This window comes from Pomacea canaliculata, linkage group LG8 (assembly GCF_003073045.1).
Source record: "Pomacea canaliculata isolate SZHN2017 linkage group LG8, ASM307304v1, whole genome shotgun sequence".
Taxonomy (NCBI): Eukaryota; Metazoa; Mollusca; class Gastropoda; order Architaenioglossa; family Ampullariidae; genus Pomacea; species Pomacea canaliculata.
The window spans coordinates 18,290,509-18,352,730 of NC_037597.1; the positions used below are offsets into that span (position 1 = coordinate 18,290,509).

Below are 62,222 nucleotides of genomic sequence, written 5' to 3' on the forward strand. Positions count from 1 at the left end.
AGCTTTCATCCATTTGGGGGATGTCTGAGAACCGAATTACAGCCATTGGAAAACTGTGATTTTCATTCTTTGGACGAGTTCACACGACTTCACTTTGGTGAAAGTCAGCTGGTCGTGGACACTCAAGCTTGGCGCTGTGACAGTTGTAACATCTTCCAACTGTTGGTTGGAAAAGAAGAAGGTAAGACTGTCTTTCTAATGGGAAGAGAAGTGTGTGGGGTCATGACTGAGGTCGCCCCATGATCACCACTCGGAGGTGAGGCGCGTGACACACTCGATGTCGTATCCCACGTGACAAGCAAGAGGACCTCGGGTTAGTCTCGTGACATTTCAGCCTTAGAACCAAGAATCGTATAAAGATTTGAATTGACTGCTTGACTGCAGGTGCCAACAGGTGTAGAGTTCTGTCACAGACCCTGTTCCCGCTGAAGACTTCGGGTGGTTGTCTTCAAGTTTCTCTATATTAAACTTCGTTCTCAGCCGTTTGTCTGCCGTTTGATGTCGACTTTGACTTCAGTTTACCAGTTCTATATTTTGTCCCAGGCTTGTTGTGGAGGGTTGGGGAGTGGGAGAGGGAAGAAGAGGAGGATGTAGTGGCAGCAAGGAAGGTGGTTGTCGGTGGCTTTACCCCCGCGAGTTCTTAGTGTCAAGACTGGTGTTGTCTAACTGTCTGCTGCTGCCAGCTGGAGGTGCACTCATTACCGCTGACAGCACTCACACCAAATCCTCCCGACCTCAGGCTTGCTGCTACCTCCGCCTCCTGCGACCAGCTGGGCCGAGATTCTAAGCTGAAGCTTGGGTGAGACATCCACACCTCGGGTCTGGGAGGGCTCGCATGAAGGTGTCGTAGGGTGCACGACTTATTTTTGACACCAGGTCATCCCAGTCGTCAGGGTCTGGTGGGAATGACAGTCAGTCAATCAACCCGTGTGATTAGCAACTTAATATGTAACTTTGCATGTGTGTGTGTGCCAAGGAACCTTTTTCACCAGTCAAGCGGCATAAGCTGGTCTTTGGTCACGTGACCCGGCGCCCCACCCTGTCATAGACTGTCCTTCGAGGTACTTTGAAAGGTAGAGGACCCCACAAAATGTCTCAGTATGTCGTCAGGGCATGTGTTCAATACATGTCTCCTGTGAGGTCAGTGTGTTGTCATGGCACGCGGTCACCGCACGCCTTGCGCGCCCCCTGGCGGCAGTCGTTAATGTAGGATGCAGCCAGAGCCCGCAGGGTGTTTGTCAACAAGATTAATATGACAGACTCACAGTAACAACATGTCAACGAGCCGCCTGACTACCCATCGGTCATACTCTGCGTGCACTGCCACCCAGCGACTCCTCCGCTTGTCTGCTCCTGAGCCTGCAGCCCTCGGCATGGCCGCCATCATTTCCTCCGTGTTGATATATTTTCATGGATGTGTGTAGGTGGACTGCTGTCTGTCTGCCGAGGTCTCGGTCAGTCTAAAGAATGTGACTAAACCGGAAGCTTTGTATACACCAGCCTCGTTTTAGTAGTTGACTGGAGAAAATCGTCTACATGCAATCCAGTTCGTTATATTTTATTATAGGGGAGTTCTTTGAAATGAACTGTCGGCTTCATTGATGTCAAATAATACTCTTCCCTAATGAGCTCGACTAACAAGAATCTCTGAAAAATATATTGTCCCCTCACCTGTCATTTCAACGTCAAGTCTCACGTGACAAGACGTGTTTGGCCACCTTCACACATACTTTTATTTGTACATAGCTGAATGTTGAGAATATAAAACTAACATACTGTGCGAGTATATCAGATCCCCCCCCCCAAAAAAAAAAATTAAAAGTGAATCATTTTGAACGGTAATAAAAATGATTAAGAGCAGACACAAAGAAGGAACAGACGTAGCACGTGGTCTGTATAAAAGTAAAACTTGTTTCAATGTTTCTGCTACACAGACCCCTCGTCCTCGTTAAAAGTCAGGGCATCACCGATGAAAGCTTTGAGGGACTGAGTTCTGATGATGTAGACAACCAGGCGCCGCCAGTCTTGGCACAGTCTCCTTTATTTTAAAGTGGTCAGACCCGCTCTGTTGTCTCGCGCCTCTTGACAACCATTCACATCACCTTTGACACTCGAGATGGTCATTTCCACCTGCCCACTGGACACGCCCATTGCCCCAACTGCCATCCCTGTCCCAATGATGTCTGTCAGAAGGATGTTTGCCATTTGTGGACTGCTAACACTTGACTCGCGTCCCATTGTCGCTTGCCTCCTGACCTGACCTCCCTGCAGGTCTAACTATAGGGCGGGGCGACATGTCTATCGGCGCATCATCACTGGTTGAATAGACTCGAGACCTCCGCAAGCCTCAGTCTATTGTTGGCGAGATGGTCATTGACTTCTGTTAATTACTTGGTCAATGGAGAGACAGACAGGCGAGCGGCTGATGGCGCTGGACACCGTCAAGACCATTGACAAGAAAACTGATGGACAAACCCTGGCAGCCTCCTTCTGACGCCCACTAACGACATTCTAACAATAAATTTAGTATAAAAAAAAATCGGTCCTGTAACTACACTACATTGACTTCAGAACATAAAAGCAATAGCTAACAGTACGATTATGTATGGTGAGAGGCAAGTGGCACAACCCTACGACGAAAAAGTTCGAGAGTAAATATAAATATAAATAAAGTGTTTGCCTTCATTTGGCTCCACCTCCTCTTCCTCAAACATTTCACCTTTGGGTCTACTGAGTTCCTCCTGGGGATAAAATTTCCAATGGCATCTTATGATGTGATAGATATATTTTTTAATTTGTTTTTCTGTCTGGCAAGCAGAAATTAATCACATATGGGTTGTTAGACACACAACTGATATGTTAGTCGAGTGTCGAGGAATGCAAAGCTGACTTCTGGCAGTCGGCGTAAAAACTAGTCTCGCACTCGCTGCTCGTCTACTCACCAGGCCACTTGTCCTCCTACACACCTCCCCAAGCTTTCAAGAACATTAATTTGCACAATTAAAACATCCAGTGAGCTTTGTTAACCAGCACACGTGACAGAATGTGATGAAAGTGTTATGTTGTGTATTTGGATAATTTCTTTTCACAACCCTCGTGATTCCACGTGGAACTGATAGGTGCAGGCCACCTGCCATCGGGAATTTTGTCTCTGTAATGTCCGCATGCAAAGTGATTTAATTAAATTAGCAATTTTTAACGAAACAGCTGTTGCTTGTGCTGGTTCAGCTGGATGAGGTCTAACAGTTCCCGGCATGCCACGGCATGAAGACGAAAAAATGTTTTCCAGAAAGTTCCACGTGCTTCTCACTTCAGGTCGCCGAGGAACACATGGCGGGTGCAAGCATCCATAACAATGTGTTTTTCTAGCCCCGGTCATTAGTCCGACCCGAGGCAGTTGGATTCTTCAGGCAGATGACGAGCCCCTGAGTAGCTGACGTCATTTCCGGCTTGCTGTTGACAGAGAAAACGACTTCCAGTGCGCAGGCAAATATGATTAGTCATATTTCTTCTCGGTTTTGGCGGAGTGGCTGGCCTGCTCTCAACAACCAACTGGGGGAGTCGTTTCTCACTTCGGTGGGTGTCCGCCAGGGCTGTGTGTTCCCTGTGCTGTTCAACAGCTTTCTCGAGAAGATCGTGCGCAACACGTTAGCCGACCACCAAACCTCCGTCTGGATCGGAGGGAGACCGATAAGCAACCTCCGCTTTGCTGACGACATAGCTGTCATGGCCGGCAGCAACAGCGAGTTACAGTCGCTAACGAACAAGCTCCACGCATGCTGGAAGGCGTCTGGGATGGAGAAGATCAAGATCATGGTGAACACCATTGTCCCGGAATAGGCCGACGTCCGGTTGAGCGGAGAGAAACTGGAAGAGGTTCAGTCTATCACATACCCCGGGTAGATCCTATCCAGCAATGGGCGTAGCACCACAGACGTTCGTTGACAAAAGATGACTTGGGTGAATAATGCACAAGGTGGACAGGCCGTTCACCGGGTGAGTTGTGTCCGATGGCGGGCGATGGAGTCACATGGAGGCAGTTTCGTTGACAGAAGGGTTTGTCGGGGTTTCGCATCCTCCCCCCGGAGAAAGGACCGCAGCAGCTGTACAAAACTCTGACAACATGTCGCGGTCCATCGGGTCATTTTCGAGAGGAAATCCAGGCAGGTGGGGCCGAGGTGGACATCAATAGCAGCAATCGGACAGTGCGAGAGATAAGAATGCTAATAACAGTGCAATTGCAGAATGAACTCTCTCTCTCTCTCTGTCTATCTGTCTCTCACTCTTTCTCCGGAGAGAGGAGTTGTAATTTACTGTTACCCCCTAACCCAACTAAAATCTCAGCTAAGATGTTTAGAACACTGGCTTGAATTGTATTCCATGTAATGTCTCACCTCCAAAACCCAATGTTTATCGATGTGCGAACAATCAACTGGCAAACTGCCCTTGGTTTCTGTGCCACACATTTCAGAGGAAAACATTCATGAATGCTACCAGCAAACAATAATTAGGTTTTCTAATCTCTGCATCAAATGAGTTATGAGTCAGCTTTGGCAGTCTCGCTCAACTCAGACGAGCGAACACACTCGTTGGACCATCCAATCCACGTCTGCTTTGGTGAAGGTGGAGACACGTTTGGTTCAGTTAACCAGTGTGTATGTGACATTGCAGTGATTGCATTTTCCATGGAACAGCTCTGTGTACAAATATTTCTTCTGACTGAAGACAGCGAGATTTGTTCAGTTTCATGAAGCTTTGTGTCTGATAATTAATGATATGAAGTACAGGATAGCTCTTATCTTGAAGGTTCGTGGGGAGCTGAGGGAGGATGGTGAGGAGGCCAAGGATTGCTACTACTGTCAGTTACTTCATTTCCTTAGGAATAAACCACAGAACATTTTGTTTTTTTTTTTTTGTTGTTGTTGTTTTGTTTTTTTTTTTGTCAGCATGCACACTTTGTGTATCGGATTTTAGTGATGTCAGATGTTCTATGCATGGTGGGATGTGTTTCCCGAAAAAATCTCCTGATGTTTATTCTTTTGCTTTATCGCCCTCCCTCTCACACCATGAACTTGTGTTACTGGACTGCTGGTAGACCATTTTTTCCAGTTAACTACTGAAACGAGGCATGCTACTACAAAGCTTCCGGTTTAGTCGCAGTCTTTATTTAAGATCGCCGAGACTAACAAGAGACTAAGCGTTGGTCTCGGCAGACAGACAGAAGTCCACCTATACACACACATCCATGCTCACACGCACTCACACTCCGTCAATCACACGCTCACTCACCCGATTCCCTTCAGATGAAGATGGATATTTTGTACCTTAGAGATCCACATCGTACAGCATCCGGACAAAGTGAAGAAGAGAAAGAAAGAATGAAGACGAGGATGGCGGTAAATCTGTTTCTTGACAGACTCGCCGGCGGCGGCAGCTATGCGACCTCCACAACAGACGGGAGGAGCCGCGGGATGATGGGCGCTGGGATGTGTTCAGTCCATCTCTCTATCTCTACCCCAACCCCCTACCCTTGAAACCTGTGAGAAGAATATAGAGAATGTAGAATATAGAATATGTTTCTATAGAGATGAGGTGATATCAATCAAAGAGAAAGGCAATATTCGACTAGAGAAGGGAGGTGGGTCTGTACTTTAACCTCCTTCCCTGGTGTACCTGTCAAAGTTTTTTCAAGAAATGCTGAAAAATTGTGAGCATCAGATTGGATAGCGATGTCCAAGACGATCCTAGTCTCCGATGTTGGCTTCTTGTACTTCCTTGCAGCCAGATGTCCATGTGCCAGCAGGGGCCCAGCCCCGCATCGTTTGGAAGCAGACCCGAGGGTTTGTCACGTGTACAAGACTGTGGAAGTGGAAGTGGCGAGCCAGCTCCGGATTCCTCACCTGAGACAAAGAAGTGTGATGTCAAGTGCATCAGATAAGACAGTTGACGACTGTAGCATTCCATGCAGCGGCAGATAAGGCGGCGGCGACGAGAGGCAGTACGTCAGGCGCGCGCTTGATGTCTGGGCGGCCGTCTGGCTGGCAACACGACAAAGACGCCGCCCGCCCCCGCCGCCCGCCAGGCGCTGCACGCCCTCCACGTGCACCACGTGCTTCTCCAACATCGGGTGACAGCACCTCGCTCTCCTCGTCTACAGGCCAGCAGCGGCGATGACGATGATCGGATCGCGACAGGTGCTACGAATGCCTTCTCGCGAAGGTTGTCCAACGCTGGGAAGGAAATCTTCTGTTTCAGAATATAAACGTTTCGTCGTCGTCGTCGTCGTCGTCGTCGTCGTCGTCGTCGATCGTTGAAGACTCTCCCTTAATAAGAACTCAAGTAACCAGCAAAAACAAAAAAATTAAGCTTCGAATGTCACTCACCAAAAAAAACACACACAGAGACTTGATGACTCGTACTTGCTTTATACACGAAGACCGTTGTATTTTTTAAATAATAATTTGACGGTTGCGTGTCGTCACATTTGTACCTACTTCTTGATGACGTCAGCTACCTGCAGAGTTGTCATTTCCTGAACCGCATGCCATCTTTGATTGGTTCTGCGACCCGCAACAGCGCCATCTTGCTGCTGAGAGGGGCTTGAGCTGATTTCTTTTGTCAGCAGAGAGCTGGAGGAGGGGTGGGTCAGAAAGGAAGTCATTAAAGCACCCTAACCCTCCATGATCGGGTCGCTGGTCTCAGTCGGGTATATTGGTGAGAAATGATCGGCAAGAGATCCTGCTAGGGCAGGAGTGGGGAACCTTTAATGTCAAGGACCGTTTGGATATTTATAACATCATTTGCGGGACATCATCTGATTGAAATTCAGCTGCTGTGTGTGGTCAACCGTAGTGTCTCCACAGTGTCTTGACAGGTGTGCAGCATGTACACTCCTCAGCCTGCCTGTCGCAATACAGGCGACGAGAGACATGATGTCTGTCCTGTCCTGTGCTATGTCCTGTCATGTGCGATGTCCTGTCTATCCCGTGATGGACTTTCTTTGCTTGTCCCTCAAAATTTGCTTCATTTTTTTTTAACGATTCACTTCATTTAAATTAATGTTGCTATGATTCTCCCAGACTAATCGAACATCGTGTTCCACCTGTGGATTGCCTTGGCCGGGCCCAGACCAAATGATTTCCGACCGTTCCCCACCCCTGTGCTAGAACAATCGAGACTATCAGCTCGCCCGTCATCAAGAAAAATGAGAAATGGCTGCTTGGTGACAAAATGGCTGTCTGGTGACAAGATGGCTGTCTATGTTCAGCAGGAAATGAAGTTCCCGTGATGTTCCCACTCCCTGCTGTGGTCGGCACCAGGCGCAAGAAAGGCAGGGTCCATCTGAACTCATTAGTGTCCGCAGGGGGGCAGGCCATTACCCTGGGGGTCTCCCACCGTGCACAGGCGGAGGGAGCATCTTCAGTGCTGTTAACCCATTGTACACCCGGCGTTTGATGTGTCAGACTTGTAAACGGGATTGACTGTCAATGCACCCATTCACGGGTGTCTATTCAAATGTTCACGCGTCCGTGTAATGGAGCAAATCTCGGCGACCGTTAGCAGCCAGGAGCGGGTGGAGGCTGTCTGCAAACCTCACACAGCACTCCCCATCCTCCCCACATCCCACACCCGCCACTTCTGAGGCTAAAATATTTCACATCCTACACTGAAGCATCAAACGTATCCCATCAGACCACAGCCTCATTGAGTGCCTGACGGGAATCTCATAATTCCGTAATTTCGTAAGTTTCTTGCAGATGGCAGTTGAACGTAAGAAATGACATTAATTGCAGCGAAGACGATTCTAAATTGTAAATAAAACTGTGCGACATCTTTACTTTTAAAATAAACTCTTTCGTCAAAAAGAATAAAAAAAGGTTTGTCACATCCGGTTTTCTTGTAGTTCTTCTGCGAGCGATGTTGCTGCCCGTGGATGTGTTTGCCATCAGCTACAGGTCGCCAGGTAACCAGTCAGCAGCCAGGTGGGCGCAGGTAGAGTAGAGAGCAGGTGCGAGCGCCAGGTTTCCATCTCTCCAAACGTGCTTCTGGGTTTTGCATGTCTCCCACCCGTCCACCACCCTCATCATCTCCAAAAGATTTAATTTTTGCTGTTAACCTCTTTCTGGCATATCCCATCATTCCTCTCTCACAGTAGGCCGATGGTTGAAACTGGGGGAAGATCTCTGTAAACGTTTTATCTCGAGTCCATCTGATCATCTACTAGGGGGAGGGCGCCATCCGGAGGCAACGGTGGGACTGGTTGCCCGCCAGCTTTTTAATTGGTGGGTTTATGGTTACCAGAGTGATTCGACAAGCCGGAGATAAAACTAGAACAAGCCTCAGTTACAGTTAGACTGTCGGACGAGTGTGTTATGTGCAGCGATGCTCAGCCAAGCGAGACAAGAAAATGGTAATGAGGAAGGATGCGATCCGTGACAGGAGTTTGGCCCAGGATTACATTCCTGATGACTTGTAGTGGGAGGGGAGGCTAATGGCTGCCGTGACGGGGGGTAGGGATCGAACTGCTGTCAACTGAACTAGTGTGTTCCTGGGGTGGCGTGTCGATATCAGGGTGGGTGGAGGACAGGACCCTGACAATGTCTTTCTCAGGGTGCGTGCAAACCTGACTCTGTGCGGGTGACTGACCAGGCGGGAAAACGCTTCATTCGGCGATTTACAAAAGGGGTGGAATGATGAAACCCCAGACATTTGCTTTGTTCTCGCTTGATGTTGGTAATACTCATTAAGGACACCCGTACCCACACAGTGCAGCTGACCTTTCAGGGAAGGGAGGACGTGCGATGCACACGTTGCAGTCAGACGCTTACAAGCCACACTTCCCTTTGTGACATTTCCCCTTCTCCCTCATGTTTTCTGAACCCCCCCCTCCCCCCAAAAAAAGAGAAACAAAGTCAACCCGTGAAGATGGCTTTTGAGGAAAACGAACCTCATCTGTCGGCGAACCTCCCACATCGACTGGCCAGTCGCGGCGCACCCGTGGGGCTGGTGTTTGGAAGGAAATTAGTTGGCTAACCACCCGATCCTTCACCGTACCTCAAGTCAAACGCTTGTTTATCTTTTTTCCGCCACCCGTAATCTATTGATCGGGTGCTGGTGACGTCATTGCGCTGATCCGCAAGCACACAAGGACTTCCGCCCGCAGGCAACGGCCGACGAGCAGACCGCGGGTGAGTTGATGTGAAGTTGATGGCAGGTAGAGCAGCTCCAGGCTGATTGCTTTGCAGGCAATATAAACCCTGAGTGTGGGCTGAGGGCGATCGGCCCACCTGCTTCCACTCTTGTTCCCGCCATTTGCACCGCACGATGCGCGCAACTTTGATCCTGGACCGAAGACTGCGCATGACGCAACTGCGCTTCCGGTTTGCGGGAAGACGTGGGCACGGGTCGACAAAACTGTTGCAATTTATTCTTGCTTGTGGTGTAAATGGGTTTCGGTTTTGCATCGTGATTACAGAGACCATGGAGTTGGCTGTTGTCCACCAGACGCCATCTTGAGAAGGAGGACGACGAGCATCTAACCGTTTAATGATAAAATCACCTCACATACTAAATCCTTTTCTTCGTTATCTGCAGGGCTTGCGTGTACTTAAGAGACCAAGCATAGACAAACTCCATCGGGCATACTAACCTCATCGAGATGCCTGTTCTCTCACGAGAAAAGTATAAATCGTTCATCGTCGTCATCATCACATTTAGTGGCCCTCCTGGCTATAGGTGCCCCTGACTATCACCTACTTTACATCACGGACTGTCCACCACAATGACAGGTCTCCTTGCAGGGAGAATCGGGTGCCTGAATTTGACAAATTAAATAAATATTTTAGCAACCCAATAAACAGTAATTGTCTGCCAGAGACTGTCAAAGACCAACTGCCTGTGTCACGTGCTGAGTCATCTGTTTGTTTCAGAGAAAACTGGACAAACAGGTTTGTCTAAATAAGTTTGGTATGATGCAAGATACCAAAGTATTCTTTTTTTCTTTGTTTTGCGATCCAAGGCATCATTCCTGTCAGACTTCAAGTTTTTCTTTATTTATGAAACGAAAGCATTCAGTGCTGATGTCGGCCGCTAATTTTATTTTCATGTTTTATTTTATTTCTTTTTAAAAATCTTTTTATGTTTGTTATTACAGAGATCTTCGGTTCGGGACTGTGGTTTTTGTCAAACATTTAAATTTTAAAAGCGCCATGAAAATATTCATTTTTTGCGGAGTGATCCTCCTCAGTCATGTAGAACGACAGGGGGCGCTGCTGTGCCAGTGGTAATAAAACTCACAGCTAGCTACAGGCAACACATTAACTGCACCGCCAACTACAGCGGTCTGTCTTTAATCTGCTTAAAAGCCGAAATGTGTGCTTTTTAAATTTTAATTCGCTTTCGAGTGTTTTTATTTTTAAGTGAACACTTTTGTAAAAGTCTTGTGGACACGAGACACTCCACCACCGCCAGCAACTCTGCTTTTTCCTGTTCGTTCATTTGATTGTTTATTGACAAAAAATTTTTAATCCTTTTATTCGAACATCAAAGTGAAATGTTAGGATTAATGAAAAACAGTTTGATTTTTTTTTATCGAGGGAGAGAGAGCTTTCATCGTAGCCAACATTTTTAGTTGATGATGATTGTTTTCATCGCCGCCCTTACTTCCCGTTAACTGGTAGACAACGCAATTTCTTTATTAACTGACTTTTAAAAAAATAAACAAACACGTGACACGTCCTGCACGTGATCTGTCACTGCCAGCCTCACCTTAAAATAACAGAAGTACTTCTACCTTCGTTTTCTCTCAAACATGAAATTTGCGAAACCTAACAAAGGAGGAAACTGTTTAATTTCTGTCTCCTTGTGTGTAATAAAACGATAAATGAGGAAACGAAGGATTGTTGGAGTCGTGAGAAGGAAAAAAAAATAAAAAAAAATCGTGATCTTTGACTCCCGATGGTGAACTGCGCAGTAGCCCCTGCTCCGAGCCCCTATCACCCAAACATCGACGCCGAGCCCCTGTCACTGCGCCATCTTCCTCGCCATCCTTTCCTCCGCCTCCCCTCCCTTCCCTTCCACCAGTCCTACCTGCTTTCCCATTGGCTGGCTGCCAGTCTCGTCACAGCGCTAGGGATGGTGGGATAGCTGGGTGGAGGGGGAAAGGGGAGAGAAATAGGCTTGCGGTGACGTCACTGGCGGCTGTTCGCTCCTAACGGGACGCCCTCCCGCACGCGCGATGCGAGATGTTCCTGATTTATGGACCCATCCTGGACCGCGTCGGGCCAACTGTTTCCCACTTCCTGTTTCCTGCAGACTCGAGGAGTGCATTATAAAAAAAAAAAAGTCCCTCCGTGCACTGCGTGATGTGCAGATCGTGCACCCAGCCTCGGTGTGTTTTTAATGGCGTGTGATTTGATGGGTTGGAGAAACACGTCACAGCTGGAGGTGGAGTGCTTTCACACGCGCGTGCTGCCCTCGTTCAACCGGAGGTTGAGTTTTATTTTTGGTTCCACGAACGTGCGTTACAGCTTTTATTGCTGCTGGAGGTGTTGAGATCGAACTACACAAATCTTTGTCCGAGCACTGAAGAAAGGAGGATTGTGTCGGGAGGAGGTGACTAAGGTCTGCAGTGTCACAGAAAGTCGAAAATAGTGGTACTGAGTTCAAATCCTTGTCCCACTGTCCCACAAACCCTTGTTGCCTGACAACAATAAAATGTATATCGACGATGTGTCGTTTATAATAAATCTGTTATTTGTATCACACTTATGAAGGTTCAAAGGTTAGGGTGAGCAGTCCAAACAATCTTAATACTTGCAGAAAAGTCGAAAATTTTAAATTATTTTTCACATTGAAAAACTTTGTTCTCCACTGGCTAAGACACTGGCAGGGTCAGTAAAATTCTGGGTGACACTGAGGTGTGGTACAGTATCTAACAATTTGTGAGACAATGAAAATTAGAACTTCTTTAGTTTTCAGTTTTGCTCGGGAAACCTGTTGCGTGTGTGCTCACAGTCTTCACTATATAGAAAATATCGCTAAGCCTCAGCATATCATTATTTCAATATTTGTAGATATACGGGTAGCAGATATACATATGACTGATCACAATGTTTTCCCAAACATCATTCGTCGCTTTAAAAACAAACGGAGACTATATGTGCTTTTTTCACACTACACTTACAGTCATAGAAGGGAACTAATAGTTGTAAACCATTTTTCTTTCTTTTTTTACTTTTTTTAATTTTTTTATATTTTTTCATATATTTTTTTTTATTTTATTTATTTATTTTTTGCTGTGGCTGCCTGTAGAATACCTTTTTTGAAAAACCATAATGAGTTCACAAGCTGTCGGAGGGGAAGCAGTGCAAATAGTTTCAAGACGTTCAGCTGTAGTCAGACCCCTAGTGAGTAGCGAATCCCAATGTTTTCATAAATATTTCTAGTCTTGTGCTCTCTGAAACACCGAGACACACGATAATCTTCTGCAGACAATAATATAAATTAAGGAAAATTATGCGAGAGTACCAAATGAATTCAACAGTAGCCAAGAATGTCGACTGCAGGAGTGGAGCATCTAGTGACAGGTTCAGATGTTTAGGAGTTACAGTTCTACAGTTAGTGGTTCGGTTCTCAGTCGTCATTCATCTGTGATAAAAGGAGAGAATGTTATACATGTTATATCATGTTATACTCGGAAATAGTTTTTGTCCAAAAATCAAATCATCGTCAATGGCTCGGCTCAGACCAAGGGTAGGCAAAGTACGGCCCGCGGGTATCTTCAGACCCACCCGTCTGTAAATGTGAAGTGAATTTTTTTGTTAAATTCAGCTTAGGTTAATTTGATTTAAATTTAATTTATCATCGTTAGAAATCGGCAGTCCATAACATTCTAACACAGAGTACAAAAATAACAAATAACACGGCTGACATGTCTGATGGAGTCGTTGAGATCATCGGGGTGGCTGACTTTATTAAAGGAGAGGCTGGGCGATTACAAACAGTTTCAGTTTACAGAACAATTCCGGTAAGTGGATGCCATCGTGTACTCCATTCCGTTATCATTAGGTGTGTTAACCTGACCTGGGTTTTTGGGTATTTTCACGGGCCCGCCGCACACCTTAGAATTTTGAGACCTGCCCGCAAAAAGAAAACTTTGCCCACCCCGCTCTACATGATGACGAGGCCACTACAGCAACTGTGTGACATCACCACCCAACCGCTCGAACAAACCATCATGGCGAGATAAAAATGACAGGCAGTCGGTGATGGTAAGTGGTGTGTATTTGAAGACAAAGAAACAACAATCCAGATGAATGCTAACTGCTAAACACAAAAAAGCACAGATGGAGGGAGAAACTGATTTAAAGATAAGTAAATAGAGTTGTCATAATTATTTATGTAATTTATAAAAGCAGTTCTACCTGAAACTATATTCTATATCTTTTGTCTACTTTGAAAATAAAGTCTTAGATGCACAGTAAGTATTATTATCATTGTTTTGACTGTTGAGTATGTATTGGAGTCATGGAATGGTGTAGTCTTCTGTTCCACTTCTTCCTTCACCTTCGTTGTCTTCAACTCGTTTTTTCTCGGAGCTAACTGCTGCAGTGTTCATCAGAACAAATCACAATTTTCTGATTTAATTTTATCATCAGTCTTAAAGCATTTCTTACTTGTATACCTATTGTTTCGAGTTCGCGCATGCGTACAACAAGTCTGTGCAAAAAAATGCGAAAAATCTAGTCGCCACCCGTACCCTGTACCCGTTTACCCCTTTATAGGTTGGTTGCTAGGTTGTGGTTTATTTTTAATTGGTTTGTTTAGCTGGTATCGTCATCATTCACCATGATGCAACCCCGCTTGTTAGCAAGTCGTTAATAACCGACAACGAGCTCTTTGCTCATTTATCTCATTTTTTTCTAGAGGGTAGGGTCTCCTTCACTTCTCTTATTTTCTACCTTCCCTCGCCATCTCTTCACACTCTCACGCCTGCACGTGCAGACTAGATAAGCAGAGCGAGGAAATGTGAAAGTCTATCGTTGTACCAGTCTGATTCTCGTGATTTGTTGCAGTTGATGGCAGTTAGAATGTCGAGCCATAGCCTCAAGTACTCCTGGCAATGGATGAAACTGTAATACAGACAATCGCTCTGATGCCAGAAGAAAAAATACTTTATTGGTAATTTGGGATTGTAGAAAGCGTCCTCAGTTACTGACAGCACTGTTGTTTGTCACCGAAGGAAAGACGGTGAAAGCAGCGGAAGAACAAGTGCTTACAACACAGAATATGATGGACTAGTCACAATGCACAATACACAGCAACAACGGACAACTGTGATGAGCTACTCACCAGATTCGCCAGAATATGTTTATCTTCACATATCTGGACTGCATTGCACGATTACAAGATATCCATTTTCAGATTATGTAAAAAAAATTTTTTTTAAAGTTTTATTCGTAGAATGGAAATCTTCAAACGGCCCGAATCAAAAGAGGTGGAAATTGTGACGTCATAATGGTGCATGTAGCGTCCGGCGGTTGACTTCTAATGCTGTCCGTTGTTTGTGATGTCACGACCTGCGCCACTTGTTTCCTTTTGGGATCTCAGGTGTGGTTAGCAGTGCAAAGCTCTGAACCTACAGGCGACAACAGGTTTTTTATGAAGCAGTCCATGTTGTTTTCTTTTGCTTGGTGTGGTACAAGTGGCGGCCACTGAGGTGTTGTGCAGTCTGGGTGGTAGTCATACAGGTGTAACGGTTTTTAATGGTGGAACTCATACAGGTGTAACGATTTTTAATGGTGGTACTCATACAGGTGTAACGATTTTTAAAAGCGATTTACTCCATGGACTGTTTGTTCGCCTTTACTTCCATTTCTGTGATTTGTGAGTCGCTCATCTCCAATTCAAATAAGCGGCTCTGTCTCTGCTAGTCTCTCACCTCCACAGCTTCCAGTTGTTTCTTTTTTGTCTCGTGCACCTGTGTGATGGAAACGGTAGCTTCACCTGCCTTTCAATCGTTGTGTAGCCTGCAGCTGCCTCTCCGTATTGTTATGTAATTATTGTTAATTGTACTCATTATCTGGAATCTATGTTTAGAAGCTGCATTTTACGAGGACTGGAGGATGTGATGTTGTTGGAAGGTGTGCCAGGTGTGATGTCTAGGCATGCGCAGTTCTCGATAGGATACACTGTTAACATACAAATTTATTCCGTTTTACCTTATCCGCCATTACGATCACAAACTGTCTGGTGATGGCGAGTATCTGGCCTGTAGGGTGACTACACGTGTCGAGGTGGCAGCGGGTTGTGGCGGGTGTGGGTGGCGGTGGCGTATCTCGTGGCACCACGTGCTCTCGGCACCAGACCGAGGTGTAGCGAGAGGACGGCGGGGACCCTGAGAAGAGGCCGTGACCGGATGCCCCGCCGTCGGAGGTGAAAGTGAAGGAGGGACATCAATTTTCGCCGATCCGTCAAGGTCAGACGTGCCTAATTAAAACAGGGATAAGACGACTCAACCCCCTAGACATGATTTGCTCCCTCTTTGTCTCGGCTCAGCCTATAAATGTCGCCAGGTGGCGCTGGGGAAGGAAACAAAGATCGAGAACTTTCATCGATCCGTATAGCCTGGCTATAGGGCCCTTGTGTGCGCTCGGCGCACGTGACTCTCTCCTCCACCACCCTCCCTCTCTCGTTTTCTTCAACACCCCCACCCCACTAACTCCTTCCATTTTCTGTACACGCACTCTCACCCCACCCTGCTCTCCTGCATGACCTTTGACATTATGACGTCAGCACTATCAGGTTCAACTGTAGGATGTGATGATCATACACACCTTCGGTCTTACCTGTTGTTCCCTTTCTGCAAGTTCCTTTACCTTGTTCCTTCTCATCGTCTCTTTCCAACCTATTCCCCACCCTCGTCCCCGCCGCTCCTTTCTTGTCTCTCGCCCTTTTCTTTCCTTGCTTTCCTCTTCCTCCTTATTTCCTCCTTCTGATTACATCGCTTGTTAGCATTTCCTGAGAACTTCCTTGATGACATTTGTGTCCCTGAACTCATTATTCCATGATTACTAAATTAATTCTTTTTTTTATTATTATTATTCCACCATCGCTATATGAACTCCTCGCTCTCTCCTTCACATTTCAACTTTTATCATTTCTGTTCATCGCCGTTCTCCTTCTTCATAATCTTCCACTCTCCCCACCCACTCATCCTCCGCTTTCCTCCTGCTGCCCTCCCCCCATCTGATGGCCGGAGTGGAGTCGAGCAGTTCACGCGCACTTGTCCCGGCCTGCCAGCGATCCTGCCAGCGGTCCTGAGGATGCTGGCACTATCTCGCCCCCATGTCTTCACAAGAGTCGTGCCTCATGCCGAAACAAATCCATTACCGGTCATGGCGGCTGCAACGAATGGCGATGTGTCCCCCGAACCCAATTAGTCGAGACCATTGCTCCGGCGAGCCCCAGGCTGGGAGTTCCCGGATGGAAAAGGCAAACCTAATTTAAATGGGGGGACCGTTGGACTGTCTGCAGGCGGTGGGTTCCGCTGTTGAGAATGGCGGCTTGTCAAACAATAACCAGAGAAGACAAAGACAGGGAGTTGAGGCCGTGCATGTCAAAGGTCAAGTCGAACAAATCCCTTGTTTCTGGCGCCTGTGTCCCCCTCTACCTCCCCCACCTCTCCCTCGCTGATAACTTTTGGTCTCTTGGTCTCCTGGGGACGACAGCTGCGGTTGTGGTGACGGCGCTGATGATGTTTGCAATAGTCGGATCCTGACTGCTTCTCAACCCGCACCAGCAGCAGGCTCAGAAAAAAAAGGAAGGAATGTAAAATACAATTTTTCCATCAAGCTTTCACGAAGTCATTTCGGGCAGGCTCTCTGTCCAACAATGGCCTCTACTCGGGTATTTGTCTGGAGGTAGGTGTGTGTAGGAGGAGAAGCCCCGCGGAATGAGCGGACTTCCAAGCCTGCGGCGACGATGTGTACCTCACTGATGATGAGAAATACCCTGGGTGGAAAGGGGTATGCGGCACAGTGCTTTGAGGCTCTTTTTGCCGGGTGAGACCACCATCAGGCACCCTGAACGCGGTATGATCGTAGCCTGGGAGGACTACTATCGAGTGTAAGTTGTGTGTGTGGAAGTCTGAGAGGTTTGCAGTCTTGTTGTGGGGGAAGCTGACTCCCGAGAGACTTGTTTGAAGGACCGATACTTTTAAAAGTCTTGATGTCGGTCGTGGTGGGGATTACAAATAATTCTGTGAACTTATAATCGTCCTATCCTGGTCCTATGGGCAGGCTCATGGCTGTTTGTCATCTTTCATTGGTGGCAAAACCAAACGCTTTGGCTGTTGTGGATTGAGTTGTCCGCTGCTGCCACCCGTGGGTGAGTAGACCTCACATCCCACGGTGTTCAAAACACTCCCCGCCATCGCACTCCTGCCATGGTTCAAAATAAACAAAAAAAATCTTCTTTTCTGAAAACTTCTTTCTCTGTCGGACAGGCGTGCGGGACGTGACGTCACGAGAAATAAACTGACGCCCGTCCTTCATTCCCAGTCCTAACGGCCTGCTTTGTTCGTTGTTTCCGTCCGCTCCTCAAGTGCTTCTTCCTGCATCCGTAAGCACCGAGGGCCGGTCGGTCCATCTGACAACATCACTCACGAGACCACAAGCTCACCCAGCTGTGACTGAGTCTCCTTCATCGGCGTTGGTGGACCTCTCAGTCTCTGGTGTGTGCGTGCGTGCGTTTGTTTGTTTGTTTGTTTGTTTGTTTGTTTGTTTGTTTGTTTGTTTGTTTGTTTCCAGTCAATAAACTGTTGGTTAGGTGGGTGGTGGTGGTGGTTGTTGTTTAATAGGGAAGACAACGGTGTTGGGTTTTGGTTTTTTTTTTTTCGCCCTGCCGTCGTCTGCCTGCTCAGAAAGCTGACGAAGCTGCAGATGGTCGCCGCTGATGGAGGTGCTGTGTGTTGTGGGCGTCGCTCGCCGCGCTCCAGCAACGCTGCCATGACACCGGTATGCGCGTGAAGACACGTGGCTTAGCGGGTACGGGTGAAGTTTTTTCTACCCATCGCCAGCGCTGGCTACGCTTGAGTTGTTGCGTCAGTCACGCTCTGTATGGAAATTTCAGGCTCCAGCAGTTCCGTAAATTTCTTCTAAGAAATAAAACTTTACAAAGAGAGCGAGAGACCAGAGAAGCTGCTTTCCCCAAGACTGATACTGTACAAACATAACACAGGATACCCCGGGTATGGTGGTAAAAGGCTGGGGGATGGGGGTGTGAGATTGGGAGGGTATGCACTTTTGGGGGAGGGGAGGTGGAGGCGCTGGTGATTGCCGTGGCGAGGGGTCTCCTCCCAACCCCTCCCCAAGTAGCGACAAGTGTCAGGGCACTGCGACCCTCCGACACCCTTGCCTTGACCCTTCTGATGGATCACCTGCAGTCCATCTGCAGGTGACAAGTCCTCATTCATAAACATCTACAGCCAACACCTGTACCTGTCTCTCCGCCTCCACGTCACCACCGCTTTCATCTTTGCCGGAATTGTCAGTGTGTGCATGTATGTGTGTGTGTGCGCGCGCTTGTGTGTGCGTGTCGTCTTTATATCTACATATCGAATGTTCGTTACCAATTCTTGGAAAACGGGAGTCGAATTTCTTTGACCACACGTATTTTCTTTGCGGGGATTGGCTTTTTGCGGTAGAGTGAACAGTTTGCCCAACGTTAGTCTCGCCCGGTGAGTGGTGACGTCACTTCCGGAGTGCCGTCGTTTCCCGGGATGCATCGTTTACAAACAGGTTTATTATTTCAACAAGCGAGTTGTGTTTCTCCGTGTCGACTGACAGCAGGAAACACACTGGAATTTTCGCTGGACCCGATGACTTCTCATCGCCGTGCTGTCGAGCACCGAGGGTTTCGGCGGCGAGTTCAATCAACATGCGTCACGGAGGAAGAAAAAACATTGAACGAAGGAAGGAAAGGCTAGGGGGAGGGAGGGAAGAGGAGTCGGTTATCGTGAAGTTTGGCAGGAAAGGAAACGGTTTCCTGATTCCTCGCATTAAAAAAATATTGCATTTGTTTTTCTTTTCTGCGGCTGCAGGGTTGCGACTAGTACGAAGCCATTCATTCTGGACTCAATGGTCGTCGTGTGGTGTCGATACTGAGACAAACTTACTGAACCCACTCAAGCATGACGAAGCCTCGTGTTAGCTCCAAGTTAGGTCTGCCAGGCCTTAAATAAAATGGTCAGTGTGTCTGCGTGTCTGCTAAGCCTATTCAAAGTACTCAGCCCTCTGTATAAAGTCTCTAGAGCATGTTGGGAGATTCCAGACAACTCACGGCTCAGTCAACGATGAACTCGCAGACACAAGTGTCTATCAAGTGCTGCTACAAACAAGTACATCAATAAACAATGAGGTGCCAGGGTAGCTGTCGTAGCAGTCAGGCACAGAGCATCTGTTGCGTGGGTTGACTCGTTAATGTGAGGTTTGGTGAGGGTGGAACTGCTCTGCACACGGCCCCAGACTACCCCGCCTGCGCACGAAGGTTAGCATTGATCAGCACCCACCGTCTGGGTGCACGGGTATCGGGATTTCTCACACTGGCAAGCTTAAAATGCACGTGTCTTGTTCCCTCCTACACACAGACACATAAAGTAGTCCCAGCTCTAAAGAACATTTCAAAGATAAACATTTACAGAGCAGCACTGATTATTTTAAAAACTTCATCTACCTAATGTGCTAACGACGAGTTCGGAGGATCGTTTCTAACAGGGTTACACAGTCTCACAGCATCGCCAGACGACCTTTAACGAGCACTTGTCTCCATTTTGCAGCCCTTTGCCCGTTACTGAAATTTTAAACGGAAGTCTCATCATGTTTTCATAACTTCCAGCATACAGCACAACCGGGTGGAAAGGACCCGGATTTTCAAGAGCGAAGATATGGTGGGAAGAATTTTCCACAGCCTCCCCCTCTTCCCCCCGCCAACCTCCTCCACCGACAGTCGTTTTGAGCTGGAACTCGTCTGACCAAAGAGCCCAGCAATTGATTTCTGAGTTGTCGGGGATCACAATTTCTTCTCGATAAGGCGATCCGGCGCACCTGCCATCGATCTCGCCGGCACGAGAGGGTTGTAAGTCTGGCCACAGGCAGGTGTTACCTGAGTGCCGATAAGGACCTGCCGTCTGTCACCCGGCTAATCGACAGCAAGGGAGGAGGTGGGGGGAACAAAAAACCCAAGACCTTCAAAAGGTGAAAGGTCAGCACGCCCAGATACAGGCTTGGGCATCAAGGAATTCTGATGTCCTCGGGTCATTGTGTCATACCACGAACTTGTATTACTGGACTGCTGGCAGACGATTTTTTTCTAAAACGAGGCATGATACTACTAAGCTTCCGGTTTAGTCACATTTTTTTTAGACTCGCCGAGACTAATAAGAGGCTAAGCGTTGGTCTCGGCAGACAGACAGCAGTCCACCTATATATGTATACACGTCCATGGTCCTACTGGTTGTCGAGATCGTTAACTGTGTGATGAACTTGCTTTTTGTCACGATGAACTTACTGATAAAGTGTTCTCTACTGTTGACCGGTTGACCCTATTTGTGTAGGTCATTTCCGCTTTGCCAACATTTGTTACACACCTAAGGTAAGAATACCGGAGACGGCGAATTAATTAGAGAAGAGTTACCTTCTCCACTCGGTGTCGACTACCAGCATGGCGTCTTATTCTGTCTCGGCTACTATAGACTCCTTAGTCTCGGTAATCCCACACTATGCAAACTCTGACCTCTCTTAAAGGAATTTCAGAAGTATCGGTGACATTGGTGTGTGGCAGGGACATGGCGGGTGTTGAGGTGGACTACTAGCTTACTTTGGAGAAGCGGCGATGCTAGACGGATTTAAAATGGCGTCTGAGACACGAGTTTAAAGCAACAGCAGTTCACACTCTACACCTTCTTCAACAACCCATCCACCTCCACCAGACTCTTCACGTCAACCATTTTCTTCTCACATCTTCTCATTTTCACATCATTAACTTCACACAGCTCGCGAGTTAACGGATCGCATTCTAGCCCCGCATTTTAATGTGTAGTCGACAATGTCTCTGTGAGAGAGAGAAAGAGAGATTTTTCAGGATTTATAAGATTTACTAGAGAGAATGGGTGTTAGGGAAGGAGGCAATCATACACCAACCCCTCCACATTTTTTTTTCTTTTTTTTTTTTTTTTTTTAGCATTCCGATAAGCTGATAATTTTGAATTCTTTCCATTCATCACAAGCGAGTGAAGTACATTTTAAGGGCAACAATCCGGCCTGAGAGCTGTTCGTTCTTTCTTTATTGCTTCAACATGCACTGTGTAGCCGACAGTTTGTTTTTTTTTTCACCCTCTCTCACCTCAAGCCACGTCTCCTTTCTTGTCTGGGTGGTACACCCGGCTGGAGTGTTGTTGTTTACAACAGTCGAATAAGCCAGGGTAGCATCCATTCAGCACAGTTCAATTTACGAGTTCCCTGACGCCTGAAATAAAACACCCTCAATTCTTAGTTGTTGAAATTTAAATTTAAAAAACAGACTGACCCTGACTAGGAATTGCTTACGAAACTATTTGTCCTTCTACGTGGTCGCCATTTTTCATTCTGAGTCTTGAGCCGGACTTCCAGTGTTTTCATGGCACTTGCCAGGGCGTTGTCCTGTCGACTAACAGAATGTTTAATGCTGACTTCCAGAATTCCTTGTCGACTAACCCTGCATGAAAGCCCAGGAGTCGTTCGTTTGTCTTTATTTTTTAAAGCAACTAAATGTCGGTACACGTGGTCATCAAACACAAGTGAGTGGCAGTTGTGGATAGAGAGAAGGTCATTCTGTGCAGATCGTGCAGATATCTCGCTCCTCCCCGGGTGCATCTCCATTACAATGTGTGTTATGACCGAGACCAGTCTGTGAAGTAGCAAGTAACTCCTTTGTTAAAGGGCTAACGAGGTGCTGAATTGTGTAAAGCTCGGTGCGAGGTACTATTTCCTCAGCTCGCACGCACACTCACACACACAGACAGAGTTCTGTTCATGTTTCTGTAACTGTTGCCAGGCTATGCAGACCCATGTCCTGCAATGCTTGTCTAACTGTTTGCACTCTCAGACACACCAAATAGGAAAATGTTGCCAGGAACTAATTTATTCTCAGAGAATTTTAGATGGCGTTAATGTGAAATGTATTTTTTAATCACAGGTTTAAAGTCTACCTCACCCACTCACAACCACCCCCACCTACACACACCACCACCACCACCAACACCACCACCAACACCACCACCACCACCAAAAATAAGGTGGACGCATTTCGACAAGCGTAGGAGTAGGAGTCTACACCTTTCAATCGCCCACTAGGAATTTCTAGACATTAAAAAGGGTTTTAATTAGAAATCGGATCTTTGTCTTGAGACTCCATGTCTGTTTTCAAAGTCTGTCTGCCTCCACGTCTTTGTGGATCAGATGGTAATCGTGGGCTCTTAGCTTTCCAAAGAATTCAACGCCATTCACAGATTGTATGGGTAATGCGATTGTGTGTGTGTACGATACAAACATTTGCTGCCAAAAAACATAGGCGAAGATCTTTCTGTGTACATGCATGTGCACATTAGTTGTAAGATGGGTGGGACACAACCACCCCGACGGTTGATCAGAAATTAGAAAACTGTTACAAGATAGAAATGGCGGAAGATGGAGTGAGTACTACCACGGACGTGTATAGGTGGACTGCTGTCTGCCGAGACCAACGCTTTGCCTCTTGCGAAGTTCTCCGCTGTTAGTCTCGGCGAGCCTAAACAATGAATGTGACTAAACCGGAAGCTATGTACACACCTGCCTCGTTTTAGTAGCTAATCTGAAATATGAATAAACCGGAAGCTTTGTAGTCTCATGCCTCGTTTTAGTAGTTAACTGGAAAAAAAAAATCGTCAGCCAGCAGTCCAGTAATACAAGCTCGTGGTACTACCACCCACTCAGTCTTTAGTTCAGCTGTGCTGTGACTTTGGGAGAATAAGGATCTTGTTTCTCCATTGTCATCATGGAGGCAGGTTTTCTTCCCGGTAATCAAAGAGGGTAACAATATCGAAATGTAAGACTAGATGTCATCGGTGAAACATCGCTCCACCTACACAGACAACTCTCCCCTTACCTATGAGTTCAGCAGTTCTCCCCCTTGCTGTCTCAGGTCACATTAATCGTGTGTTCTCTCGTTGTAGTAAATTTCTGATGTCTTTATTGAATTTATTCTTGTTGTGTATCATCACATTGCGTGTGACTTCTTGTCTACCTCATGTTAAATGTGAGGTTCCATTATCAGAAGCAAATAAGGGACTTGTTGGAAGAGAGTTGACAGATCCGGTGTGGAAAGGGAGACAAAGAGAGAGAGAAAGTGGGGAAGATGGTCTGTTGGAGAGGAGGGGAGGGATGTGAGGTCGGTAAGAGACACGCATGGCAGACAAGATGGAATGGCTAGTTTGATGTTGGCGAGCTGAGGAGCATGAATCAGTTTAATCTTAGCTTATATATGTCGAGATATGTCTCGAATGTAACGATATAATCCGCCGTAAGACGACCATTGTGCTCATATGCAAGGACAATATATTCTGGAATAAAACGATGTGTTTAATGTGCTAATACGGTCATTCGCTCATATCAAATATTTCTACAATTATTTATGAGTCCAGCTTTTAAAATAGTCAACGAACCCCGGCTCCAGCAGTGCGTAAAGGTCTCGATCTCACATCCTTCTTCTTTTTTTTTAATTATTCTTGCTTCTTTGTGTTGGCTTTTATTGATAAAAGATTGTGTGGTTACATCACTTGGGGGATTTGCCCCTAAACATTTTAAGGTAAGATAATTTAATGTCACAGTGACGTAACTTAGTTTCTGGCACGGCGTAAAACACAACCAACCAACCATCCCTTCAAATTCCGCTGATGTAGTTCATTTTTCTTCAGATTCGGTTGAGAGTTACCTATTGACTTCAAAGCAAAAGTTGCCGACCCTACTTGAGAGGTTAGGATGACATGAATGAAGAAGTCCTACATGGCAGCAGGTATGTCGCAGCAAAAATAATTTTCCTCATATGACATAGCAGATTGGATAACGTACCAACTAATATCTACATACGATCTTCACTTGCTGGGGTGATAATTCCGAAATCCGCTTCGGTAGAGGTGCAAGGTACTGGCGAGACAAGGGGATATCATCCTAACAATGAAAATTGTTAGGTTCAGATGAGTCTCTCGCGATTTTCTCCCTAAATAAAACCCCTTCATAGACTAGGCTGTAAATGGCTGTCTAATAACTCTAGCCCTTTGTACTTTGTCAGACTAATCTTTGAAACTGACCGAACCTTTCGTTGAAAGAGTCATTGTCGCGCTCTGGGGTGAATGAATATGTTCAGTGACCGAGCAGCGGAACTCAGTCGGAAGTTTATCGGACGGTCCATGCCCCTTATGGCCAGCCCAGGATTTGCCGATGTTCAAGTCTTGGTGTCAAGTGGCTCCATGACACTAACTGCGCAGAGGGACAGTGTTCTGTAGTTCAACAGGCGGAGGGGTGACAAGTTCTTGGTTCTTTGCATTCTCTCCCCTTTTCTCAACGCTCTTCTTTTTGTCGGATCCATTTATATTCATCCGGGTAATCAGCAACTCTTATACTTACGTCCTTCGAAGATTTTTTTTTTCTGCAGAAATATGCTCGTAAGTCGTTGTGGTACTTAACTGAGGTAAAAACTCACTATTGTGCAGAGCTGCAGACACTTTAAAATCAGGTGCAGTGCTCAGTCGTTGCTGGTTGGTGTCGACATGAAAGTGAAGTACAGTGATACCTCGGTTCTCGAACATAATTCGTTCCGGGAGGACGGTCGAGAACCAAATTGTTCGAGAACCGAAGCAATGAAACCCATAGGAAATAATGGAAACTGGATTAATTCGTTCCAAGCTCCAGAAAATGCCTATTTACTGGCCTAATTTGTATATAATATGTAGAAAATCATGAGTCTCAACAAGAAATAAGAAATAAAAGTGTATTTATTAAAACAAAATAAAATAAAATGTACTGTACAGTACAGTAAATTGTGTTTCATTTACTGTACCTGTACCAAACTTTATGGCAGGAGGGAATGAATGTGGAGGGAGGAGGAAAGGGGGATGGTTATTGTTTTGAAGAGTCCTCTTCAATAAAAACAGAGGGTAACTGCTTTTCGGGTGTTTCTGTTCTTTGTATCTTTTGCTGAGGAGAATCAGAATCTTGCTCTGCAGTTGCTTGTCTGATTTCTTTACTGAAGAATTTGTCAATTGTTTGCTGTTTTTTTCTCCTTTGCAAAATTTTGCGGAAAGTGGACATAACATTGTCATTAAAAATGTTAACTGCTCTATTTGCTACCACTTTATCAGGGTGATGTTGTTCAACAAAATTTTCGATTTCTGCCCATTTTGCACACATTTCATGACTCTCTCCACAAAACGTCACTCTCTCTCTCTGCACTCACACTGATGACGCAAGCAAGGCGCGCTGGGCAGAATGAACGCCATTCGGCTCATCTCGGACGTTCGGCTGTTCGAGTTCCAAATATTTGTTCGGATTCCAAGACAAAATTTTCTCGAATTTCCTGGTCGAATACCGATTTGGTCGAAAGTCAAGGCGTTCGAGAACCGAGGTATCACTGTACTTCAGCATTACATGTAGTGGCTTGTAAACTGTAGCTTTTCGGTGTTTAGTAAAGTATATCAGTGATAAGTTAACTGCAGTAAACAGGCGTTACTGCTTATAGTATACTGAAATGCAAAATGGTTAGTAAACTGCAGTAAGTCTGGCCTGTCTGGGTTACTGTTTACAGTAAACTGTAGTACACAGTAGTGGTTAGTAAACTTCATTAATTACACGCTTAATTGTTCATAAGCTGCAAACACAGTAATTAGAGTTCAGTAAACAGCAGTACATAATCGCTAGGGGCTTCTAGCATTAAACCTCTGTTGAGATCGTGGTGCTTATATGTACAGGCATGCAGACTTTTTTTTTTCTAAATGAAAGGCTAAGCAAGGTCTCGAATTAGTAGTGCGTGTATGTAGGTGTCTGTCTGCATGTGTGTGTACCTGTATGTGCTTAAGGTTATATACTTGCATTTTTTACGCCTTTAATTTGGAACCAAAAAATACGTTCTAATGAACAAGCTGCTATTTTCAATGATCGTCAAAGGAAGGAATCAGCATAAGGGAGGCAACTCTTAGTTTTTGTTTTTCATAAGGTTGAAAGAGTTGTCTGTCGTAAACTTCGGCGACAGAAATGAAGCACGTATAAGTGCGCGCGTGTATGCATGTTTGCAAATGGGTGTGTGCAGTGTGCTTATTTCAAGTTTATACGTGCATGTTAGCCTGTTAATCGGTTCTCATTTCTGTTCTGCTACCCGATGGTTCTGGTGCAGGCTTTATATCAAGAGTCGGTGTATATTTTACTGTTGGGCCACGTGTCACGTCAGCCAACGATCATTTCGAGTTATTGACAAGAGGTAGAAATTGAAGTACATGTAGTCACAATATATGTGTGCACATTGTGTGCAGCGTAGGTAGTTTGCAAAAATGTATTTTCACAGCATCATACAATCAGGTAACGACTATAGAACTAAATATACCTTGTTACCATAACTGCCGTACATATCGCCAGACAAATATTCCGTCTGATTAAGACTCTTCATTCAAAACCTTGAGGAATTTTGGATATTAACAACAGCAGTTTTTGTAGTTTGTTACCTGGTGACCTGTGGATAGGTGTACCGTGTGTCCTGCTGGTAACCACCTTTGTGGTCGAGGTCACCAGACTTAAAGATCGATTTCTTGGTTCTTCTTTCTGCATATTGCCCTATGGACTTCGTAGGCAGATGATGGTAGCGGCTTGATGGGTTGGGTGGATGTTTGGTCCAAACAAATAACAGCCACGAACGATGTCGCTCTGTGACAGCAGCGAATGTCGTCACGCGCCATTCGTCATGCGGTCTGCAAAATGCCGTTGACACCCTCACTGCGGTGTCGCTAGTATAAATCAGAGGGTTATAACGACCTACGGGTGTACGATGCTTACGGTTACAAACGTTTTGTTTTTCTGTTTACGTGACGATGTGTTAAATCTCAAATCCCCCACAGCGCGTGAACATCACACCACATGAACATAAATCAACTCAAACCCATTATTCCACGAAGAGCCATGCCTCGTGCTCTGATAGGCACCGTACACGACAGTACACTATATATCTCTCCCTCAATCCATTCCCCCACCTTCTCTCTTTATCCCACAGAGCCATCTGATCGAACATCGGATGAAGCAAGCCTCTCAATTAGTTGCTGCGTGTGCATCGTTCATAAAGTTCGCATCGACCTTTTCGCTGTCAACATTTCGTTCTAATTAGTACGATCTTATTTCCCTGCCAGCACCTGTCGATCAGTCACGCCCATGCATCCACCAAAAGCCATCAAGCGTTGAGAAAAGCGAAAGGAGCGCTGCAATGGGACAAGCCTTGTGCAGTGGTCACGTGACGGGAGACCTCCTGGAAGCTGTGGCCTCGGCCAAAGGGTAAGCGGGCTTTGACAGTTCCATAAAGAATTGTTGTGATAACAAAGCCAAAGCAGAGAGACGCTGTACGAAAAGCGGTTGTCGTATGGACAGCACCTGAAACTCTTGTATAAAACATACAACACGTAAAGCAGTCTTTAAATACATCCTCTTGAACTACCTAAAAAAAAAAAGTGTGCACGTGCGCCCGCTTTTGGTTTGTTCAGTATGCTTCGTTCATAATTAGGTGACAAGCGATTAAGTAATGATGAGTCACACGCTTTTCTGCATTGTGGATTTTTTTTAATGGAGGTCGTACAACACACCAGCGTGAAGACAGAGTGGATGTCGTTTCATAACCAGTTATATATACACCATATTGGCGGCTTTTTTGTCTAAGCGAAAGAGTGAGAATATGTGGCTATTGTAATCAATACATGATTTATAGCCTTCCAAGCCTCACGTGCCATGTGCGTTGTGCTGCTGAGGCTGAGAGTAATTAAGTTGTGTCTGTCCGTTGTTGCTGGCGTTACAGCAGTTGCATTCCTTTTTTTTTTTTTTTCACTCTCTCTCTCTCTCTGTGGTTTAACACTGATCATGACTCGAAATGCCAAAGCCTCTCACCCACCCCCCCAAAAGGTAGTGAACCCACACTGTACTGTGTACTGTGTGCAGTCTGTACTCCACAAAGTAGCACCGCGACGTGCAGCGCTGCATCCCGCCGTAGCTGCCATCACCGGGACTGGGTTAACAATCGATGCCGTGCCGGATGTTAATGCCGCCTTGCGCCGCGCCGCACGCGCTTGTTGTAACGGCTCGCGCACGTAGTAGCTTCTCCGCTTTGGAACGCAGTGCTGCGAGGCTTTCATTGCGCTCCTGCGGTCAGCAGCAACAGCAGCCAGTGGCCCAGTCGGGGAGTTGCCAGAACTGCAGCAGACGGCAACAGGGGAAGGAAGTCGCGCGAGTGTTGTGTCGGATTGTACATCCTGCTCTCAGCTAGTGTCCCACACAGAGAGAGACACACAGGGGTGCGCGTTGATGCCTGCGAGTCCCACTGCCCGCAACAGGATGGACAAAGAAGATAACGCCAGTCCGGCCTTCCGAGCCAATGCCACCAACGCCACGGCCAACGCCAAGGGTTCGGCCGCCTTTTCCAGCGAGAAGAGCAAGAGCAAGATGGCGGCCAAGAGCAACAAGAAGTGGGTGCGGCTGGCGACGGTACTGGCCTACGTGTTGGCCGTGTCGCTGGCCGCCATCGTGCTGGCTACCTACTACAGCCTCATCTGGGAGCCCAAACTGAACAACCCCCCGACCACCACTGCCGCTACCTCCCACGGGGACTCACAGTCGGCAGCACCTGTAGCCAGCGACAACACCACAACGCGATAAGGTAGGTCACAAAGCATAGTCAGCTACTGTAGCCTAGCCACGAGCCTTTCGTCGAGGGCATGACGTGGGTTATAAGGTTACGTAGTCAGCGAGTGAGCCTATAACGTCACCCCGAGTATGTGTGTGCGCCTCAAGAGTCGGGTAATGGACTATATAATTATACATAGCCAATAGGTCAAGTAATGAGCTTTTCTTGTTAAGCATGATACCTTTATTAACTTGACTATGTCAGCATTTAAACAGATTTTGAATTTTATTTTTTTGCAGCCAAATGAGCACAATGGACAACAAGATAGACAGCAAAAGCTGTTTGTGTATTCAGTATAATTTTTTAAATATCTTTCATCAGCAATGACCATTCAACCCGAAATGTCCACAAAGATGTTCTTTCTGGTGATGGCAGGCTCATCAAGTGGCTGTGAAATGTGCAGACATGTTTCATGTCATTGTTCTTCAATTGTTTTGACTCTCACTTCAAGTGATTTGTCCTAAAAATATTCTCTCACATACATGCACATCTATCCATGCAATGCATGCACATACACACACACCTAATTTATATATTCCCATACATGCAAACACACAAAGGATGATGAATGTTGTTGTTTGTAAATATATTTTATGATTGTTATTGTGCTGAGGCACTTGTGTATATGATCACCATGAAAGCATTTTTACTGTACTTTCATACATTTAGAATAGTGAACCACGTTTGTTTTGTTTTTTTAATTAACCGTGGTGTACCACTTCTATTGCAAGCTTAAATGCATTTTATTTACTTTGGTTCACTTCATGAAGTCACATATATAGATATTGTGATAAAGAGCCCTGAGAGGTCAGTGCAATTACCTGATAATTTCTTATGCATAGACATTTAAAAAAAAAAAACTGGGATAAATTTGCATGATTCCAGGGAGAGAACCAAAGAATAACTGAAGAGTCTTTTAGAGGTGCCATGGTTCATTATTTTGCTTTTGTTTGTCTAGATGCATGTGCGTAATTTTCAAGGGCTTTAAGCTGGAGTGGCTGGTTTTAATTTGAAAAAAAGAGTAAAATTGATGGAATAAGACACTAATGACATTTCTGGAGGCTGTAGATCGGAGGGGTCACATTGAAAGATGTGAAAACTGTCACTATTTTGCATAAGCTGACCATTTATTAACATTTCAATTGCAACATGAGAGTGGTCCAGTGGCGCAACAGTTATCGCCTGTCACCAATACAATGAGGGTTGGCTGTCCTGGGTTGAACTCTCGTCTCGGGCATGCTGTTCTTTCTCTGCATGTGGCATCTGTTAGCCTTAGTTTCTGGCTCGGCGCAAAACACAAATTCCCCCCTGCCTCAATGGAAACATGGAAAAAGTTCAACTGATAATAAGTACTAAAGTGTTGTAATTAATGTCCTAACACTTAAGTCTTAATTTTAAAATATTTTAAGTTGACCTCAGATAGTATATGGTCTCCCTTGCACAGACAATTAAGCAGGATTCACGTTCTGTAGACTTGTTTCCTCTGCAGTTTATTTATTGTCACCATTTTTTAAAGGGGTTTTATGCATGTTTGTGATGTTCTCCACACATAAGGCAGTTCTTATGTCTTTCACCTCCATTGTGCAATAAAGTCCATTTAGAGAGGTGCACCTAAGAGATTCCATTACATGGCTTAGTTTCAAGCAGCTTATTTTTTTGGAGCTACGTTTTACATTTTTGTAACATTCTTTTTTCATAAATCACTGTAAAACAACATGTGGTGCAATAACAATTTAAATTTTGTTTGTTTTTTTTGTTTGTTCATTATTAGCATCTAGTCAATGCCATGTTTATTTTTGACATAAAGCATGATGTAAATGTGTAATATATGTTTGTGTATTTGCAAATAACTGTATATAAATTTCATTCTAAATGTTGGTGATTTTTAAACACTTCTGTCTTCTACATCCGTCTTCCATATCCACTTAAATGCCATTTTTCTTTTCCTCCTGTCTTCTATCATTCTTATACACAAAGTTTTAATTCTTGCGGATGTTGCAGAAGGCAAAGTGTAACGTAGAATAAGATGAAAGCATGCTACTTTGAAGATGAAGGTTTTAGTTGTTCCATGATGAATCATTCATTATATGGTGACTTTGAAAAATGTTTTCTTGACTTTTTGTTGTTGTTAAAGATCTTTGTATGAACTTTTCTATTTTACAAAAATGAAAATGTTCAATCCCCTTCCCTCCACCCAAAGTGTATTCTATATTGTATTAAGCTGTATAATTTGTGTTTATAATAAATAACTTGTTAATGTGCCAACTGGTAGCTTCTTACACCTACTTGGCTGGACCAAGGTGGCAAAATTTAAACATTTGAGATGCACATTAAAAAGAATGGCATTTAAATTAATCATGTCCTGCACAATTTTATTTTTCTTCAGGGTGCAAGGCCACTTCTAATTTTTTTTTTTTATGAGCAACTGCACTATTTCAAGTAATCCATATTCTCAAGGTTTCTGTTTAAATTGGCAACCATTTGCTTGGGGAAGATTGGATTTTTCTAGATCACAACCCTGAACCATAAATGTTAGCATTTGCATAAAACTTGGTTAGTGAAAGGTGAGAAACTTTATCTTCTCAAAATAATGGCATCATTTGCCACAGATGGATTGAATAGTTATGGCATATAAGATTTTGAGCTACCTGTTGTATTAATTTTGACAAAAATGCTGTCTTCATGTAAGGTGCTTGTATTTTATAGTGCAGAACAGAGTTCATTGCATTTTTGAGACTGGATCACGCATCTCATGTTAAACATACTTAGCAATGGATGAGATCACTGAGGAAGAATTCCATGTTAGGTGGAAGATGCAGCGGAACAGGTCACTGTGCCTTTGTGTGCAAGAAACTACAGATATTTTTTATTATAAAATATTCTTACGGAATAATACACATTTTGCAGTATCCAGTTGGTCTTATTTATTGGTAGAGATGCCCACTGAAAGAATTGTTTTGGTTGGTTTTTTGGTTAGGGGTTAAAAGTGACTTTTTAAAAACAAACTTATAAATTATTATTTCACCGGTTGTATGTGTTGGTATCTCAGTTTTAGCAGATGTTGTGTAAAACATACATAAATTTGTTACTCAAAACCTGAATGGAAATGCAATGCTTGTACATGAGCTGTTTTGCTTTCTTGTGAAATATAATTTTTTTTTAAAGTAGGTACTTTGATTCGTTTTTATTTTAGACCAGAGGAAGCTAATGTTACATACAAATTGTGTTTCCTTAATCACCTAGGTTTACACTAGGTTCTTCCACTGTATTGCACATAGTTATGGCACAGAACTGCAGTTATTCCGAGATCTTTGCATCCACACTTATCTTGGAAAGTGTATGGCTATGGTAAATGTGGAGCATAATTTAAGTGCACATGCTGTTGGAAGAGACGCTCTGTTACCTTATGAGACATTCTGTTGAGACCTGCAGGTCTGTTTGGTGCAATACAGTAGGAAAGAGTTACAAATTGAATATAGCAGAGCTGTGTGGGTGTGAATATGATGATAGAATTCAGCAAATGTGTCTGCTATGTGATTGAATTTGTGGGGCGCATTTATCCCCAGGTGGAAGTGAGTACAATGCACAGCACACAGAAGCCTACCAACGAACCAACAGTCAACCAGAGGAGAAAGAAACAAGCGGCAGCAAACAGATGACACCTAGGCAAACATAACGTGTGTGGATGAGAATGAAGATGAGGATCGAGAAGTAAACAGAAGTGTTTGATTGATTATGAAAATTATGGAGACCAGTAATTTTTTTAGATTGTTCGATGCACTCATGAGTTTTTTTTGAAATTGTTATACAATATTAAATTCTAGAATAAAATTCATTTTAAAGTACTAATGGATTATCGAGATTTCTGTTTGAACAAAATGGTTGAAGGGTGCTCAAACTGCACTTAGATATCCAACCGCCGTATACTGCTCGTGTCCAATCGTCCCAACAATGACTCCTCGTCCCAACACCGAAAAACCTCTGTGATATCCACAATTGTCCAAGTACAGTAGCCAGCTTTATGTTAATATCACATTGAGATTAAAGGCCAGGGTATCACGTGCCTGTTGAGGAATTTTACATCTGCCTGATGGTTGTTGTTGTCTGTCTGGTCGGCTATCTGCGTGCACTGTATGCTGACCTCACCACCACAGCCAGTGTTTCTGTGAACGGATGCGGACTTCTGGAATCGATGCCATGTCTGCCCATTATACAGGGACATAGCTGGAGTTTTGTATCAGTGGCTAAAGCTGTGTCACGCCTCTATCAACCCACCACTTCCCTCACGATGGTCAATTAAGAGTTGCTGAAAGAACGGGATAATTAAGTTTAATGGGGCACAGGAAGAGGTCACTGCCACTAAATAGAACATGTATTATACATTTTATAGATTTGTGTGGTGCAGGAAACAATGGCATGATAAATTTTCTGCGCCTTTGTTTCTTCTATTTCAGACGGAGTTTATCACCCCGCCCCACTTGTCTAGAAAGGTGTGCATGCAATCCCCCTGAAAACCTCGGTGTGTTTAACAGTCCGCAATTTGTTTTTTTCTTCTTCTTTCATGCCTTCTAGTGACACTTGTTGTGGTAGTGTCTAGATTGCTGCCGACCGATGTTTACAAGTAGGAAGAGGTGTTCTGAGGGAGGGGATGGCGTGCGGTATGTTTGGGGCGGGTGAGGGGCTGGATGCATTCGGCATTCCTCATTGATAATTCATTCTGGCTGCTGACGCTGAGAGATTGATAATGGCAGCCTCGGGGCTGTAGGAACTTGGCCAGTCCCAGCAGTTCCACAAACATCACTAGCGTGCGTGACGCCCTCAGCAGGGCTCGTGCGACAGCGTGGTGCAGGCAGTGGGCAAAGTTGTATTCATGGTGGACAATGCGTACGTCACGCCAGTCCCACACTGTGTTTTCGTGTGAACACGATCGATCGTGCAGAAGTTAAGGTTTACTTCCAAACAACTTGTTGAATTTTTTTTTTTGAAAGAATATTTTCAGTTAAATCTTTCACCAAATACAAGACACACACACACTACCAGGATGATAGAGTCCGGCATGTTGGTGGCTGATTAGTGAGGAGGAAGCAGTGTTGCAGGCTGATTGTCCAAAGTGGCTGATTGTCGTAGTGCAGAGAGGTGAATGGCGTGGACGGTCAGTGTGCTGTCTGCTCCTGTAAATCAATAATTCTGTGGTGTTTTCTGCTTCCCATTCTTGTAGCTGTCACAAATAATCTTTCCTGTTAACATGCTCTCTGGCAAGCTGTCCCTCGCTCTTCCTCAGCCTGTGATCCTACGATGAAGATTGAAATGTTTTCGGTTCAGATCTCATATTGGGCCAGGTATTTTTTTTAAATCATATTTATGTATTGCATCTGGTGTTTTTGCCTTCCCCTTCACTCTACAGTAGGATGTTTTGACATTCATATAAACACACGGGGGGAAAAAAAGGAGAATATTTCTTGTCTCTGAACTGACCAACCAACCAGGTTGATCCTTTCACAGAAACCACCAGATATCTGGCCCGATAGGTTGCCTCCTACGCCTACAACTCGGGGAGGGTGGTGTGATTGATGTTTGTCTTCGGTGCTTTATGGGTGCTGGTGAAATGCCAGATGTCTAGTCTGATGGTTTTGAAAGACAACTAGAAATCAAAAGGTTGCAACAGCACTGTGACTAAACTTTCAACAAACTACATAGCAGTGTTGGAAACTAATAAGATTTATAAAAATATAAAAAGACACTCATCCCTATTCAGTGTTTCTGTGCTTGTGTGGCTATTAAAAAATTCTACCATTGCTGTTTATGGGGAAGAGTATGGATGCAGGATTAAAAGATAGACATGAAATAGTCAGCAACTATGCATCATTGAGCAGCTCATCGTACCTGATAAAACTCATAATGCAGGGTTTTCAGTAGGGCTGTCCCAACTCCCATCAAAATTCATGCCACATGATTGTTGCAAATTTAGGACCCAGTCTGTTTTACATTGGTAACAAATTCACTAGGAAACATTTTCATCTACGACTATGTCGTTTATGCTTAGCCAGGCCTCAAGTCCTACACAACATTTGGATAAACCCCTTGTTATTATTACAAAAAATAGTAATCACATGCAGTGCATCTTCCTGCTTGGCAGTAAGCTCAATGTGCCTGAAGAAAATAATAGAGCTGCATAAGAAATACATACAGTAGCACAGCAACAACGCCACAAAAACAGGAGGTGAGGGGCAGAGGGCTAAAGATGTAAGGGAAATAGCCAGGAGGAAACAACGGGCTATGGCTAAATTTTTATTTTCTCATCCTGTTGTTAGTTTAAAATGTGCAACAAAAAACTTTTCCTACCTGAATCAATCCACTGAGGCACTCCCATTCGCCAACCCTATTCACCCACAATCAGGTGTACATTATCAAAAGTCTGAAGACATTCATATTGGCCATTTTTATTAAACTGGAAAACTCCAGGCCAAGCCAGCAGTGAGGGCTAGGCACCTGATGTAAGATGCACTGTCCACTGAAACTGTCGTAATACACTGTGGGAATGTCCCTGCACTTTAAGGGTCATTTGTAAGTTACAAATATGGTTGCTGTCTCTTGAAAACAAATGCTGATGATGGTTATCCTGGATACATATCCACAAAAAAATGGTTCTGATAGTCCAAACATTAGAAAGCACACTCGCATCACTATTCACAGTGAAAACACTTGCTACAAATGCAAAATAGCATGATTTTGTATGGACAGAAAGATCAGAATACAAGCGATTTTTTTTTTTTTTTTTTTTTTTTGCTGCATATCTTTTGGCAAATACCTGATGATAGTATTATACAGCGCCAGTCAAAAATGATCTGTGGTTCCACAGTCAATTTATGATTTTCTATATAATGTGATAAAATGGCATGATCAAATGTAAGGTCACAAAATACCTTCTGTAAAATAAAATTTTAGAAAAAAACAATACTACAAATTAAGCTAGAACTGCATCAACCATTCTCATATTTAAATCACATAAAAAGCACACACAAATTTTAAAAAAAAACCAGATTTCAAACAAACCACCCAGAACTAAGCAAATGGAGAATTCCCCCATATGCAGCTCAAGCAAGATGCTCAACTGCGACTGTACTGGAAGACTACATTTTGCAGCTCTTGTACAAAGCTCTAGACTTGGTTAAAGAGGTCTTCCTTCCACACTAATCAGTTTCCTTCCAACTAGTTATTGCACATGGAACAAACAGAAGGGACTTGAAATGTATTCTCATACAAATGAAATGACAAAAGGTCCACATATTAAATTAAAAGCAATATCACAAGTATTCTGCACCAACACCTAAAAACTGCTTTAAATATACATACATGGTGCAGGTGTGGTGATAACAAACATAAAAAACTCAAAAGGACCATACTCATTAGTCACATACAAGAGGCAGTGCAAATGAAGAAAAGATGATTACATGAAAGAATACAGATCTTATTGCCTTTAGAGCATGGCAAAATATTCCTGACCACTAGGACTCCTCCCTTGAAGGCACACTAATTATTCATGCAGAGAACAGTGATCTTTGAAATAATACTTGTTAGAAAAGTGTTAGAACACATAGAAAAACATGAAACATCATTGCCATGATGCCCTCTAGTAGCATCCACCGTCCAACTCCCACTTGCACTAAATACTGGACGGCAGTCGAAAAAAAGAAATGGTTTCAGCATCCTTTTGCTTCACAAATCTGCAGCTGACTGCAATAAAGAATAAAAGGTATTATTTAATACCATACCTGCCCCCCCCCTAAAGCTTTACAGTTTCCATTCATTCTTAAATCCAAACCTATAATTAACTCATTATGTATGCTCTATGCATATGTGCTTGGAGCTAAGTTGACATCATAATAATCCTGCAACTAATTACTAGGAATGATTAAGTTACAAGAATGCAGTTACTGTGTACATGATTGGATCGCAGAGTAAGGGAAGAAACTGGAATACTCGGTGATTAATATACCATTAAAAATCCTACTGCACATTTTCTTCTAGCACACATATCGAGATGTCTAGCAAAGTAATTATCAGTTGCTGGTTTTAACATCAATTTCTACTATAAATCTTACAAAAAGCACAAGTAAATTTGAATTCCAATATTGAATCATTTTTAGTGCTGTTAATAGCCACAGAACAAAATATTTACTTACAAGGGGAGCTAAAACCACGTTTTCTGAAGAGATGCAGCCATCAGGCTCCAAAACTGATGGTGACATCTGTTCTGTTGCACCTGTTTTATATATATGATTCATTTCAACATCAACTCTAAAGAAAAATTGAACATCTACATGTCAATATTAATAGTTAAAGTACTGCTATGAAAACAAGTTTTAAAACTTTATCAGCAGTAATTCTAGTTGATGTTTCATTAAAGTCAACTATACCTGATTGCTGATCCAAGGAACTCTGTGTGGAAGATAAAGTGCTAGCTTCAAGGACTGGCTCAATGCTTGACTTATCTTCCACCGCAGCAGCCATCTGCTCCTCATCTTTGGAAGGGGTTATATCACACTGTTCTGGGGCAGTGGAGCAACTGCCAGGGGCATCATCTGTATCAACTTTTCCCCAAAAGTTTTCACATGAGCCATTACTTTCTATGGCTTTGCTGACAATAGTTTCTCCTTCAAGCCCAGATTCTGCAGTCTCATTGTCTTTGCCAGCATTAGGGGTTTCTCCTTCCATTTCAGATTCTGTAGCTTCATTGTCTTTGCCAATATTAGGGGTTTCTCCTTCCGTTTCAGATTCTGTAGCTTCATTGTCTTTGCCAATATTAGGGGTTTCTCCTTCCGTTTCAGATTCTGTAGCTTCACTGTCTTTGCCAAAACTAGATAATTCGTCTGCTAAGGACTGGCCTGTTTGCTGGTAGGAAGCTTCCTCAGCAATATCATCAGGTTCCAGAGCATTGTCCTCTGCATTATCTTCATTCATTTCTTCACCATTTAGAGAAGTTTCTTCGCAACCCTCTGCACTGTAAGACTCTAGAGCCTCATCTAAGCCAGAACCATTTTCTAAGTATTCTTCTGGATAAGCACCTTCCTCGGAGCCATCTGCGCAGGGGTATCTTCAGACTCATTTTGTCCATTAACAGTGTCTTCCAAGACTGTTACTTCTTTCTCCTATAAAAAAAGAAAGATCCAGAAATCAGCGCACATTGTTAGTAGCTAAGGGGTTTTAAAAACAAAACACCAAGGGATGTATAATACCACCCAAGCTCATTCCTAGCACAAGAGACATGACCACTGCCAGCTGATGAATTATAATCTTGTGTGATCTTTAATTCAATTGTATCTGCATTTAACTCTTTTATCTAACTCAAACATACAAAAAAATATACAAATCACATCAACTTGGCAGATAAGCAAGAAACTCAAAATGGTGAAAACTTAAGAACTCTTAGCAATTCTGCATGCTTTATACATATATTTTACTAAAAATATCCCATTCTTCCATACCAGACTGATATGAAGGTGTTGATCTTTTTCATTTTCTGCGACTGGGCTGAGCTCAAGATTTTCATCCATCTGCACTTTAGGTGCCAAATCAACAGCATCGGGACTACTTTTTTCAGGTGAATCTGACAGTTGTTGCAAGTCTGGAGAAGATGGTGTTACTGGAGTCTTCGTTTCTTTTGTCCAATTATACACATTCACATGAGCAGGTGATGTCAAATCTGGAGAAGTGGGTAGAAAAACTGGAGCCTCAGGGTTTAACTTGCATTCTTGTCTGGATTGATCACAACTTTTATTTTTTATGGCACTGTCACCTTCATCTTCTGTTGTTCCATACATATCAGAGTCTGTGCCTGTTACATCCTCCCACTCATCTGTGTCCCCATGAGAGAGGGACTGTGAGAGGCTAGAAGGTCGACCATCCATGCTGCTATCTTGACTGAGTACAGTGGCAGGAACTGCTTGAGGTGCTGACATAACCACTGTGTCACCAACTGCTGATGGTGCCGGTGGGCTCTCCATAGGTGCTACATCTGCATCCTGAAACTGTTCACGCTTTGGTTGCGGATGGGCATGATGAGACTGGGCACGCTGTTTGACTGGGCTGTCCTTACGAGCAGGCACCTTGCCTTTTGTTGGAGATGATGACTTACGAGTGTTATCAACAGGCACATCCTCAGAGTACTCCACCTCCACTGAATGATCATCGATACCCCGAGATTTGTCTATTTTCACCAACAGCATGTCATTCGTGCACTCTACAATGCGAGAGTCATCTCCACCAGACCAAGTGCGAGGACGCGGTGGGCGCTCTCCTGCTCCTGTCATTCCTCCCTGACCTCGACCCCTAGCTCTACCACGACCTCTGCCTCGACCTGCAGGTGGCTTACGCTCAGCTTCAACGGTTGTCTGGATGCTGATTGGAACTGGAACAAAAGTCACCTTTTATAAAAGTATATAAACAAATACTCATTTCATACCTCTGCAAGTATCATATTTATGCAATTTCTTTTTTGGAACGCCTATTTCTTTGTCAACATGCAGGATTTCAGATGGAAGAACTATCTACACATATACATTCATGGAAACATGTGCCCTATATGCACACAAGACAGCACAATTCCAAGACAATACATTATTTCCCAAATTACAAAATTTATTTCAATTCAAATCAATTTATCGTCATTGATGAATACTAAATTTACCAAATCCGCATAGACGAATCAGGCAAAAATTATGGCCTCTGGTGAAAAATACACAAAAATTTAATATATATGTGTGTGTGTGTGTTCAGTATTCTGTAAATGTACTGCAATAAAAAAATACTTTTCAATAACATAAAGAACTATACAGTGGAACCTCGGTTAACGAACTTAATCCGTTCTGGAAAGCTGTTCGTTATCCGAAATGTTCGTTATCCGAAACAATTTTTTCCATAAGAAATAAAGGAAATAGATTTAATTGGTTCCCAGCCCCTATTGACTCGCTAATATTTGAAAGTTACTGGCTATAAAGGTATTTGTTTTAATGAGAACAGTTAGAATGCAGTATAAATGGTGTTAAATAAACATTAAAACATTAACGAAAGCATTTAAACATCAGAAAACTTGTTTTGACGGCGTGGTTGGAAGCAGGTGTGGGGAGGAAGGGGTGGAATTACTGCTTTGATTCCCCTCCATGAGCACGTGACATTATAAAATCGGGGTGACTTCCCTTTTCTGTAGCTTTGAGGTTAAAGGAAAAATCTTGTCCAGTGTCTGTTCCCTCTATCTTTTTTGTAAAATTCTTCGGTATTACGACATCACATATCCGACAGACGCATGCCACCTTCATACTTTGAAAACATTTCCTTTTTCAATTCATTTGTTGGCCGCTTCCTTGTCATTACCTCACTACTATTAATTGCTCTTAATCTTCTTTGGAGCTATTATTGAGGATTATCTTATTAAAATAAAGCACAACAATCACTAAATAAGAAGGATGCACACAGATAAGGAACGACTGATCGTAACTGTGTCTCGAGCGCGAATGATGACATGCTGGTCGGTCACGTGTGGTTCACTTGGCTGTTCGTTATCCGAACTTTTGTTCGCTATCCGAGACAAACTTTTAACGAAATTTTTGTTCGTTAACCGAAATATTCGCTATCCGAGGCGTTCGCTAACCGAGGTTCCACTGTATAAGGATTTGAATATCAAAAGTTCATTCAAAAACCTATTGTAAAATCTCTTTAAATCTGCAAGGAGCATGCATAAATAATAAAAAAAGAGCAATCTGTAGAAAATGAAAACTGGGTAAATCAAGCAAGAGTAATAAAATTATAAGCAAAACAAAAACACATTTACAGTGGATAAAAGGGTTTCTTCTTTGGTATCTAGACTGATATCACTTTGTACTGAAACAAACCACCGATAAAGTATGTATTTAACAGGCTGATTTGATTAAAACTTTTACTGTGACCCATTCACTATGCAGAAACTGAAAGTGTACACAATACATAATCAGTATACATTCTTTTGAAAAACATGGGACTTGAGCTAGTGTTTTATATTAATACAGTTAAGTAAGCAAGCACTGACAAATTTTCAGATTAGAAAATGAGTTATCTTTGACACCAGTTAAACCAGTTTGTATACTCTGTCTAAAGCAGCACCATACAGTATTAATAATTGCTTGTGAATTTTCCTTTTTCAGTTTTCTTCTACATACATAACAATACACACCATAAATGAATCAACTTTTAAGCTAGCCTCAGCATGGGCAGTTCTTTTCAAAGCATGGCAAGCAAAGGAGGCAAGATTACTCCACCTGACAGCTGTTGACAAAATGAGTGGCTCACAAGAAAAAAAAAGCTCTGACAGGCTAGGCATGGAAAGCATGCATCTCTTTGCACAAGGCATGCCATATACCTTTCGTCAATTGATTTTCAGCTCTGCGATCTTCTCGGTCGCCACGGTCAAATCGGCCACTACCTATCCGTCCAGCTAGCCAGATGAACAGGGTTTTGTAAAAAGTTAGATTGCTAATGACACTAACCCAAAACACTGTCTCATAGACATCTTTTTTAAAGAAACTTGCAAAAATAAAAATCTTGAAGCTTTTGAAAATGTCGCAAAAACTAATGTCTTAAAATAAACTACTTTTTCAGCCTAAGCCAGCTTAATTTTATACTTGTAAGTTTATCTGAAAATCTGGCATTAATGGCATTCCACATATGTGTTCTGATTCTATTCTCAAGTGTTTCAAAATGCAACAACAAAAATACAATTTAATTTTTGTTGTCTAATGAGACAGTCATTACTATAATAAAAGTACATGTTTATTGCTTTACCAAGACTGATTAAAACTATGAGGTTGTAAGAGGGTGGAGTAGTGCATACACTTTCCTTGTCTGGAGTAGACTAAGAGAGTTGGAGGGGGGGAAAAATCAATAACCACTTGACCTCATATGCTTGACAATCTATAGGGCAGGGTGCTGGCCCTCATTATATGTTCATCCTTCAAAAAGTTTTCTTCCTTTCTGTATTGTATAAGTGGTACATAAAGTGCAGATAAAGCACTTCATAAAAATTCACTCCTAATCATACTCTTTTTGTTTTAATTCAATCTGTAATCCTAAAATTCAATCTTTTGTACGCAATATTTAGGAGATGACTTCCTACCTGGTCTTTTAGCTGGCTCAGTTCGGCTGGATGATGTAAGATCTTCAAAGCTGAAAAATTTTGAACAGATTTAAAATAGTGAATGTTTCTTACACTATTTAAATCCAAAAACAGAGGTTACAAAAAAAATCACTACTCAACACCATGGTAAGACAGTAAGATTGAGACTCTTTAGTAGTGAAAAACTTGGCTACACATGCACACAGAGCTGAGCTTGATGTCCAGGCAAAGCCTAAATTTCCTAGATGTTCAAAAAAAAAGTGCATATAAGAAAACAAAAAGCCCCAGGGCAAGTGAAAATTTTCTCACTCTGCAAAATTCTTTTCTGCATCCCAGTCTCGGCGCCACTCGCCAGATGCTGTTTTTTGACGCTCCAGCCTTTCTTTGTCTACTCTCATGCGTTCAGCCTTCCATTCCTCATACTGGAAATCTCTCTGAGCCAGTCATTATCATTGTCATTTCCAGTTTATTTTTGGGAGGAAAGCTGCGTCGGTCTTTTTCCTGTAAGATATAATTCAAAGCACTAGATAATGTCTTAGCAAATAGCATATTATGCAGTTCTAAGAAGAAAAATCACCAGTTACTCTGCTAACACATCGATCCTCATTTTTACTGGTACTAGAAGAAAAGGTTATCTAAGCCCCTAGATGTTTTTTCATAATAAAAAGTCACCAGGGTTTAAGATTTTCCACCTCTGTGCAGATCATCAGAACAATGCCAATATAAGAATTGATCAATTACATATCTCAGTCATACATATAACACATCAAAAAAGGACAAGTTTCTCATTTACATATAATAAGACAAAAAAAAAATGTGGTAAACTTTTTAAACAGCTATTTTTTTTAAAAACTCTCACTATATGGCTCCCCTGATTTCAAAAAATATAATATTGACCCTCACCCACTATACAATGCCACTCAGTTTCTTTTGAAACTTTATATGAAATGTTATTTTATTGCTTTTGGATTACAAATTTATATAATTGTACTTAAAAGAGAAAGATGAGAAGGATCATGTGGCTTCCTTCCTTTTTACCATCATTGTGCATACAAATGGATTCAGAGCAGATCTTTGTTTTCCCTATTTAGTTGATAAATATCTGAAGCTGAAAGTTTATATATTTTCATTTCTGATGAAAATGATAAGGAAAATGGAGATAATGAAATTATTCATCTAAGCCACACAATAATCAGTCATGACTAAGAAAAGTAAGCTGACCTTTTGTTTACTTCTTATGATCCCTAGTGATTAGTTATAATGTCTCAAACAGTTATTTTCGACAAATTTTACAAAGAGTACATATCATTATCATTTTTAATGTGCCTGCTTTTTAAATATTTTTTTATTAAATTTGGAATATTTCTAACTATGTTTTGTCATAAGGATTAGTGTATCCTCAGAATTATCAGATGCACCCTTTGTGTAGTGCCATTATGTACAGAAGGTTAAAAAAAGAAACAAAATTTAAATATCCTGTAAAAATTTATAAATATTTATTTTAAATTCTTTAGTTTGACAGGAGATGTTTTCCTTCATGCTACTACATATATTTTTTTTTAATTTAATGCTAAATATTTCATTTTCTACCTTTTTACTTATCATACCTTGAAAGTTTAGTCACTTTCCTTCAGTTTGCTATCAAAAGGACTATATTTATTATCACTTTGCATTTGCAAAGAATTTTATTGTATTACAACCCAAATCAAAGTAATGAAGATGATGAATAGTTAAAATCTTCTGGACAGCAATCCATAGCAAATGTGAATAAAATTTAGGAACAAAGTTGTATATTCTATTGACAATGGAACAAACTTTAGCCTTTATAAGTTCAAAATGTGTTATCTAAAGGCATACAAAATCTCTTCTTTGTGATGTTTATATTTATCCTTTAGCAGACCATACTAAAAATTAGAATTCATAATTAAGATATTTCAATTTAGCGCTTCCTTTTACTTCATCACTTTAGTATAATCAATGCTTATTCGTTTTCCTTTAGTTTGGTATACAACAAGTCTACTTTTTACAATATAACTGCATTTGATTACCACGTTTTCAGAACAAACTAGCAGAGCTAGACCTCAAGTATAGCAAGAGTTAAAGTAAAACATTATTAACAAAACAAAACTGCACAGCCATCAACCACAATAATACTGACCATTTTATACCTCTTTCAAAGAAATCCTCGACTAAAAATGCAACAATATAAACAAAGAAATGAACAATTTTTACCTTCTGCTTGTCCATTTTTATCTGGGTCTTTACATTGTTGAAATCTCCTCCACCAAAATTTCTGGGATGTCGCTGGCGCAGAACCTCCTTCTGCCTAATAGCCTCTCGTTTTGCAGCATCTGTATCCCGTGATCTGTCAGCTAGAAAATTGTAGCCAGGATCTGGTGGTGGCCCCTTCAATAAGACATTGAAAGATTTTTTTTTTAACTTATCTAATTACCTAAAAGTTTGTCTCAATAAATCTGTGTTCTAAATTACCAACAAATTCTTTTTTAAATCACTATTGCATGCAAGGCCTCCATCAAATGTTAGGACTTTAAAAGATTACAAATGATGCAATAATAATGCATGCAGTAAGACACAAAACACTGAAAATCCAAATTTCATGCACAATATTCTTCATCTCATATATTTAAGTCAGCAGAGTCTGTAAAGTCTTGAACAAAAATTTAAAGTATATCTTTAGGCATAGTTCTTTCTTTCTGGCTGCACCTTACAGTCTCCTCTAATTACACCAGCAAGATACTTAAAAATTAAATACCAGAATGTAATATGTATTGTAAACTATACCTCAAGATATTCAATAATAATATGTTTACCTGCAATATAACTAGTACTATTTAAACGTTTGTAGTTGTTTTATTTATGGAGAACTGTTTTTACTATAGTGTTCACTCACAAATTTAAAAGAATATCATCTTTGGCATTTAAATCGTAGTGGATGGATTTTTTAAATCCAGTAAAATTCATTAAAAGAAATAATTCCTTTATGTTCAGAGGGTTAAAAAAACAAACTTACACCTACATAGAAAAAGTGGTCATATCCAATAAACGTTAGAGCATGCCAGGGTAACAATGGTTCTTTCCATGGCTGAAGCCTTGTGATGAAACAAATCAAAGTTCTAAACATGTCAAGGAAGCGACCTTGTATAAATGTTGACAGTGGAATGGCTGTGTCTCATAAATGAAGAGACATTTACCCATTCCATTCAGTAGGAGGTTGGTGTGTGTGTGTGTGTGTGGGGGGGGATGGAAGCTTGCATCCAAGTGTGTTTTTAAAATGAGCATATAAATATGTTCTTACAACTATAGGTAACAAAATGTAACCTAGAACCAATTTAAGCAAGCTCACACATGCAGATCTTATGTTATCTGGAACCTTCTTGATGCTGAGCAGGTGTCTACTCTACTATATGCACACCCATATAATCACACATCTAATCCCAAGCACTCCCCCACCCCATCTCACACACAAAATGACACTCAATTTCTGGTCATTTTCACTTTCCTTCACAAGTCTCTTTAAGAGTCTCATTTCTTTGGCTGTTACAGTGATGATGAAAAAGGAGTGCCAAAATAGCTATATCTACTTGAATGTGCACTTACACTTTCTAAAAAGAGTGCTGTTTGTCATAAGACATTTAAAGCTGAAATGACAGGATTTCAAGGCATTAGGTAAATAATCACAAGAGAAACAACTCACATCCTCCATGGCCAATCTACCCCGCCCATGCATACGGCTGCTAAATGTTTGAGATACAATGGCATATCCCTGTCGAGGCTCATGAGGCAAGTCCTGCATGTCATTGTGTTGAGGCTGCTCATAACTGTTGTTGTTTCTGGATTGGCCACGTCTGCGGGAGGCTTCCCCAAGGTTCGAAAGCACAGAGTCTCTCTGAAAGGGTCAAGCAGCACATGCAGCAATGGGTTTCACTCAACATGCTATTAGTAAACTGACTGCCACTGTCCTGCAGTCCTACAGGAATATGACCCAACCAGTGGTTCCAGCAACAGGCAGCAAACATGAGAGTTAAAGCACATGTTTGATCAAGATACATAGAATCTGGTAATAAAACAAGAATTCATACTTTACAATATAAATTACTATCAGAGGCGGCGTTAGGAATACGCAGGGCCTGGGGTAATGGAGTACGTGTATCAATATCCCTATTGAAATGATGCCGGAAGCACTGATTTATATAGTTAGATAGGCTGGATCAATTTCGCGAAATAACGCAGGAATTTAGTGTTTTAATTGTTATTAACCTTTTCCACCGTTTGTGACAGTAGCGGGTTTTTCTTAAAGCGCAATAATATGGTGACGATAACTTAATAAACTGCCTGTTATTATTGTCGGGTTTAACGTGGAGACATGGGTTCAATAATTTGCTTAATTAGAACTTAGAAGTGTTTTCTCAACATCAATTTTTTTTGTCACAACTTGTTTAACACAGCTAGCAATAAGTCATAAAGATGACCTCGGGGCTGAAGCGCAGGGCCCCTTCAAGAGCGGGGCCTGGGTGAAACCCATTTGCCACCCCCAAACGCCGCCGCTGATTACTACAGTCTAGTATCATCCACTTACCCTTTCTTCAAGATCATGTTGTATGTGGACCTTTTTTACAGCAGCACCCCTATGCCCTTTCTTTCAAGAGGTCAGTAACTCCTTTAAAATTTTGTTCACGTTTAAGCTGTATTCATCCATTATGTGTGCTACATTTTTTTTTTTTATGTTCTAAACTGATTGCCAGAAGACAGTGCTTAAAAAAAAAAAAAGCAAGCATCACACAGGAAAAGCAAAGAAAAGAAAATCAGCCAAACACAAAAATATCTATCAAATAAGCCACAAATTAAACCTCAACACAAATTCTCGGTGAGAAATGACACTTGTCCTAATGATGTCTGGTTTTTAAAGTTTGCGAAAAGGATAGCCCTTAAAAGGAATGTTACAATCTTTTCTTATAATGCTTAATGACTCATTGAAGTAATTATTATTCATTACTTTGTAATGGGAGAAATTATTATGTATTTTACATTCCCAACTATAACTTTTGCTTCTGATGCAGATCCTTATAATTGTTTTAAAGCTTTTATTATTTTTTAACAACCACCTTCAAAGAAGTAATTAAATCCAATAATACTTTCATGTTTCCATTTAAAACTGTAAAACACTGCAATTCCTTTTTTTTAGGGGGGAGGCAATGGAAAAGAAGGCAAGATGTTGCAAATGGGCAAGAGAGAAGCTGTAAATTTGTCCATACAGAAACCAGAACATTAAACAAGCATGTGTGTCCCCACAGGCGAATCCACCACACTCACTTCTCTAGGTGGGTTCCGCCTACTTTTGGAAGGAGACTGTGAGCCCTTTGAATGTCTAGAATCAAGATCAGCGATGTCAACTATGGGCTCATACTCATAGGAGGCATCAGATCGAATGTCCTGTGTACAGACAAAATTTGTCAAGTTGTACGTAACACTAAAGTTTCTGCAGGGAGTCTACAGCATAAGCACATGACTTGAAAGGTTGCACAAAGAAATTGGGTGGCATAGTAAAACAGCACTAAAGCAGAAATCTATCAAGTGCAATACACTCAATACAATAAACTGTTCACAAATAATGAAAAGCTCTGCTTTACACTTTTTTTGTGTGTAATGACAAAGGGGTTAACTGCTAGCAAGAAATAAAAACTGACCAGAAAAGAGAAAGCTACAGTAATGCAACATTTCCATTAGTGATAAAAAATTCAAATTATAAGTCAAATGAAAATGTTTAAAAGGACAACGCTATAGAAAATAAACACAACGCACCACAATAGCATTAAACATCATTAAATAAACAAAATTTAAATTCAAAGGCAAGACATTAATATCTCAAGAACTATAATTATATATATATACTTAAAGACTTACTTAACTGTGTTATAGAAACCTTATGCATATTAAATATTATTTAAACTATAAAGATGCAGTGTCACAAGAAAACTAATGAGAGACTATTCTATGACTTCATAAACAGGTGCTCTTGGTTACTCTTTTTAGAAACTAATGGTTTTTTCAGAGGTTTAAAAAAATGGCCCATCAAAACTATGGCATTTTCCTCAATTTCACTATTTCCTACTTTTTACCCGCAAAAGAATACAGTTCAAAATACTTTATTAATTTCAAGTGGAAGAAGATAAATTTAAAAAACACTCAAAAGCAAGCATGGTGAAGTTGTGGGGAGTGATATGCCTTCATGTATGTTTTAGCAAAATTAAATAAAACATGAAATATTGTATTTATCACACTCACAACACACAAACATGTATATACACATATTTTTAAAAAATCTATATAGGATATAGATTTAAAAACCGACACATCCAGTTACTGCATGATTGTCCTGTATCATGGATACGTTGCCATTGCTCAAATAGATCAAACTTACTGACTGATACAACTAATTATTAATACCAAATTGAATAGAAACTAGCAGAATTATGACAAAAATAATTCAGTTGGGATCGATTTCTTGATCATAAGAAAGTATATCAAGTTTATTAAGTACAGAAACTAACATTAAAAGAGTGGGGTAATGAGAAAAGATGCTTAGCTCACCACATAAATAGATTTTATAAGGCACAATGTTACAATACTATGATTGCTTTTCTATAATTCTATTAAGCATTTTAAATAATATCAATGCAAGCTGAATTTATAATAAAGGAATGTAATGCAACCTTTTTATAAAATAGAATATCTAAAGAACAAAACTTAACATATTCTCAGCATCTCAAAAAAATCTAGTTTCTTCTTTTTGGAACCATTACATTGATGATATTAAAACTATTGTCTTCGGATTCTAAAGAACATATATATACCCATAAAGCTAAACATATAGCACTGATATAGCTAGATACCCACCTAAGCAACTATGCTCCTTAAGTTTTTTGCATGGCTGTTGCAGTTATAGAGAAGAGTAAAACAAAATCAGATCTACACAAGTCACGCTTAAATTAAAAAAACCCAGCTACCTGTGATTTGGGCCGGTCCTTGGGACCCCTGTTGACCCCAGCTGCATGGGCCTGAGGCAGGGGTTTACTGCGGGTAGCTGGTCTACTCTGCTGCTGCACCTGCTGGATCTGAACTGGCTGCAGCTGCAGCTGTTGCTGTACTTGCTGACGGGACCTTTTGTCCTCTGGTTGAGATACCTGAAGCAAAACAGGAGCAAGACTTTGACATGAAAAACATGGAAAAAAAATGTTTTCCAACAAAAACACACACTGCTCAGTCTGTGCTTTAAAAACTTTGTACTTTTCAATAGCTGTTGCAGAACCCTCAGCCCTACCTAATCTCTGACACAGCTTTATACTCATTATCCATGTTGTACTGCTTTACACTCATTATTTAGCTCCATGTCAACTGATTATGGCCATTGCTCCTACTGTACACAATTTTCTGTTGATCACAATCTTCTTCCATCAGACAAATTAATAAAGTTAAAAGGTAAAAAATGTCTTTAAGCATGGGGGAAAAAGACTGTACATATTAGATCAATTATGGTTATGAGTTTAATGTTAAATGGTTATGTACATCTTAATTTAGCTTGTATCTCTCATTTCAAATAGTTGCAAAAGGAACATTTGCCATAATAAATGTAAATTCATGAGATTCTTCTGTGACTAAAATAAATGTTAGATTCTTCTATGTTCTACATAATCACAAAAAGTAGCCATTTCACGCAACTTCACACTACGCAAGTTTCTACAGACTGTATGTTTTGCTATATTTCTGGTAGAATATGATTTCATAATAACCTCCTAGTTCTTCTAAGCTGACACTAAAAGCAAACTTTAAAAAAACTGGTTTTAATTCAATTACTGCATAAGCTTAACACACTTTAAGAAAAAAACTATTATACTGACTGCCCTATGTAGGACAGGGGAATCTCGCTGAACTAGCTGGGCAGGGACAGCACTTCCTGACTTTTCTGCTCGCTTCTTGTCAGCTTCTATTTCCTGTAATACAATATCTTGTTACACAGCAAACTTAAATGACATGAAGGTATAAGAAAAGATTGACTTGAAAGACATGTTAAAGATTTCGAAATACATAGTCCTAGCTCATGAAATGATTGCAAAATTTTAAAAAAAAATCTTACCAGAGCCATAGTTTCACTTGCTCCATCTTATAAAATGCAACCCTTGACAATACAGCTATAATGCTATAAAGTTTTGTTTGTCTAATTATCCAAGCTAAAAAGCTATATTTGCAAGTGATCGAGACTGCTGCATCAACAGATAGTTGATGCTACACTACTAAAAGGAACTTGGGAACTACACTTAATCTTTACATGACAAAACCTTTTCTAACAGCTTTTAATCTACAACTAATCCTCTATATTACTAGTTTTCAAAAAACATGTATTTGATACAACTCTCCCTATTATAGTTTGATAAAACATTATTCTATAGTCTAGCTTTTGGTTTCTCCAATGCACCCACCCATATTGCCAAATATTAATCGAAATCTACCAATTTATCCACTGCAAATATGAAATTTTAATTTCAGTCCACCCACAGCATGACGTTTTTGAAGAGCTTCATTGCGTTTCCGAATATCCTCCATCTTTTTGTTGAGGAGAGCCTCTTTTTCTTCTTTAGTCAGGATGTCCAGAAACAACTCCTTGTGCGAGTCCTGCAGTGAGAAAAGTCTCATTATATTCACAGAATATCACATTTACACATTCATGCGCGCACAAATCTGCTTTACGTTACTTGTAATTATTAAGAAAAATACATGATTCAAAATCAAGTGGTGAGGTTTATTAAAGAGCTTTTTTTTTAAGCAAGTTCACTTCCCTCAAATTAGATCACTAGCTTGCCACTCACATCTATTTCTATATTCTACAACTTTTATACTAGTTCTTTTCTCTGGTATAAAATGTATACAATAATTAATATCTGTATAATGCAGTGAAAGCTGCAGCATTAAGATATGAATCTATTTACTAAACCTCCACAAAAAAGGTGACAACCCCTCAGCCTTTACATCATTAGATGTCAATGAAGCAAGGTAAAAGATAGTCCCCTAATCTTTCAGTTGTTAGTGAAATGTTACTGAAAAGTAGTTACAACTATCAGGAGTATAAAATCACCACAAAATAACATCTTGAAGAAAGTACACTTCCATGTCAGCTAAGCCTAAGCCTAAGTCAACGTATTTGCTTTCTGCATTTGAGTCAAAATGTAACAGTTAAATGTTTTTATTCTGTTCACTTAATTCTATTCTTTCTGTTCAATCCTTACTTGATAAAATGAATTATTATAAGTCTTGGGTACAATATTGCATTACATTACACACTCTCTAGCAGGTATTGTTTTTAAAAGGTGACCTTCACTGTATAAATGTAAAAACAGTTACTTGACTAGCAGATGCCATGCTGATTAAGATTTGTGTGATATGCCCCCTCTGGAATTTGTTTCCTTTCTGCAGATGGCTATATACTCATGAAGAAAACTGCCCCTTTTAGTTTTACCTGGACAGAACAAAACAAGCACAAAATATCACTTCATTATCTCTCTTCTTTATTTCCTCACACAATTCTACATTAACCCTTAAAATGTAAATCAAAAAGACTGAAAATGTTCATGAACATGATGCATATATCACTGTATAATACATGCGAGGATTAACTCTAAGAAAGAAATATTTTACCGAAAAAAGGCCACAGGCCCTAGATCAACAGATGTCTCTTACAGCCACTTGCAAACAAAATGTAGGGCTCAGGGACTGTGTACAGGCGGTCCTCAACTTACAATGTTGTTCCGTTCCTACGTCGCGTTGTAAACCGACTTTCTGTTGTAAGTCGGAACATATGTACATACTGTATGTAAACCCTAACACTTATCCTAACACAGTAATTATCAAAAAAACATATATAAAATACGTTTAATAATGAAATGGAACAGGATTAATAAACAGTAATAAAAAAACACGAAGTTTGCATTACGGCGTTTATGATGCAAAACCACTTAAGTCAAAACAAGGCTTTATACAGTAAATGGGAGATGTGTCGTAACCACGAAACATCGTAACTCGGGGCTGACGTAACCCTTGGACCAACTGTAATTACTTCTGAAGGGATCTCACAGATCACCATCTTCAGACCAAAAAAAAATAAATCAATGATATGCTAGAGTGTTGACTTCCACAATCGATATTAATAATGAAACTTAACGTTATGGCAATTCTATTTAATTACAGTTGCCATTTGACCTCTGGTCACTGCATGTTGATGTCAGAAATTATGCAGTAGATTGCCCATGTCCAGAGTGTTAAAGAACGTGGTTTGATACAGGTAGTGCCATACTTAAAATCAAATTATTACATGGATCTAGATCTTTGCTACCATTAAAGTAACTTATGAACCTGAGTATATCATATATGAAAAAAAATTGAGCGATCAATTCTTTGAGGTTCAGAAATGATCTACATTCATTTCATCTATAAAGCTGACCCTTAGTTTCAAATATTTGTCCTTCACCAGCCAACACAGCAAATTGGATCTCCCTACACACCACAGTCCTCCAGGCATAGGTTAATGCTCTACCCTCTACCCTCCAGTCAAATGTGCACATGGACTTAACAGCTCTTGGGGCAAAGCAGTCTTGCTGTAATAATACAACTATGAAGTCCTATGGACAGCCAATGCCTTTTCCCTTTTTTGAGCGAAATGTCTGCATTTATGCTGTTCTACACTGTCCTACTTTTTAATTCTTTCATCTCCAATTCTATGCCTGTGTGCATATTTATGTGCATGTCTGCTTGTGCATTTAGCTATGTTTTGCAAATGCATCACTCCTGCTGCTCACTAGTGCTATACAGTGGTAAGATGATCTCTAGAAGAACATTTTTTTTTTCACTGGCATCATTTATCTTCAGACATTTACTCTTGATACTCTTGGAACCACAAAGTGTGCAAATATGGTAGAGATAAAAATATTGATGCCAGAAAATTTATGATGTGAATAGTACCTGGAAAGCTATTTATATAAACTGTAACAGGAAAAGTTTTTTTCACTGACCCCAAGTAAAGAGACAAAGACATTTAAAAGTTAGTCATGACTCAAATTCATGTAGAAAACAAGCAAGACAAAAAAAACCTTCCACCTCATTATACACTGTGATCTATACCTTTATGCTTTTCTTATCTGCACGGGCATTTACACATTCATAGAAAAACAAAGCTTGTGCCAAGCTGAACCTCATGGCAAACTGCCTTTGTGATGATTAAGTGAGTGAAACAAAAAGACACAGCATTCTCTAAAAGTTGGCATGGCAGTCAGTGACAATGGCCTGAATACTACAATGCCGTCAACCAATGACTACAACATACACCTGCCTAAATTCTACACAATCTTGGGAATTTTCTTCTTTCTTTCACTGTTTATACACAAGCTTTTGATCACAGCAATAAAATATACCACACTAATCAAACTTCCTTTTCAAGTACCAGAATGTTTCAGTTGAACCAGAAAAAGTATCAATTTCCCAATTTGTTGAATCTACTCTTAGACACTAAAAGGGCAAGAAAATGGGTGGGGTTGGGGGGAAGAAGACATACATCGAGAAGACAATTTCAACCAGTGGTATTTCAAGAGGCCGATGTTAAATCTTTAATGAAATATAAGCACATCACTCTTTTTTAAAGATTACTTATATTGTTCAATAATCCATTCAAGCTTTATTGTTAAACAATCTTGTATTTTCATTTTCTTACTGCACTAGAATTAATATTTTATCAGTATACTTATGAGTAACATCAAAGGTTTAAGTTAAAAACAGTAATGCACCCATGTGTTTTGAATCTTATACATGGAAATATGAAAAGCATGATGAGTTTAACTTGAAACTTGAACAAAGCATTTATAATGCACAGAGGCACTTAAAAAAAAAAAGATTTGAGCAGCTTTACCATCAAGATGCAATTTTGTCTAAAAAGTGGGTAACAGACCGAAATATTCATACATATTCTATGGCATTCAATTTACATTCCACTTTCCCTTCAGGGAACCTACAGGACAGGTTGTAATTATCCCAACCTAAAAAGGTTGTGTGCAAGATCAATTGTTCTCCTGACACTGTTTGCTGCTGCTTGTCCACAGGGCTGCAGACCTTTTTGTATTTGAAAAGGCCACACCCATGATTATTGTTCGGCTGAGCCATTCAGAGACAAAGGGAGTTTGACAAGCATTCTCCTAGCATGAAGCAATGACACATATGTAGTTTGTCTCCAATAAACTGGAGTCAGACGCCTTTAAAGGTAGGCACCCTTATTAGTGCTGCTCTCAAGGGAGGGGAAAAGTGGAAAAAGGGACTGACAAAGAGGCTACGACTAGGGCAACAGACTTGCAGCTGAGTTTATGAGTCTCCCCGACCAGAAGGCATTATTCTGTCGTAGAACAAACGGAAGTGCACGTCAGCGAGAAGGCAGCCGATCTCTGCGACAGGGGGGATGGAGGTGAGAAGGCGGGTGGGAGGTTGGTGGCGGAAGATAAGGGCGCGGCTCATCTGGCGCCTCTGGCAAGCCATGCCTACCGGTGATTTCAACACATAGCATCCAAGGTCATGGCCCGAGTCAAATAGCGAGCAGTGTTTTGTGTTATGTACAATTCTATGGCGCTTTGATGTAGCGGGCAAAGAAGGAGGAAAATGGGGTAGGTGGTAAGAGGAAATGCAAAAAAGGCTCAACAGCTACAACCTAAGGTGATCGTGGAAGTATAAAAATAAATATCAAAAGCTTTGACGCAGACCTAGAGAAAGACTCGCGCTCATGATAACTACGAGGCATGGTGTTTGATGAGCTGAGCCACTCAACAATGTACTAGGGGAAGCATCGGCAGTGCAAGCACCATCCCCTCCTCCTCCCACATCCCGCGGGTAAAACCGAACAAGCGGTGAATCATCGCTGCTGCTGGAACACCTGTGTATACTGCCTAAACCAGATTACTCTCGAATTAATTAAAGTACAGTTCATTTGTTCATCCACTTGACTGCTGAAGGAAAACACTTCAAAACAAGTTAGAAATGCAGGATCAAAGGAGTGTTTTTAATCACCTCTTTTTCTTTAATTTAATACCCCTTAATCTGCTTATCTTCTACTTTAGAAATTAGAGACCATCCATTTTAAATGCTACATAAAACACTTCACCAAAATTTCAAAAATATTCACCCCCTATCAACATTTCAAAACAAAACTTGACATTCCATTTATATAATTTTTGCCAGCTGTATACCATTTGTCATGTACATAACTACAAGCAAAGCAGATGGTCCTGAAGGCATAAAAGTATAGCCCCTAGTCTTTATGCTCTTCAGTATAAGAAACACTAAAAAATGAGTGACACGTAAACTGTATAGTATGCTACAACAACCTGAGCACACTACTGACTTCCACACTCAGCGATTATTAAATGCGGTCTAGTAGAAGAATGGCCAGAAGGTGATTTGGTCTCTAGCAATTTAATGAAGAACAGAGAAATTGGGTTTATGACAATCACATCTTAAAATGTTCAATTAGCATACTATTTTCTCGCTTAGCAACCCAAAATGACAAAGTAGATGCTCCAGCACAAGACTTGACTCCTGCTGAATGGACAGGTTTAGCATCATAAAAGTCATAGGATTCTAACAGCCTTATATTCAGTAAAAGAAGCATTAAATAAAACTAAGCTGCCTCAGAGTTACTTTCTAAACGTTATTCAAATTCTGATCATCTATTAACTCACAAATCTGGTAGCTCTCAGTTACTATGCTAAATGTGCACTATAGTCTTCTGCTGTTTTGTGGCACTGGTAATTCTGTATTATTTCTCTGTACACCCAGAATAGGGTGTATCTAACTGAATTTCTGCTGTCGGTAAAATTCTCACAAGACTATCTTCTTGGATTAATCTCAGCATTCCAATTGCTTGCCTAGTTTACAAAATGCTAGCCACTTTTTTAAATCTTCACAAGCCATTAAAGTTTCTAAAACACCACAGAGAAAAACAGCCACAACATGCCTAAATGTTCTTCCATGGACTCAACATGAAAACTGTAGCAAAGATATGCAAGCAACTTAAGCTGAGTTGTTTTTTTTAATGTAAGCTTTCCTTGCAACCCACAGTCATCGATGCTTACCCTTTTAACAAGTTCTCATGCAGCAAACATCTACCTAAACTTATGGGCAACTACAATAAAAACAGCGCCACTTCCTTTTATCTGAACCCCCTTTCCCTCTTTTAAAAATTATCCAGCAGCAGGTACCTGCATAAACAATATTATTTAACTTCATGTATATGTCTACAGAACTTGATTTGAAACTAAGGACTGGAAACCGGCTTATAAAATGTCAAATATAACTAAAATTGTTGTTTAATCTTAAAAATGAGACGTCAAGTACTTTGATGAAGAAGATTTTTCATTTTTAAAAATGTAGAATTCAAAACCAGATTTCTGTGAATTTTACTTAACAAATTAAAACATTTACCTTGATGAGTTTTTCTGTGAAATAGAAACGGGAGAATTTTGTTATGTGTAAATCAGCCAACAGAAATGCATGCCACAAGTTTGAATTTATGCTTGCTCTAAATTAGTTTCACACTAATGGATGGTTGGTTGGTTGTTTGCATTTCACGCCGCGCCAACAACTAAGGCCATAACATGACAAGAGAAAGTAATGATACGTTAAAAGGTTGGAAAACAAGGCCCTGAAGTGATACAATAACACCCTAATGCCAATATATGGAACAAGGATAATATAAAAGGGTAAGTAATATGTTAAAAAGAGTGTTGTGGAATAAAAGGCCACCGTTAAGCTAGAACCTTAAACCAGACTGTAACAGAGCATAAAAACCGTAAATCCAGTGGTAAAGCCCTACCATCTTTAAAAAGGAAAAAATAGCTGCTGATGGTATGGAAAACAAAGAGCCAGCTATAGAAAATTGCTGCCAGGTACTCTAAATGCCAGGACAAGTAATTAAAGCATGTACAACAGTAAAAAGTCCTTAGCACCTGGGGACAAACTGGTGGAGGTTCACTTCATAAAAGGTGGGAATTCATGGCATAGGTGTGTCCCATTCTGAGTCTACTAAGTACTACCTCCTCACAGAACGGCATGGAGGTGGGCAGTCAGAAGGTCACATTATTGGAAAGACTTATGTAAACAGCACAAACATAGGCATTGGGTTTTTCTTATTCTACTCTGATTTACAAGAATTGGTTTAAAAGGGTTTGTTTAGAGAGGACCTTATTCAAATGTATATTTCATTGATGTGATGACATTGAGATATAGACATTCTTCTCCTCTAGGTAACACGTCAAAATTTATAGATCTCATGTTATTAAGCTTTGAGTTTGAGGGATAATAAAGCATACATGCATAATTCAAATCCAGACAACATTATAATGACTCATTTTAATCTAGTCTGGATCAAACAAAAAGGGGAAATCAAACAGGCCACAAGGCCTATGTGACAACAGCCAATAACTGCTACTAGTTGTGTGTTATGGTTTAGTCACAGGTGGTGGTTTGTCTCATTTCCCATAACCTTTTATTCTTTTTACATTCCAAAAACAAACACCCTCCAGGCTATGATTCAGAGGTGAAAACAAAACTCTCTCTCCATGCAAGAATTGGAAAGCAATTGAAAGAAGTTGTGAAAGAATTTTTTTTAAAAAACCACTTACATATGTTCTTAGTCATCAAAGATAAACTATTTTCTTCATATTATGGTTTCTAAAGAAATTTTCCTACCAGCCCTACTGTGTGGAATGTCTCATTCAAAATGTTAAAATTACAATGGGGAAACATATAAGCAATGTCCATCATATTCTTCCTTCTTAAATCAAAATCACGCTGTTTTGGCAAGTCTGTGATTACTAAAAGAAACTTATCTCTCTTTCTCTCTTCGTTATTTCTTTATTTTGAAACACTACACGTGGTGCTACACATACCATACTGCATTTCTAGCTTTGATAAATATTTGAGTCAAACGTGTGTTGTCTCAAGATAAAGTGTATTGTTCATACAAGTTACACATGTCATCTATCAACTTGGTAAACATTTACTGAAAATAATATGTTCAATGAAAAAGACGATAAAGAAAATATTAAAAATAAACAGATTGAGACTGTGCAGGTAGATGGGGCTCAAAGTATATTTTTAGTCTATAAGTTTTCACTGCACCAAATGTGCGGCCAAGTTTTATCAAATTTTAATCTGTTAAAAAGAAAACGATGCACGTAGATGGGAATCACTTCCACGCATTACTTTCGTCTCACCTACTCTGCATCGACTAGTCGGCCAGTGCTGTTGCAAATATAAAGCGAGGCAACGAAAAGCAGACGCCAATTTAGGAACATGAACTTGGCTTGAAAAGTTTTCGGCATGCTTTTGCTCAGAAAGATATTATTCAAGAAGAAATTCTGTAGTGATCATTGCCATTTTGTTTTTTATGAACAGGTAACTGTGTAGGTAATGCATAAAATTTGCAACATTCCAAAAATTCCAGAGAATACTCACGAAAGATGGTCCATGATCCGAATCTCCAGCTACCCTTTGCGACTCTCACACTAAAGAGCTTTGACGTTTCTCCAGAGAAGGGACGTAACTTCCCCCTGTCCAAGAAAAAGAAGGCGTATTGGTATTGTTAAACTCTGCACAAAGGTCTGAAATGCGGATACAGAATAGAAGATAATGACAATATTAGTGGATTAAGTAAAGTCGCATATCCTTTTATGGTTCATGTACGCTCACAAGCATTCGATTCATGTCACATTATTACGGTTGGTTCTACCAGGAAGTTCTTTAGGGCACAGTCACGAAGGGACTGTTTTGCTGTTTTGCTTTGTTTTGAAAAAAAGATGAAATGATGTTAGGGAAAAATATCATTTTCATAGAATGGCATTTGCAGGACACCTTTCCTCCGCTTGTAGGTTGACCACCACGCAAGTTTCTCAGTACGAGTGTTACAGGTAAGCCCCATCATTCGAGGCGGCTTTTGCAGAGGCCATCAGAGAACGAAGAGAGGGGAAGGTGGATGGGGATCGAAGGGGTTGGTAGGGGCGGACCCCTAGGATCAGAGGATGAGACCACACCTTTCTCTCTCCTTTCTTAAGTCAAAAGAAGTTCCGCACTTACGCAGCTGAGTTCAGGACAGCGCTGACAATTTTGCTGTGCAAGTTTAAGTATTCTTTTTTGGTTATGACAACTGTACGTTTATGCTCAATATTTTTTACTCTTATGGACATTGAACCCGAACTTAGCTAATGTCACGATCGCACACACCCGAAATGTGAAAATGCGGTAGAGGAAGGGGGTAGAAAGCTCCTCACTTTGATTAGGGTGGTCTAGATGTTAGAAGTTGCGTGATAGCTGGAGTTTTAGACCAAAGAGCAGATCGATTAAGTCCATAATAAGGTGCTGCACATTTCTTGTCTGCATCCGTGTGCAGTAGTCGTCACGCCCACTCTACTCTCGGGCACTTGGAGCTATCACCCTTGCAAAGTTTCAGGTCTTTCAAAAGATTTGTGTATTTAACTGTACCGTAAGAATATATCTATGAACTGGACATCGCCCTAAAAAATATTTGTGAAGTGAACTGAGTTGTTCTGTAAAAATATATCCATGAACTAGACTTTGTAGGACAAAACTGTCAACTCGACTGTGTCCTAAGAAGAAAAGTGTGAACAAATCAAGATTTAACAGTCTGAGGTGCTACATTGACGACGTTATGAAAGTTTGCATGTTTTTTTTTTTAATACACTGTCATATAGCTGTATATTTTATATTTACCATTCTTGCTTGTATGGATGCAAGTGATTGAGTTAGTGGTGTTGTAAAGCTTAACAAAATATTTCATTGGGTGAACGTTTCCGTTACCGGCTTATAGTCTTTATCAGGTCACAATCACGCTTGGTGTGGTCTGTAGGGAGGGCACTGGAAAAAAAAAATGAGCGGATAAGCTTAATTGCCACTGCTATTGTGTTGAAGGAATATCACAAGTGATGTACATTCAGCAAGGTTATGTGCTAATTTGTCCCCAAAATTAGTTCTTTACGGATCGTTGATTAGTTGAATTACTGCTAAATGTTATGACTGCATGTGTGCTCATGAATGCAAGTCTGATTAGTTCTGAGACTGTAATATGTAAGCCTAAGTATATTGTTTAAATTTTTCAGTTCAAGAAACAGAGTTAAGCCTAAACGTATAACTATTCCGATTGGGGGTTTTTTCATCTATGACATTGGCTAAGAATTCATAATTTATAGTTGTTCAAGCATCATCTGCGATCGAGAAAAGGGACGCAAGCCAATCGACTAAACCTGCTCAATAAAGCAATTATCTCCCATGCACCGAAGCTCCAAAGGCTCGATCCATTTGTAACTAGTATGACAGGAAAATCTAATGAAGTTGATTCAACATGTGGAGAAAAGTCAAGGATATCTTTAAAAAAAACATTTAATACATATATATTTCATCTTGATTTCTGATGGATATTTTTCAACCCATTTTCTCCTTACTCTCTTATAGGACATCATAATGCAGCTTATGAGGCAGCATACTAAGATTTGTGAAATGTCTTGACATGTTATTGTTTCCTGGCTGTTTTCATCGTGACCACACCCTCACACAAACTGACTCGCCCTGTTTCCACCCCTTCCACCCACTCTGACAGCAATGGCACGTACAGCGAGTTAGGGAAGCGAATTACCCTTTGCCCAAACCGCCGGTCAGTGCTTATGTTCAGAAACAAACTCGACAGTTGATATGTTGTTTTTATACCTCAGTTTCTTCTTCTCCTCTGCGATCCCACTTCACATTCCACTGACGTCTTCGAAACGGCAAGTTTGAACCCGTGTCCCATTACCCGTGCCCTACTGTAAGTAGAATTGAATTTTGTAGACTATAGATGTGAAGGACTCTCAGGACAAACCCTGACTTCTTGCACACGCTTGCATGTTGACAACAATTATTGGTTGGAAGTTATTCCACGGCCAGACTCTCCGCCTTCTATAGAGATGTCATGAACAACCACACTGCGACTTTGAGTTCCAAGAAGATTTTGCAGGACGACTTATTTCGCCTTACGTTGGACAACGTGTTGTTGTTGTTGTTGTTGTTGTTGTTGTTGTTGTTGTTGTTGTTGTTGTTGTTATTAACCCTTTCCAAGATAAAGGCTAACACAAAAAGTAAGAAGGACACCAAATGCACATATTACACAGACCGACACAGTCCGCAAACAAACGAAGAGAGACAGATCAAAAGACAAACAAAACAAAACAACCCGGATTCAAAGCATGTACGAGAAGCGTGGGTTCTCTGTTGTATATAATGTAAAAGTTGGCTTATATAGCGCCCTATCCCTGTCTGTCTGGCAAGCTCAAGGTGTTTCACAGTAGGTGGTGTGGATTCAAAAACAAGCTGAGGACATAACCGTAGGTTGTGAAGTGTACTCTACGCCAAAGTGTAGCATGTACATAAACCACATTCCGCAGTCTACACTGAAAACAAGCAAGAAGACACATCCATAGCAGACACAACCCCTAGCGCGACACCCGAGAGACAGCACTAGTCGTTGTGGAATGACAAATGAACCACAACACACGCGAAAGTCCGTTGATCAGTAGAGGTCGAACAGAACTAAAGTCATAGTCAAAAAAACCACGGACGTATATAGGTCTGCCGAGACCAACGCCTAGCCTCTTGCTAAGTTCTCCGCTGTTAGTCTCGGCGAGCCTTAACAATCAATGTGACTAAACCGGAAGCTTTGTACACACCTGCCTCGTTTTAGTAGTTAACTGGTTAAGAAATCGTCTACCAGCAGTCCAGTAATAGATGTTTGTGAATGAACTGTGTTGATCATGAAGTCGCCAATTCGAAATGAATCGAGGGGTACCACATTACAAATGCATGACGGCAGGCACGTCAAAACGCATGATGATGAAAGAATGCGCACATGTCCCGAGTGAGAATAATTTAGTGACACTCGTCTGTGAAAGAAGACAGCTAACATGTTGCTATCATTACAAGGTTTTTGTAAAAA

The 62,222-nt window shown here is 41.4% G+C and overlaps 1 protein-coding gene across 1 annotated transcript; it reads right to left on the reverse strand.

Annotated features, from left to right (window-relative positions):
* Window positions 1–35,422: 35,422 nt before the first annotated feature.
* LOC112571357 (coiled-coil domain-containing protein 9-like) lies at window positions 35,423–58,809 on the reverse strand. Its single transcript, XM_025250309.1, is given in 16 exon segments — window positions 35,423–36,732; window positions 37,182–37,261; window positions 37,416–38,147; window positions 38,484–39,406; window positions 41,390–41,464; window positions 42,143–42,192; window positions 42,452–42,570; window positions 42,572–42,643; window positions 44,375–44,548; window positions 45,858–46,049; window positions 47,474–47,593; window positions 49,168–49,344; window positions 50,059–50,151; window positions 50,714–50,830; window positions 51,557–51,671; window positions 58,700–58,809. Coding segments are annotated over 13 exon segments (2,238 nt in total). The 5' UTR covers window positions 51,575–51,671; window positions 58,700–58,809; the 3' UTR covers window positions 35,423–36,732; window positions 37,182–37,261; window positions 37,416–38,039.
* Window positions 58,810–62,222: the final 3,413 nt, after the last annotated feature.